Raw genomic sequence first — 72,089 nt, forward strand, 5'->3', positions numbered from 1 at the left:
TTATCCTTTGGACATTTTGAAAAAGAAGGCATGACTTTGGAATTAACAAAAAAAAGATAACATAATTTTACAAAAAAAATGGTGGACAATAATTAAATAATTAAACTATCAAACAATATTATGATTAACAAAATATATTAATGGAAAAATATGGAAAACAAAATTATTAGGAAAAAAAGAAAAACAAAACAAAACAATAAAAAAAAAACAAAAAACAAAACAATAAAAAAAAACAAAAAACAAAAATATTGTTATCAAAAGAAAGCAAGCAAAGAATGATTATAGCTTAATAAATATTTATTATTAAAAATATAGTAGTTTTTAAATGAGACATTTTATAAAGTTTTATGGTTTGTTTTTCAATCTAATTTGTCTAGAATCTCGCAAGTTTGACAAGTAAATTCTTCACAATCTAAGGGCTCCAAGAATTTTTTAGGGTGACAAATCCATATATGCAGTGAAAAAAACCGTTTAAACAACACAAATAAGCATACGCCAAAAATTTCAAAAAGTCACATTTAAAAGCTACTCCTTTATAAGTATGATAATGAAAAGAAAAAAAATATTAATTATGGAAAAATCCATATATTTATATTTTTTTGGATAATTAATTTATGAGAACATTTGGCTATTAAATTGTTACTAAAATAAACAAATGAAAATTTTATATATTTAATTTTTTTTAATTAATTTATAAGACTTGATAATTAAATTTTATTTATTTATTTTTAAACAATTTTTAATTATGACAAATTAATTTTAAACCACATAAAATTACCCCTCCACAAATCATAACAATTTAAAATTCCAAAATTAATATTTAATTTAAAAAAATAGTAAATAATTTTTTAAAATTTACGACCCAAATTAATTATAATACTGTGACTTTGTAAAAATGCTTTCTCATTTACCTTCAACTATCATTAAAAGAAACAAAACACTGAAATAAAAATCAATGTTATAAAATCATTGATTTTTTTCGGCCATGTCTTGAAAAATTGCGAATTTAGGAGGTTTTTTTCGTTGAACAATCACGATTTTTTCCTTTTTTTAACGGATTTTTCTTAATTTTTCTGTTTTTGAAAAAATAACATATTTTATATTTTTCAATATACGCTGCATTTTACCGTTTTTTAACCAATATTCCAAAAAAAAAAAAAAAAAAAAAAAATTGTTTTCTGGACTCTTCCCCATTTTTTCGACCAATACCAAATTTTTAATCGATACCAATAGTTTCAGCACTGACAAAAATCAGTTCACTTTTATTTTTCCCAACACTGATACCAATGGTTTCAACACTGATAAAAATCAGTTCACTTTTTTTTCCCAACACTGATCAAAATCAGCTCACTTGTAGTTTGAACAAGACCTCATAAGTTAGCTATTTCTCCATGTTGCTGTCATCAAATTCGAATCCATACCCCAACACACACAATTACACCAGTGTGAATGTGAAACAAAATCGGCCGTTTCCAATGTCTTAAGTCAAAAGCAACTTTGAAAATTTTGAAAAGTGAGATTTGAATGGACAAGCATTTAAACCAAACCAGTACAGAAAGAATGATGCAGAAAGTGAAAGTGAGCTTACAAGTATCTGCATTGTGAATCCTTTCATCCTAATTGGTTTGATTATAATACGGTGTTACTATCAACTTATGATAAGGAGTACTCTTTTGATCATAAATTTGAAATTCCCTATTCAATGCTTTAACAGTCTTGTTCAAGAAATGTGAACCTTTGTCATCAAGGTCTTTGGACATCCAAATCTAGACGGTATATATTCAAAAATGAACTTCCCAGTAGTCTTTGCACTACATTCCCTAACTAGTTGTGCTTCGGCCCATCTTGTTAAATAATCAATTGCAGTGATTATATACCTCATCGCAGTCCTCTTTCCTGCTGGATTGATTGGTCCAACAAAATCAATAGCCCATTTGTTAAAAGTTTGCAATGTAACTTGTGGTACCTGTGGCATCTCATCTCTTCTTAAGGTTTTCCCTGTTCTCTGGCACACAGCACAAACTTGACAATACTCCTTTGCATCATTGTGTAGTGTAGGGCACCACAATCCTGCTCTTAAAACCTTCTGCGCAATAGACTTTCTTGTATAATATCCACCAGCTGCACCTTCATGAGCCTCTATTAGAATTATTTTTAATTTTGTGTTCAGGAATTACTTCAGGGTTTTTAGGGAGGTTTTCTTCACTTTCAGATTCACTTAAAAGAGAGCTATAGTGAGTTTCTATAAAAGTCTTTGGATCTTGGATCTTGGCCACAAGATCTCTTTCTAGTGTCTATTCTATATTTTTTTCCACTTTGCATTGTTCTAGTTTCTTCTTCGAATCTTCTCCCAGACATAAGTAAACTAATAATCTCACTGCATTCCTAAAACTCCCTTTTCACACAAAATCATATTAATCCAGAGTTTCAGAGATCTCAAGTACTTACATCGTGGTCCTTTGAAAAATTGTTGTTTTGCTTCATTATAGGACACAGTCGAGTCTACTGCAAACTCAGTAATGAATCCTCCCAAGGTGCTATCAATCTAGAAATCGACAACTCTTGAGATCCTATTATCAATGTTCTTGAGTCATTATATTAATTCAGGAGTCCACTCGTTAGATTCGTCTCTTTCGAAACAATATTTTCTCTCAGTCAACCATGATACCCACTCGTACAACTCAACATGAAATGAACCAAAGAAGATCTCGTATTGATCTTCTAATATATAATTCTCCAACCACCTTTCAGATCACAGATGAGGGCTTCTATTTTCTTGCTCTCGCATCCATAGGCTAGCAATCACTTTCTTTATGGTTTTTCCCTTAGTATCAAAACCGGTTTGATCCATTTTACGAGAATCTTTGTGCATAGAAATCCATTAAATGCAGAGGCGTATATTGCTTGCTCAACATCCTGTAATGAATGATCATTGTTGTTGAAAATATTAGCAAGAAAAAGGTTCATTGATTTGTGCCTTAATCATAGGAGCCAGAACGTGTTCCTTCTTGTGCATGACTTGAGTTCCTAAAAATTAGGATATTCCCTATAAATTAGGATGAGTTCCTATAATTTAGGAATCACTCCCTAAAAATTAAGACGAGTTAGGATGCAGTTAACAAATGAGCTAAAATTGAAAGTCTAGTTCTTGATTTTATAGTGTGAGTTGATTGAGGAAAAACACAAGTGATTGAGTTTTAAGTGGTTGAATCGAAATAGGATGAGTTAACTCGTGCTAACTCATTCAATCACAAAATCATTCCTTAATTAGGAAACTCACTAATTTTAACCATTTAAATTACTTTTAAAAGGAGGAATGAAGGCACAAGTTTAATCAGTGTTTTGGTGAGCACGAGTTGGTGAGACCGAGCAATAGGAAGCACGAGTTTGTGCGTGGAGCTTGTGAGAGAAAGAGTGTGCAAGAGAAGCTTGTGCACATGTTGGTAAAAGGCAACAAAGATAAGCAATTTTGCAAGGGTTTCAAACTTAGATCAAGCGGGAAAGACAACTGTGTCTTTTAGATTGAAATAGTTGTATTTTGTAAGAGATCAATTGCTCAATTTTTTCTATCAATAAAATTCACATCAAACATAGGGCTTTCCCAATTGGTTCTGTAGAAAAGCAATGTGTTTTTATTGTGTGACTATGCTTTTATTTATGTTCCTAGTTTGCTGCATCTAGTAGAGAAATTATATGTTTATGTGAGAAGAAATTATATTTTAGATTTCTCATATTAGCATATCATAATTTTGTGTATTTTCTACATGGTATCAAAGCAATGAAAAAAATTGACCAGAACACAAATTGCAGATTTTTGTGCCCTAGGAGCAGCCAGAATCTTGACAAGTGGGCAAATAATTGAGCCAAAGTTCAGTGGCACAGAAGTTGTTGTGATCATTGATAGTGGTAGATTATGGACTCACAAAACATCGTGGGAAATAACAAGTCTTCAGAACAGGTTCCACAGAAGAAAGCAAGGAAGTCTTTTGGTTTAGAGGGAGTAGTTGTAGTAGTAGAGAACTTGGTAGAAGACAAATCCAGGTGGACGGGGCTCTTCGAGGAACATCTTCCTTACTAAGAGGAAGCATTGAAAATATTAGCGAGAAAAAGATTCCTTGATTTGTGCCTTAAACATATGATAGAAGACAAATCCAGGTGGACGGGGCTCTTCCGGGAACATCTTCCTTACTAAGAGGAAGCGTTGAAAATATTAGCGAGAAAAGGATTCCTTGATTTGTGCCTTAAACATATGAGCCAGAATGACTTCCTTCTTGTGCATGACTCGAGTTCCTAAAAATTAGGAGATTCCCTATAAATTAGGACAAGTTCCTATAATTTAGGAATCGACCCCTAAAAATTAGGATGAGATAGGATGCAGTTAACTGATGTGTTGAAATTGAAAATCGAGTTCATGATTTTCTAGCGTGAGTTGATTGAGGAAAAACACAAGTGATTGAGTTTCAAGTGGTTGACTTGAAATATGATGAGTTGCATGAGTAGTTAACTAATGCTAAATAAAACAATCACAAAATCATTCCTTAATTAGAAAACTCACTAATTTTAACCACTCAAATTACCTTTAAAAAGAGGAACGAAGGCACATGTTTAATCATTGTTTTGGTGTGCATGAGTTGGTGAGACCAAACAATAGGCAGCATGAACTTGTGCATGGAGCTTGTGAGAGAAAGAGGATGCAAGAGAAGCTTGTGCACATTTTGGTAGAGGGTAGCAAGGATCAATAGTCTTGCAAGGGTTTCAAGCTTAGATCAAGCAAGAAAGACAAGTGAAATTGAAATAATTGTATTTTGTAAGATATATTTTGCTCAATTTTTTATGTCAATAAAATTCTCATCAAGCAGAGGGTTTTCCCAGTCAGGTTCCCTAGAAAAAAATTGTGTTTTTATTGTGTGACTATGTTTTTATTTTTGTTCATATTTTGCTACATCTAATAGACAAATTTTGTGTTTATGTGAGAATAAATTATATTTCAAATTGCTCATATTATCATATCATAATTTCATGGATTTTCTATAGTTGCCCCTCACTTATACATGACTGAATTCAGCTCCAGATAGAATAATTTTGGCCTAAAAAATGTGTTGCACAACAATTGATCCCACGAGACAACATCCAAAATCTGAACTTCCATAATGATGCTCAGAGCTTACTCCAAAATGCTCTCAACCCTCTTACTAATCACATACACCAAATGACTGAAACTCTGTGTCACAGAATGTTGAGCTGAAATAGAACTCAACCCTTTAGAAATATGGTGCTCAGTCATCAAACTAGCAAACCCTCAGGCTTCAGAATTTCTCTCATCCCCTACAAATGTGCTAGGTCCCTATAATACTAGTGTATTCCCTCATTGTTATTAGTGTAGCCTCATTATTGGTATTGTTGTGCCCCATAGAAGCCCACTATTCCCTCATTGTTATTAGTGTAGCCCCCTTATTGTTATTGTTGTGCCCCATAAAAACCCACTATTGTTATTATGGTGCCCTTACATTATTATTGTTATGCCGATTTTGATTATATCGTGACCCCTTAGACTCCTATATATAGAAAGGAGGTTGTGTCATTTGAATCATACAAGAATTGTAAATTTGCGTAATGTAAAGGAGGTTTCCCCCACGAAGAGGTTGATTTTGAAGGCGTTAATCTATCTTTTCTTCTATTTTGTGAGTTGATTACATAACATAGTGGCTCTCGCAACCCCCTTTAATAATAGTTTTGATCTTTGAGATGATGAGAAAATTGACCCTTCTATAATCTTTAAATATATGTAGCTCGACTTCTGTGGAAATGAAAGGAACTCTATCCCTAAAATATGCTAAACTTGACTTATGGAAAGAGACAGAAATCGACATTCATCATAACATATCTCGGCCTTTTGGATAATCCAATTTCCAACAACTTAAATACCTGTAACAAATATTCTCTGGTGAATATATCTCTCTTCAGAACTTTGAAAATCAATTGAAAAATACACCCGCAACCCTCAAATTTGGTCTTTCGCGAATAATTTGTGATAAACCCTAAGGTTGGCAAGATGCAAAACTCTGATACTACTGTAATATCCCAAATAGATAAAAAAATTTAGCAATTTTGAGATATTATAAAATGTTTTGTTTCTTTTAATTTTGAAAATATACAACCATGACAATTTTCACGAATTGCAAAAATAATCGGCAACCAGAAACACTACAAATTTAGAGAGAAGCGGAAAAAACACTGGACACTCAACTTTATTTATATGATATAAGTCATTGCAATAAAAACAGTTGAGATAGAGACACGAAGAAATGAAGCACTAGTTATTGTTGAATCTCTGTGAAACTTTTGGATGAAGTCTCCTCAAGGAGTGTTGGGGTTTCGTCCAAAACACACAATGAAAACCCAAGAGTTTTCATCCTGGGGTGGGGCTCGCTGAAGCTGGGAACTTTGTTCTTCAAACCTCTCTATGGCAAATAATCAACCAAACCAAGATGTCCCAAATGATTTGCTCCTCCTCCTCTTATAGATATGATGGATCCCTCTCCAACCTTCTAGAAGCCTTTATTTTATTATTTTATTTTCCCGCTCTATAAGATTTTCTTCTTATCCTTAAGTGACTTTTATTTTATTTTAGCCACTTAGCCTTTTTCTCCATATACCACTTTTTCCCTTCTTTTATTAATTAAAGAAACTAATTAAAGTCACTTTTTAATGTGGGAAAATGGTAAATTGGCCACCATCCTTACTCTGGTCACCGAAATCCACTTTGTACCATCCCATCTTATAAATATTCTTGTCTCAGTTCCAACGAGCTATTACACTAAGGTGTTTTATCAAATATTCTTCCTAGAATGACACCTTAAGCGTAATTAATTACGCAGGCTCTCAATAATAACTTTGTTTTACGGAAATTATCAAAATGCAGTGGAACCAAAAGTAAATTATGTGGATGATAGAATATGCCAAGCGAACATTGTTGGATCCCATAAAACTCCTCTGGGGCATCTGATGATGTAATCTCACTCTTGTGGGCTGACCATCACATGCTGTGGAAATCCATCCTCGTTGTACTATAGAGGAAACTAAAAATGGGGACATTACACCTTATGTATTTTACTAGGAACTCATAGTACCCATCAATATAATATGATTCATAATATCATATGGCTCAAAGTTTCAAATTTTCAAATATTACAATAAAAAACATCACATAAACCAAGTCGGACTAAATATTAAAACACCTAAAACATGATATTCACTCAAAGAACAATATTAATACTAAAATAAAATGGGAAAACAATTGTAATATGCAACTTTGTTGCTTAGTACCTGTCTCTTATGCAAAAAGTAGACAACCCTTATGGAGTGAATGTGATCATATAACTTAGTTGTATTAAATGCATGATTTAAGCACAACAACCTTGGTGGAGGGGGAATCAAATTATTAATAATCTATTGGTACATGATAACATAGTTTTATGAAAAAATGGTGGGCAATAATTAAATAATTAAACTATCAAAAAATATTATGATTAACAAAATATATTAATGCAAAATTATGGAAAACAAAATTATATATATTAAAAAAACAAAAAAACAAAAAACCATTGTTATGAAAAAGAAAGCAAGCAAAGAATGATTATAGCTTAATAAATATTTATTATTAAAAATAGAGTAGTTTTTAAATGAGACATTTTATAAAGTTTTCTGGTTTGTTTTTCAATCTAATTTGTCTAGAATCCCGCAAGTTTGACAAGTAAATTCTTCACAATCCAAGGGCCCCAAGGATTTTTGAGGGTGACGAACCCATATATGCAGTCAAAAAAACAGTTTGAACAACACAAATGAGCATAAGCCGAAAATTCCAAAAAGTAGCATTTAAAAACTAGAAAATATATATATATATATATATAAATTATGGAAAAATCAATATATTTATATTTTTTTGGATAATTAATTTATGAGGACACTGTTACTAAAAAAAATGAAAAATCCATATATTTAATTTTTTTTAATTAATTTATAAAAAACCTGATAATTAGTTTTTTTATTTTTTTTTTACAATTTCTAATTATGACAAATGAATTTTAAAACACATAAAATAAGTCTTCCACAAATCATAACAATTTGAAATTCAAAATTAATATTTAATTTAAAAAAATAGTAAATAGCTTTTTAAAATTTAAAACCCAAATTAATTACAATACTCTGACTTTGTAAAAATGCTTTCTCATTTACCTTCAACTATCATTAAAAAAACAAAACACTAAAATAAAAATCAATGTGGATAAAATCACTGATTTTTTTCGGCAACGTCTTGAAAAATTGCGAATTTACGATTTTTTTTGCTAAACAATCACGATTTTTTCTAAATTTTTTACGGATTTTTCTTGATTTTTCTGTTTTTGAAAAAATGAATATATTTTATATTTTTTAATATAGGCTGCACTTTACCGTTTTTTCACCAATATTACCCCCAAAAAAATTGTTTTCTGGACTCTCCCCATTTTTTTCGACCAATACCAAATTTTTAATCAATACCAATAGTTTCAGCACTGATAAAAATCAGTTCACTTTTATTTTCCCAACACTGATACCAATAGTTTCAACACTGATAAAAATCAGTTCACATTTATTTTTCCCAACACTGATAAAAATCAGCTCACTTGTAGTCTGAACAAGACCTCATAAGTTAGCTATTTCTCCGTGTTGCTGTCATCAAATTCGAATCCATACCCCAACACACACGATTACACCAGTGTGAATGTCAAACAAAATCGGCCGTTTCCAATGTCTTAAGTCAAAAGCAACTTTGAAAATTTTGAAAAGTGAGATTTGAATGGACAAGCATTTAAACCAAACCAGTACATAAAGAATGATGCAGAAACTGAAAGTGGGCTTCCAAGTATCTGCATTGTGAATCCTTTCATCCTAATTGGTTGGATTATAATATGGTGTTACTATCAACTTTGCAGGAGCCTAGTTTAGAGTGAAGAAAAATGTTCCCAATTTTTTGAGACGTTCCCGCCGCTTTTGCGGGAACAGAGCATCCATTATATTCTATTCGATTATTCTCTTCTCAAATTACAGAGGCTACGGGCATTCGAAGTAATCTCCACGGGCCAGGGTCTCTCTGCTTCGGCGTCTGAACTACTCGTAACATTTGCATACTGCCATTTGTTACTGAAACACGAAAAAAGAAATGAGGAATTACGGTCGTAATTTGAGCTCTGTGTTGCTTGCAAGCGTGATGATTTATTTGGGCATGGTCCCTGCTTCGGAGTCTTGGGGAATAGAAGGGCATTATGCGACTTGCAAGATAGCTCAGGTGAGGTTTTCCTCACATTGCTTGTTGCTGCAGATTGACTAGAGGATAATATCGCTGAAGAATTAGAGTAATTTTTCGCTTGTACTCTCTCGTTTGTACTCCCTTGTAGATTTGAACAAATTTGACTTAGTTCCAGATAATTTGTCAATCTTTCAAATAGCTTTTGGGATCCATGGCATTCAGGATAGTTATATATCTAAGTTTTGAAGTGGTTTATCTTCAAGTTAATATTACCAAAGTACAACATTCTTAATCTAAAAAGTTTTTATTGAATTTGAACCTCTAAGATCTCAATGATCTCAGTCTTTAGACTTGATTCTGGTCTGTGCAAATTGAATTTTTTTTTGCAGAGAAAAAAACCGACCTAGATTGCAAATTGATATAACGTGAATAAGTTAAATCTGTTCAATCTGTTCAGTGCAAATCGATCAACCACTGGTTTATCAACTGCCCTAGTTTATCTGTTATAAGTTTTGAAAGATTTTTAAGTATATTTTATATGTTTTACTGGATTTTTTAAAGTGCTGAATCATATGTACAGTAAAAAAAACCATTTTATTATGTACAGTAAAAAAAACCATTTTAAATAATAAAAATCAAGATTTAGAAAAAAAAATTCTCCAATTTTAATTAAAAACTCCAAAACTTACACAATAAATATAAATGTATGAGCATACCTTTTCAGTGAACTGCTAAGATTTTGATAAATATTCAGTAGAAATTTTGAGAAATTTAGATTATAAATATCAAGTTTTAAGATTTTAAGTGTTATATATTTTTGATAATGCTGAATTTATTTTTACCATAAAAAAAATTATTTTAACATTTTTATGATTAAAATTTTTGAAAAAAAAATGTATTTTTAAATTTCTTTATGTTTTCCGATAAAAACACGTATGCAAATCCGGAAGGAATACAATATATGCATATTTGTAAATTTTAACCGTCACATCGGCTTTGCCGCAGTGAATTCTTTATCCTACAAACAAGTCTTTTATACCAATTTGATGCGACACATAACAATCTTAAAATAATTTATTATTATAATAATAATTTTCACTCGGTTTTCATAAAGGAAAAAAAATGCAGAGTAACTAAGTGCATCCATTTTACAATTAATTAATTTTAATGTTAATAAAAAAATCACTATCTCTATAAACGACTTCATTAAATGTGCATATAAATACTTCATAATCGCCTGAATGCTGCAAGGTGAACTCATAAATCCACGGAGCGCATATGGACTTGAAACACAATTTTTTTTCAAAAGAATTTATGTATATTGAGCACTGTAGGTTTGTATGCTATATATACACAACTAGGACAAGTCTACCAATTTATGTATATTGAGCACTGTATCCTTGTAGGCTATATACACAATTAGGACAAATCCACCTGTCCTGCTCAGTCAGGTCAGGTTATCACAACCCAGAGCGAGAGGAGTTATCTATCTCAACCCGGTTCAGCCCACCTCTTCTATCTTAAAAGAATTCTCTTTTATGTTCAGGAATAGGTTTTAAAGGTCTTCAGTCCAAATGTCCTGCCTTTTCTTTCCTCCTTGTAAACTCATAAGCTCATCGTGTGAATCTTTATGGAATGATCTATGTAAACTCACATTAGAAGTACTTTGATAGGGTGGATTTGGGAGAAACAATGATAAGTAATCCTAGCAGGCAAGTTCTAAATTCTAAAGGTTTTAAATTTTATCTATAAAAATGTTTTTTCCTCGTTAGATTTAGATTTTGGATTTTGAAGTGTTACAAAATATTTAGATATACTTAGTAGCATTTTTATGGACTTTTGGCATTTAAAAATGGTGAGAAATGAATGGTCTATAAAGTGTTTGTTATTCACTAAAATAGGTTAGAATTTTTCCTCCTATATTTGACAACCAATAGCCCTTGTGAGTCATCATTAGATGATGATTATGCCTTGTGCCTATGCCATGTGCTTCTCACCCATCTAATATTAGCACTTGGAGGCTGATGTGCTTCACACCCATTTGATATTTTAGCACTTGGACAAAGAAGGGTTGTCATTCAAAAGGTATTTTGATTATTTTGCAATCAATTTGACAATTACTTATACTAGTTTGTTTTTGGGCATTTAGTATGGATTATGGGGGTGATTTGAAAGTTGGACAAACCTTCTATTTTTGTTCTCTCACCTCACCAAGGGGGTTAATCTTTGACCCTAGTCTAGTGGGATCTCCCTTAAGGTCCGTTCAGTTATAGGAGAGGCACTACATAGGAAATCATGACTAAGATAGAGTGTTCCATCTTCCTTATTCCATGCTTAACACCGTCAGTCCTACATTACAAGCCCTATGTTTCATCTCCATTCTTCGGGTACAATTTGTCATTGGTTCTTGGGGATTTGGCATTCATATGTTCACATATCTTGAGTAGGGCCTGAAAACTTTGCCTTGGGAGGTTGATGCAACTAAAAGAAAAGGAAAAAGCATATCATGGCCACAACAAAACAAATAAATTAAAATTAAAATGCAAAAGATGGTCAAGACATAAGAATTAGCACATGGGGAAAAGCCTAGCATGAACTCTAGTCTCTACTTATCTCATATGGTCATTACCCAGTTCATGAGCACATGATGCTCCATTACATCAAAGAAGGAACACTTGCATGTCCTAAACCCAATGAGTGATAATTAAAGGGGTAATCAAACTACTACATCATACAAAGCAAGCTCTAACGCTTGAGCTGTAAGTGGTAATATAAGGAATAATCAAGAAGAAGTAAAAGGCGCACAAAAGGGGTGGAAAAACCAAGGCCAAGATGTTAATTCATGCATCAACGTATGCTCCCTCCTCACATATATACACTTAGGATGTGGACACCCCATCAGTCAATCTCTTTGACCATGGCACTTGGCTATGAAGTCTTCTCCCCTCCATTCTTCGGGTACAATTTGTCATTGGTTCTTGGGGATTTGGCATTCATGTGTTCACATATCTTGAGTAGGGCCCAAAAACTTTGCCTTGGGAGGTTGATGCAACTAAAAGAAAAGGAAAAAGCATATCATGGCCACAACAAAACAAATAAATTAAAATTAAAATGCAAAAGATGGTCAGGACATAAGAATTAGCACATGGGAAAAACCTAGCATGAAATCTAGCCTCTACCTATCTCATATGGTCATTACCCAGTTCATGAGCACATGTTGCTCCATTACATCAAAGAAGGAACACTTGATTGTCCTAAACCCAATGAGTGATAATTAAAGGGGTAATCAAACTATTACATCATACAAAGCAAGCTCTAACCCTTGAGCTATAAGCGGTAATATAAGGAATAATCAAGAAGAAGTAAAAGGCGCACAAAAAGGGTGGAAAAACCAAGGCCAAGATGGTAATTCATGCATCAACGTATGCTCCTTCTTCACATATATACACTCAGGATGCGGACACCCCCATCAGTCAATCTCTTTGACCATGGCACTTGGCTATGAAGTCTTCTCCCCTCCATTTTCCACATTATTCACTAACACCTATCAATTGAAGGGTGGACCTAAGAATTGTTATTTCCCCATGGGGGTTGGAAGCACCCTTTAGCCATCCCTACCTAGGGAGAAAACACCTTTGCGAGATCATGGCCCTGATTTTGAAAACGGATCCTTGTTTGAAGAATTAAATTGCCCTTAACATTCAAGTTTTGTTCACTTAAATGCATTATTGATCTTGTTCCCTAATGATTGGTTGTTTTCACTAGAATCCATGTTTTTCTTGTCTGGTGGTTCAACCGTCCAAGCCTTTGGTACCCACTCCGTAGGTACCCAAGGCTTTCAAAGGAGTACATTGGCCCAAACAAGTGAAGCCTTGAGCGTCTAGAGCCTCCTAGTATCACTGTCAGATGACACATGTCACAGAGCACCTTTAGGACCTAGGATGAAAGTTGACTTTGACTGAGATTTGAGGATTCTTCAGGATGACACCACAGGATCCAACATTGCCCGAGGCTGGCCTTGACAAAACTTGATGGGCAAGAGCTAATTTAGAGACCAGATGAGGATGGTCTCACACTGAGAGGCTAGGGATGGCTTGTTGCACTAGAGAAATCCCTAATTCTCTACTCTAGAGAAAATGAGACCTTGTTTGACAAATGGAGAACCATGATGACCACTTTATGACACCCCAAATGGATCTTGGGACCCCACAAGAGGTATTGAGGTGAATTTGAGGGTAAACCCTCAAATCTTGGACTTTACAGGCATCTGCACCTTCTTGGACACCTCATCACCCTTGGACATGGCATTTGGAGTACTTATATTGGATAATGTCAACATTTTGGAGGCTACGACTCACATGTGTGGGCAAATTTAGGCCTATTTTGATCAAGCTAATGGGTTGGCTTGTAGCCCAAGCACATTTAGCAATCTAACTTGTTATTGGGGGATTTGTAAATTAAAATTGGATGACCTAATCCTCGTATAAATAGAGGATAGGTCAATCTCATTGCTCATCATCACTTGTGGCATTTTCGGTTGTCTTAGAGAGTTTCAGCCTAGTTTGTGTCTTGTGGAGATGTGAATCTATGTTGTATTTTGTTATTGGAGCTACTTCTTTGGTTTTGGAAATGTCATTTTGGAGCAATAAAGACTTGTTCATGCATTATTTCTTGTAAGTGTACCTTGGATTTGATAAATCGTTGCATTTTTGTGTCTACTGTATAGAATGGCTAATTATCTAGGGTTTCTATTGTGCTAGTTATTGTTGAAAATCATTCTTTGGAATTCTAGATAATAGTATTGAATGCCTTACTCACTTATAGAATGTGAATGGCAATCCCATTGGTGAATCTTTCAACTAGCTCTCCCAATTGACTTTGTTGATGCTCCCTCACAAAAGTGATAGCTAGGGTTTTGAAATATAGGGGTTCACTATTCCCTTACTCCTTGCCAAGATTTAGCAAATTTTTCACTTCCATAGACTCCATCATGTAAGGATAAGGCACTGGCCATGGTCACTTTCTTATTCATCCCCAAAACTTACAGTAAAATCTCTTCTTCTTGTCAAAAGTATAATTTCGACCCTTCAAGGATAAGCCGCTAACTAGGGCTAGCACACGAATCTCAACTAGGTTTGAAGTCGTTGGCCCTTGGGAAGATTCAACACTGGAAGGGAAGGTGATTGCCTCAAAGTCAACTCCTTTTAGTGGCTAATCCATCCATATTAGGGATAAAATCTTTTGCTCTAGGTAGATTTTGTCCTAAAAAAGCCCTAGTTTGCCCTAGGCTTCAACTTGGGCTTATTGAAGGTTTCTTGTTCAATAGGTTGAAGGTATACATTAATTGAAAGCCTTTTCTTGACCTTGTGATCCTAGATTGATCCATTTACCTTGTTATTTCTCAAGCCCTAGGTCACGTTATGCTCTAGCTAGGTCTACTATAGGATGAGCATTGTCGTTTTGTGCTATTTGAGCCTCGTTCTTAGGTGGAGTCATTCTTCCTCAAGCCTATTTTGTCACATTGTTCCCGATACTTGATCGATCATTTAGGTAACCTACTAAAGTGAAGCCTCCCTAGTGGTGAAAGCCCACAAAAGAACAGGAGGTAGTGGCTATGGTGACAATGGGCCACACCTCATATTGTTGTCCCTTAGTCTAGTTCTTGCCTTGTGAATTCCCCTCACAACAATACCAATTCATTAATTATCAGTAGCCTAAAATTTCTTTGTTTAGAAGAGAAATGTGTTTAATAGAACCCTAATTCACTTGTTGGAAAATGAAATAGCCAAAGGCCTTCACCACCATAACATAAATAGGTAATGCAGGTGGCCAACCTGGTTGAATTTACCAAAAGCTTCATATCCGTCGACTTACCTGTTAATCGATAAGTAGGGTGAAATCTATAACAAGAAAGTCTCCATTGCTCTCAAAAAAATGCTGTCCAAAACCCAAAGCCTTTAGCATGCGTAGAATAAAGTACCAATTATCTCATTCGTTAGACTGTTACAAATTCAATCTTAAGAAGGTGATGTGGAGGATGAGACCTCTTGCCCAAATTTTTATAACACTATTCAAAATGAATTGCCCTCTTATGAAGCCCATTGGCTCTACGCAATGATCTTAAGCAAGAAATGCAGGTTACCCATGGCTAAAGCTCTGGTCAGGACGCTATAAGAGACATTTAATAAGAATAACCAATCTTCAGTTCATACTAAATCAGGGTCTCCAAACTTAGACATGCAGTTGATTTTCTTTTATTTATATACATTTTTAATAATTGCTTTTAAAAATTTCTTATATACTGAAGCAAATCTGATCCAACAAAGTCTCATGTGATTTTATAGAATTTTCATTAAAAACCATTCAATCTCGTCCACCTAGCCTGGACCGTTTCCATGAGAGCAACTGCCAGTTGTATTCTCTTCTCCTCTTCAAAAAGGAATGCCAATTTATCCACGTTCAACAATTACTCGAACATTCTTTCCTCTACCTCAAAAACTCTCTTAGATAACTTTATATGGTCACCCTACATCGCTTCATGAGGGCCTGAGACTGGAAAGTCATTATCTGACTGGACGAATTCCTCCTCAATATCCTCTTTCTTGGTAAGCTGTCAATTGGCCATCTTCACCGCATCGGCTTTTTCAGAAGTTTCCTAAGCATCTAAGGCCTTGAAAAAGTCCATCGTTAGCTCCGCGAACCTGAGGAATTGCAGCATATATATATATATATATATATATATATAATCCGTTTGTTTATTTGTTGTCATGTTTTATAAATTGGTTGGTATCTGTTTCTTACAATCGCTGTTTTATGGACAAGTACAGCCACTTCTTACTGAAGAAGCATCAGCGGCAGTGAATGAACTGCTCCCTGACTATGCAAAAGGTGATCTTGCTTCTCTTTGTTCATGGGCTGATCAAGTGCGGCTCAGATATCGCTGGTCACGTCCATTGCATTTCATTGACACGCCAGATAACAAGTGTACCTATATCTATTCTAGTAAGTTCCATTGTCCGGGACACACACCATTCTCAGATTTAGCTATTTTAATTTGGGATTTTGCCTCTATTTTTCGTCAAATAGTCTCATATTGCTCATTGATCTTGTATTTAAGCCTTATATTTGTTAGTATGTGAAGTTTCCCTCATAAGATGGGTATACGTTGAATTAAAGCAGCCTTATCAGAGCATTTTGGATTTTCTGTTTGTTTGCAAACAGGGGACTGCCATGATGCCGAAGGAGAAGAAGGCATGTGTGTTGATGGTGCCATAAAAAATTACACTTCTGAACTTGGAAACTATGGTGGCAGAGCCACTGGTGTTGATTGTATGATTTTTTTCAATTGCCATCCTGTTACAATGAGTTTTCTATCTGTGTTGTGTTCCTTACTATTTTTCTTTCATTGTAAATTATATTTAAATGCTGTCTTATTTTGCCAATGGAGGCTAATGTATAGTGATATAACTTGCAGATAATTTAACAGAAGCTTTATTGTTCCTCTCTCATTTTATGGGAGATATCCATCAGGTCCTATACTGTTTCTCTATAAATTTTCAATATAAAAAAAAATCATATACATGTGGTAGCTGCGTGAAAATTCAGGAAAGATAAATTGATATGTATAAGGAGAAACTTGTTTTTTTCTCATTTTGTTATTACTTGAAAAGGTCTTGGCTGTATTGGAAACTTATTCATTGATACCGATGAATGAAAAATGCAGCCTTTACATGTGGGTTTCACTACAGATGAAGGTGGAAATACAATAAAATTACACTGGTATGGGCAACAGAGCAATTTGCATCATGTAAGTAAATACAATTTCTGCTTGATTAAGAAGTACGGTGTTTTTTTTTCATCCACTCTTAGAAGCACATCATTGATTGAGGGAATTCAAAAAGCAAGTAAATGGTCTTAGAAGATCAATTGTAGACTTTATAATGAAAATAATTCAATAAAACTGCCTGGTCCATTTTGTGTGTCTTGCATCATTTCATACAAATGCGGTCTTTTCTTGCCCATGTTTATGTCAGATATTCATATTAAATATTCTTCCATTTAGCGCTTTTCCTTCGACAACTTTAAACATTGGTTAGACTCCTAAAAACTTTTAGCCCATGTAGCCGATTTGGTGTTTACCAGATTTTACCTACCAGTGGCTAAGAGTTTACACTCTACAGATCTTCCCAAGATCTATACAGAAAGACGGGTGAACCATTCAATATTTTCCCTAGATCTAGATTCTTTTAGCCATTGATAGATTGAGAGGCCGGGAAAGTGGCTTGCATACCTTTGCCTTTGAAGGCTGATATAGATCCTTGCTGACGTAGCTGCTGGGAATATTGCTCCAGCTTCTAGAAATCTTGTCCTAGCTGCCTTCACGTGCATCCTGCACACACCACAAACAAAGAACCCAAATCTGCTCTCCTACCAGGCATCTATTAGCGTATTTACTAGATCTGATGTTAGACTTTCCAAGTAACTCCAAATTCAACCAAATGCATTTAAATGATCATAAGAATTGAAGGAAATATACTGAAATTCACATTGAAGAAAATAGAATGCTTACAGCGCTTTACCTTGGATGCAAACACTCCCTTCCGACACCTTGATCTTGACCCCTCTTTGGCTGATAGTTCAAAGTCAGGCTCACTTGGACATGCAAGGAGGCTTCCCCTGAGAATATTACCAACATCTACCTGCAACATCTCTTTTTTGTCTCCCCTTCTAATCTAGGAATGTAATTCTCTTATAGGCTTCTCAAGGATATGGGAGGACATATTTGGACACCTAGAGCCAAGAGAAGTTAGTTTAAGGCACCAATTATTAGACCCTTTACAAGTCATCACCCTCCAGGTCGAATTGATCACCTTGAAAACAGCTTTTTCTAGAAGATTGACCTTTCATTGCTCTGTTGTGGAGCATCTGGAGTGATGGAGGGGGCTTAATCTCTCTTTGCACACTGCAGTAGAGCGATGCGTCGCTCTCTTGCAATTAAGTTGGAGCAATGAAGCACTGAATATAGCTCTCCCAGGGTTTAGAGAAGGGTATCTCAGCCTTCCAACTAAGGCAAGTTGGATTAGGGTTTCTCCTCCATCCTAAGAGTGTCAAATAAGGTTATAACATTTGCCCCATTGGTGAACTACTGAAAAATTTACAACCCAAAAGTATAAATTGTCTTGCATGCAAAACCATTTTTCTGTGACTTAACAGAAACACGCTACCCTAAACTTGTACATTCACCATGTTTTTCACATCCACACTGGTTATCCATGATTTTTCAAATGATTAGTCTGCCAATTAGGTACAAATTGCTACTCATGAAACTAGAATATGGTTGGCCGAAATCAAGGGTCCTGTCTAGACTCTATAAAAATGCACAAAAACTATTGATTTCAAACAAAGAGCTTACCAATTAATATGCAGTGGTGGAATCCTTTCAGCCAGAAGCATACACATAGATGGTGCTTGCAATAAACAAGATATACTTTTTACTTGGCATTTATGCATCCTGTACCACATAAATTTCAACTCCTTGCCATTGCCAGAGTGCCATTATATTGCTTTAACCTTCCACTGTGTGTCTATTTTCTTCACAATGGTCAGACTTCTTTCTAGTTGCTCATCAACCTTTACTGAAGTATCACTGATGAATAGCTTCTATATTCCTGCCCTTCTAATTCTAAATACAGAGTCTTCTTACCCAGATAAATTACTGTCTAGAGTTTGAAAGAGATTGCTGCAATAAAGGTAAAACTAAAATTCTTGTCCAAGAGTAAATACATTCTAGTGTAGAGGAATTAATGGTTTGGTTAGTAGTGGAATTCATTGTACTACTAATATATAGAGGAATTCATTGTCCACTTACATATTTGGAATCATTATTCTTATATAAATAGGTTCAATCATTGAACTAATAACAGGTTCCCCACAGAAACCATTGTTCCTTAATAATCTATAAACCGCGTGTACTAATTCTTACATTTACGTTTATAAAAAGAATGAATTCTTGCCTTTATGTTTATAAAGGGAATCCCTTGCAAACCATGTTCGTTTTCACTCAGGCAATTACGTTTTGTTTTTTATTTATTTTTCATCGAGGTCGAAACGGAGAAACTTTTTATGTTAATTAAAAAAGATGTTGTAGCAGAGCTAAATAGCATAAGTACACTGTTCTTGAAAGTTTCAGATAGACAGCATCATATTCCTTGTCCAAAAGTCCCATTATACAAAAGACGGCTAAAAAAATATTTCCAACATATTATAAGAGCTTCCTAGTATCAGTAAAACCTTGAAATACATAAAAATGCTAAAAGATGTTACAACTGCCACCTTCTTTCATTCCTTGTGCAGAGTGCACTGGTTCCAAATCTCCTATTTCCATGGCTTTAAAGAGTGGTTGAATAGTGTCTTCTTCCTTGATCAAACCATGCTATTTTGAGTCTGCATTCATGTGGTTGGAAGCACTTGAAATTGTATTCTGACTTTGCTGCGTGTTTCTTCAAAAGTCATTTTTGGCTTCCAACTACGCAACCTTCTGGTTCAAATAGGCTAGATCCCTGTAATAGATTCATTCTGTGAAGTGATTTGGTGATCATGATTCTGAATTTTTCACTGTAATTGTGCCAAGGGCATCCCTGTTATCCTTGATTAATCCTCGTGCACCTGAAGAACTTGCATTACTTCTTGATGATCCATAACAGACTCAAGAAGGGCACACAAACAAAGGAGAAGTCGAAGTAAGACTGAGCACACAAAAAAAATAAACCATATTCTACCAGAGTATGCCCCAGCGAATTCAAGTCTCCCAACCCAGAGTGAGCCTGAGCTTGAAAGAAAGCCCAGGGACAAAGAGCAAAAGGATTCCAACAGGAGTCCTACAAACCATAATGAACACTTGAAAATTCAGAGTATCAGGTGCAAGCTTCAAAAGGTGATGATTAATGCTATGCTATTTATTTCAATAGTATTAATTTTACTTCTTTACCCCTTTACCTTTGTGAGCATCATCTAATGCAATGAGTGTTATGTGAACTATTCAAAATCATAAGAAATTTGGTCAATTGAGATTAATACTCATGAATACGGTCCTAGTTTAATGACTTACTCTACTTAATTAATCCCGAAAATGATGTCTAATATGGTGCACTACAAAAACCCCTCAAACCCCTCAATTAGTTGTTGTATTCTCAATAGTGAGCAAATATGGAACAAATATAGTAAAAAAGAAAAACGGAAAGAATAATGGTGGGAGAATGAGTAGTCATCAAACAGGGTGTTTGATAGAATCATTGAATCTCATCATTCAATTTCAGGAGTCATGTAGAAGCTCATAGCATGTAGCTTCTTCGGCCACTTTCCTCTTCCCAAAATCCACAGAGATAGCCTAGACAGGAGTTGTCATTCTTTAAGGACATGCTCATTTTATTGCTCGTCAACTCCCTACTCATGTTTTTATAGGGTTATGATCTCCTTGCAAATGTGTAATATGTTGCCCCTGAACACTTTATCATAATAGTCTGCAGTCAAAGTCATTGGAGCATATATGCAGATCTAGTTGGAATTCTGCATTCTGTATGTATGGCCATTGCCAACTTCTAAAATCTTATGTTTTGCCGCATAGGAATCACAACACTGTCGCATACAACTCTACAAAAGCCCTAAAACCTTGAGATGCACAAGGAGAAAGAGAACTTAGATGTTCATTAAGGGACCCCAGTCTGCATATTCAATGTGCCCTTTTTCCCTACCTCGCCTCCATTAGGTTTCATCCTCGAAAATTTTGCCGTGTGGTTACAGTAAACTAAGCAGTATATTTATATTGTCCCTCAAGTTTCTAATGCCACTTTATTGTTGTTGGCATTTCCCTACATTTTGCTTTAGATTCTACTACGTTTTCCTTCAAATTTATCATTTCACTATTACCCGCAATGAATAAGTTTGTATGGAAGGTTTAATGCGTGACAAGATCTACTTTATATAACTGGCGGGTTGTGCTGAATTTTGCTTATTTTTGCCAGTCAAGAAAAATTCTATTGCTAGCTATAAAATTCAGCCTGTGATGTATCTTAAAAAAATGGTTTCCTTTGCTAATAACATTACTGAGTCTGAACATTTAAATACAAGTAGCAGGGTCGATAAGATTGCGAATAATATAGACAATGAGCAGTTAGAGAAACATAATAGAAAACACACATAACACAACAAGTTTAATATGGAGTTCACCCAAAACTCTTGGGCTACGTCTCCTGGTCCAGCCTTCAGTGGTGACCTCTCTATTATGTCTTCAAGCGCAGAGTTTTACAAAATGTGAGCTCAAATTCAGTCTCAACACAACAGATACAAAACAACAGGAGTTTGCTTGAATCCCTCAAGCCTCTCTGAGTACACAGACTCTCTCTTTCACTCTCTGTCTCTGTCTTTGCTCTGTTTCAGCACTGCTTCCTCTGTCTCTGTCATTCTGTGGCTTTTAAGCCAATCAACGCTATCTGTTCATTTCCTCTTCTGGGCTCTCTGGCTCTCGGCCTCTGTCCGCTCAAATCCCCCTCTGAGCGTTAAGCAATCATTGCTAAACGTTTTCAGGGATGGTGGCCACCTATTCTGTAACGGAATGGACCATCGGTGCCTTTGAAATCCCAAAAATGGTTGTTCTCTGTTTCTACAGAGAAATACTCTAAAACACGGGAAAATCCGCCAATCTATCGTTTATCGGACTTCAAAATCATTGATTCCGCCCTATATTCCATCGGGTCCGCCTTTAAATTGCTATCGCAAGTCGCATAGGCGCGGGTTCCTTTGTATTTGGGTTTATAATGAAAAACCCCACATACAAAGGAAAAACCCATAAAATGGTCGTTTATCAGATCTCAAATAATATATATTTTCGTCTAGAAATACCATCGAGTCTGACTATAAATCGTTATCGCATATTTCCTTTGGCTTCCGATCGCCGATCAGCCTTATTAGCTATCGGTGCATCCCATGGTCCTGGCCTTATCGACATCACCCCTTTATATTGCTCTGATGCGATATTGCGATGCGATATTATCGTAATCGCATATCGCATAGTCCCCAGGCCGTTTGGTAAGCGCTCCTTTGTATGTTGGCGATGCGATATTGCGCAATCGCATATCGCTGATCCGTCGGGCCGTGGTTAAGTCCATATATATATATATATATATATATATACATATATATATACATATATATATATATATATATATATATATATATATTAGCGATGCGATATAGCACGGATAGATCTGGACCATCGGATCTGCGCACTTGATCGATGGTCCTCGTCTAATCGCACTTGACCGCCATCGCAATTTCCATAATGCCGTGCCTGATTGCCTCTGCTTGCCACCGCCGATTGCGATATGCCGATCGGATCTGGACCGTTGATCGACCAGATCCGAAGGCTCCTGTGCATTGTCGCGATAGACTCTGATAGGCCTGTTTTTCACTGTTTCTTCAAGTTTTTCTCTCCCGATAGTGTTTTCCGCCATTATTAAAGGTTCATCCTTTGTGATAGTTTTTTATTCTTGAAGACTTAGAGGGTTGTTTGGATCCATTTTGGATCACGCCTTCCCACTGAAAAGCTTTTGGACCACCAAAAGTTGGTTTTTAAGCATCAATCAAGTGAGGATACAACTTCCTCACTTGTCCAATCTCTATCCATTGTGCACTGCTTGGTTTTGAACCTTTGAGTCCGATTCTCAGGTACTCAACATCCCCTCTGCACGTAGTTCTCACCTTCCTGTCCAGAACTGTGTCTTCCTGCAACTCATTGAGATATTCAGGCAACAGATCATCAATAGAAGGCAACTGACTTTGCTCTTTGGATCTTCAATCAATGAAGGTTCAAACAGTCTCAAGTTCTCTGCATTAACTACTGAATAGATGTGCATGTAAGCTAGCAAATCAAGGCGAAAAGCGTTCTCACTAATTTTCTCAAGTATCTTGAAAGGCCCATACCTTATTGGCTTCAGCTTCTTACCTTCACCTTGCATTCTATCTTTGCTGATGTACAGCCAGAATTGATCACCAACTTGGAAACTATGCTCAATTCAATGCTTGTCATGCCTTGCCTTGTACTTGGCCTGGCTTCTTTCCAGTTGTTCTTGCACTGCCTGGTGAATTTCTTGGATCTGTTCAATGAACTTGGTTGCTTTGTCCACATCACTGTGTCCATCAACTGCTGTGTCTTTACTAAAGACAAAATCCAAAGGAGATTGTGGTGTAAAACCAAAACAAGTCTCAAAGGAGATCTCTGTGTAAAAGAGTGCTTGGCACGGTTGTAAGCATGTTGCACATAACACAAATGTTCATCCCAAAGCTTGGGATGCTTGCCGCAATAGCCCCTGAGCAACTGGATCACTGTCTTGTTGACCAATTCTGTTTGGCCATCTGTTTGTGGATGAAATGTTGTGCTTTTCTTCAATCTGGTGTCCATCAACTCCCATAGACTTGACCAAAACTTCCCAACAAATCGGGAATCTCGATCAGATACAATGGAAGTGGGTAACCCAAAATGAGCCCACACATGTTGAAAGAACAACTTTGTTGTTTGTTCAGCTGTAATCTGCTTGTTACAAGGTATTAAAATACACATTTTGCTAAACCTGTCCACAATAACATATAAATAATCATGACCCTTTCCAGATTTTGGCAATCCCCCAGCAAAGTCCATGGAAACACTTTCCCAAGGACGAGAAGGAAGTGGAAGTGGAGTGTAAAAGCCTAGTTTTCTATTGTTGGGCTTGCTTTTAGCACACATAGTACACCCTTTAATATATCTAGAAATTGTTTCGTGCATTCTTGGCCAATAACAGAACCTTTGCAACTATGCAACTGTTTTACTTACACCAAAATGACTTGATATAAGAGAAGTATGTGCTTCTCGGATTATGCTAACTCTTTCAGTTTGTGGTATGCATAACTTTCCCAAATGATACAAGAATTGGTCCTTAACATAATAATCTAATTTTTCTACTTGTTTGCCATGACTTAAGGTTGCATATACATCTTTAAAATCTACATCTGGAGCATATTGTTCAATGTAGCTTTCATGCATTACTGAGTTATGCTTAAGTATAGTAGATGCATTTATGATTGGTCTTGATAGCATATCTGCAACCTTATTGTGTATGTCTTTCTTATATGTGATGACAAGATGCAACTGTTGTAGAAAACCCATCCACCTATAGTATCTTGATCGCTGCAATTTAGTTTGTGAGTGCAAATATTGAAGTGGTTGATGATCTGTATGTATAATTGTTTATTTGCCCATTAGGTAATATTTCCACTTTTTCACACTCTGTACTAATGCATACAATTCTTTATCATATGTGGGATAATTAACTACTGCAGAAGTAAATGTCTCAGAATGATAACATATGGGTTTACCGTGTTGCATCAACACTGCTCCCATGGCATAGTCACTGGCATCTGTTTCAATCTCAAATGGTCGTTGAAGATCTGGCAGTGCTAGTACTAGTGTTGTACTAATTTTTTCTTTCAAGGTGTCGAAGGTTTTCTGCTGTTTGCCTCCCCACTGAAACACCTTGTTCAATCTTGTTAAAGCATGTAAGGGAGTTGCAATCAAGGAAAAGTTAGCAATAAACTTTCTCCAATATTGTGTTTCTCCTAGGAAACTCCTAACTTCTATAGCAGATTTGGGTTTAGGCCAGTTCACAATGATTTCAACCTTAGAGGGATCTATCTTCAATTCACCACCCCCTACAATATGACCCAAATAATTTAAAGATGTTTTGCCAAATTCACATTTTGATAATTTCACATAGAGATTTTCTCTTTTCAAAACATCTAAAGTCTGCTTTACATGCTTCAAATGTTCTTCCCATGTTTTACTGAAAACAAGAATGTCATCTAAATATACAATTACAAAATCATCAATAAAAGGTCTGAGTACATCATTCATAACTCTCATGAAAGTGGCAGGAGCATTAGTTAAGCCAAAAGGCATAACCAGCCATTCATACAGCCCTTGCTTTGTTTTGAAAGTAGTCTTCCATGCATCTTGTTCTGCTACTCTGACCTGATGATAGCCACTACGCAAGTCTAACTTGGAGAAGTAAACTGCTTCTTTCAGCTGATCTAATAGATCATCAATGCAAGGAAGAGGATAACGATTCTTGATCATTATTTTATTCAGTGCTATGTAATCAATGCACATCCTCCACGAACCATCTTTCTTTCTCACCAATACGATTGGAGATCCACATGGTGATGTGCTTGGTCTTATGAACCCTTTATCGAGCAGCTCCTGTACCTGCTTCTTGATCTCTGCATTCTCTAAAGCGGATAACCTGTACATTTCGATGTTAGGCAATGGAGCATCTTGCTACAAATGAATATCATGTACTATTTCCCTTTTGGGTGGCAGACCTTTAGGTTCTTGAAATAGGATATCATATTCTGAAACAACTTTATCTAAATCAGCTTTCTGTTTAGCATCACAGCCTTCAAATACATTGGTTTTATTAGGGGTCTTTTCCTTTACAACCATTAGTAAAAATTGCTTGCATGAATTTACAATTCTTTTCATCTGCCCTGAGTTTATGAGAGAGTAGTTATTTTTGAGTTGATGAGCTCTTACAATATATTCTATTCCATCTTTTGTGAGTTGATACTTATTTTCAGTTCTATAGAAAATGGCTTTTCTATCATACAAGTAAGGACTTCCTAAAACAATACCACATATATCCAAGGGAACTATATCTAACTCAACCTCGTCTACAAAAGTTGACCCAATAGCAAACCTAAGTATACATTGTCTAGTCACTTGTAGCTTTGTTTTATCACATACCCAACCTAATGGATATGGCTTCTTGTGAGGTGTTGTAAGCCCAACTTCTTTACAATTGTTTCAGAAATCAAGTTTACTTGTGAACCACTATCAAATAAAGTATCAATCTTTTGGTGCTTGGAAATAACTCTAATATGAAAAAGCTCATGTCTTTTCCTCTCATTATCTTCATTATCAATAGATTATACAGAATTACTTGTGAATGCTTCAAAATTTTTACCTTTTATACCTGTGGCTGTGACTGTTGTTTCATCACCTGAGTCTGACCCCAAGTCTTTCTGAATAGCAGCAACAGTCTTCTTCTTCTTACCACCGAACTTCTTAGGTTTCAGCTTCGGATGTAAAGACCAGCAGTGTTCATCATCGTGTCCATCCTTCTTGCAGTGAGTGCATGAAGGTTTGTCTTTCTGTACAGCGTTTGCCTTCCTCTCCTTCCATTTCTGCTTCTTCTTTTCCTTTTTCTTGCTTGCAGAGGGTTTTGATGATCCCCCAATCTTTGGGTTCACATTCTTGCCTCTAGCCTCTAGATGTGTAGCCTGAACTAATACATCATCTAGGCTAGTGGGATTAAACATGAGAATGGTGTGCCTCAAATAGCTATGCAGACCACCTATATACTTCAACAAAGTTTCAGGTGAGTCTAGAGATATGCCTAGAGTTAAAGCTCTTTTCTAAATTCCTGGGTATAGCTTTGTACACTTTGGCCCTTTAATTGGCGAAGAGTTTGCCAACTCATCATTGCTTGCTGCATATAAGCTAGTGGATAGAATTGTTTTTTAATGGCAGAAACAAATTCATTCCAGGTAGAAAGAATTTTACCATGTCTCTTCAGATCAACTTGTGTCTTGCCTTCCCACCACACTAGGGCAGTTCCTCCAAGGCGAAGGCTAGCCAGCTGAATCTTTCTCCTCTCTGAATCAATGTTCTGCACCCTGCAATATACATCAATCTGTCTAATCCAGTTATCTAGCTTTTCTGCATTTAATTCTCCATCATAGATTGGCAAATCAAATTTCACATCTAATTTAATCACAGATGTTTTCTTCTTTTTCTTTTCAGGGCTAGGAGATGAGGATGATGGAGGTGATGGTGGAGGAGATGATGGAGGAAGATTTTCCCCTTTCCCCTTGCCCTCTGGGGCATCTAGAGAAGGTTCCTCTGCTCCTTTGTCTTGTTTGGAGGTTGAAGTACTTTCACCTCGACCTTTCTTAAATTCTCGATACATCTCTTCCACCATGGCTCTCATGGTCATGAAACTATCCATGAACTGAGATTCTGATTCCAATGGGGTTTGTTCTGTCATTCTCCTCCTAAGATAGACTCTTCCAATTTCTGGATTAGCCTCAACAAGTTCTCCTTCTCCTAGTTTGAGCTTTGACCTAGTTAGCATTCAACAATCTAGCACAAGCTTGTCTAACCTTAGCAAACCTAAAGCTCTGATACCACTTGATCTGAAAATGAGATCTTAGATTACTTTTAAGGTATTACAAACTCATGTGCATGGATTTGCCTATATTACTTAGTGCAACGAATCGATAAGATTGTGAATAATATAAACAATGAGCAGTTAGAGAAACATAATAGACAACACACATAACACAGCAAGGTTAATATGGAGTTCACCCAAAATTCTTGGGCTATGTATCCTGGTCCAACCTTCAGTGGTGACCTCTGTATTATGTCTTCAAGAGTAGAGTTTTACAAAATGTGAGCTCAAATTCAGTCTCAACACAACAGATACAAAACAGCAGGAGTTTGCTTGAATCCCTCAAGCCTCTCTGAGTACACAAACTCTCTCTCGCTCTCTGTCTTTGTCTTTGCTCTGTCTCAGCACTGCTTCCTCTGTCTCTGTCATTCTGTGGCTTTTAAGCCAATTGGTGATGTCTGTTCGTTTCCTCTTCTGGGCTCTCTGGCTCCCGGCCTCTGTCTGCTCAAATCCCCCTCTGAGCGTTAAGCAATCATTGCTAAACGTTTTCAGGGATGGTGGCCACCTGTTCTGTAATGAAATGGACCATCAGTGCCTTTGAAATCCCAAAAATGGTCGTTCTCTGTTTATACAGAGAAATATTCTAAAACACGGGAAAATCCGCCAATCTGTTGTTTATCGGACTTCAAAATCATTGATTCCACCCTATATTCCATCGGGTCCACCTTTAAATTGCTATCTCAAGTCGCATAGGTGCGGGTTCCTTTGTATTTGGGTTTATAACGAAAAACCCCACATACAAAGGAAAAACCCGTAAAATGGTCATTTATCGGATCTCAAATAATATATATTTGCGTCTAGAAATCCCATCGGGTCCGGCTATATATCGCTATCACATATTTCCTTTGGCTTCCGATCACCGATTGCGCCGATCGGCCTTATCGGCTATTGGCGCATCGCATGGTCGCTGGCCTTATCGACATCACCCCTTTATATTGCTTCGATGTGATATTGCGATGTGATATTATCGCAATCGCATATCGCATAGTCCCTGGGCCATTTGGTAAGCGCTCCTTTGTATGTTGGCAATCAATCGCATATCGTTGATCTGTAGGGCCGTGGTTAAGTCCATATATATATATATATATATATATATATATATAGATATATATATATATATATATATATTAGCGATGAGATATAGCATGGATAGATCTGGACCGTCGGATCTGCACGCTTGATCGACGGTCCTCGTCTAATCGCGCTTGACCGCCATCGCAATTTCCATAATGTCGCGCCCGATTGCCTCTGCTTGCCACCGCCGATCACGATATGTCGATCGGATTTGGACCGTTGATCGGCCAGATCCGACGACTCACGTGCATTGTCGCGATAGACTCTGATAGGCTTGTTTTTCACTGTTTCTTCAAGTTTTTCTCTCCCGATAGTGTTTTCCGCCATTATTAAAGGTTCATCCTTTGCGATAGTTTTTGATTCTTGAAGACTTAGAGGGTTGTTTGGATCCATTTTGGATCAGGAACTGCTGAGTTGGCCTATTCCCAGCATAGTTTAAAACCTAAGTCACCTAACACGGGGATTCGAGGATTCGTAGGACTCGGGGATTCGAGTGTCGGATTCGGACAAGTTGACCCCCTGGAACAGGGCACGTAGGATTCGTTATATATTATTTTATTAAAAATATATATATATATATATATATATATATATATATATATATATATATTAAAAATTAGATATTTCTTACACAAATTCTAATTAATGATACAAATTCATTGATTTCAAACATAGATCTTCATCTATAGCATGCATAGTACATACAAAATTGAAAATTCAAATACATGTCATTGTCAGTGGTCACATAAATCATGATTCATAATTCATAAATGAAAGACAACTTACAACTACAAGATAGTAAGATAAAGACACTGACAACTGTAGTTTTCTCATTAAGTCATCAAATCAAAATGTGTTACATAGGTAGTGTTGGTGCAATGCCAATGGCAAATAGAAATAGAAAATATAAAACAACTACAGGTATACAAGCCTCAAGGCAATAGGTAGTCATCAATCCTCAGAGTCATCATCAGAATCAGCATCAATGTCCTCATCATCATGGTCACCACTGCTCTCCTCTGCATCCTCCTCCTCCCCTGTATCCATAGTCGCCTCTGCATCTGCTGGTGTGGAGGATGACCCCTCTAAGTCATCAAATCTAACAGGCTCTAGCACTGGATCATTGAGATCCATGTTGGCCAATGCCAACTCAACACTGTTGTCCAGACCCATATCATCAGGAAAGACATCCCACATCTTTGTCTTTCCCCTCGACCACTCTTCCCTCTGCTTGTAAATAAGACGAAGGTTGGTGTGCACATACACCATTGTCTCTGCCCTAAACTGCTCAAGCCTGCTCTTCTTCACACTTACAAATTCCCATATGTGCTCCAATTCCTCTCGCAACAAGAGGATGAAGTCACCTGAGATAGGAGCTTCATGGCTAACTGCTGAAGAGGAGGGCTTGTTGCCCCATGATTTGCCCACCAAGAATAAGGCTTCTTAGCCCCCCTATCTCTAATCACATCATATCTTGCAAATCGACCAGTGCCAGTGGAAAACTCTGCAAAGGCATCCTCCACCTCATCAAGCAATGCACTATCCTGAAAAACCCGCTTAAATGCCTCTTTCCTCCCCTGTGAGATTTCACCATCCATGTGAGGAGGGAATTTGCGGGAGGGTCCACCATTCAGCCACTCATGGTTGTAGTATTTTGGGTTCAATGAGTGAGCCAAACAATGTAAAGGTGTACAATTCTTGTCCCATTTACTGACAAGAATATCCTGTATAGTATAACAAAAGGCCTCTAGTGATGTCTCATACTCGGGGCACTCACTTTGTAGAATAATGCTCCTCACAGACTCAATCATGGAATCTCATCCCTCATAAACCTCTCCTAGGATGGGTTTGTCTGTATCTGCAAATCGAAGCAAAGAAATGATAGGGTCCATGATCCGAATAATTAGATCTACCCTCTCCCACCAAGCATCATCTAGCATTGTGTCCTTCATTCTTTTAGAGGCTACCTGATCTGTCTTTCTCCAAAAAGACCAAAACTCAAAAATAACCATGGACCCAAGAGCGGTCTTGACCTCCCTCAACCTCTTCAACATCATGAATGAAGAGACAAACCGTGTATCAGCAATCTTCAACAATGATAGATTGGTGTACTCCTTGTAGATAGTGAGGGAATTTGTATGATTTTGCACAAAGTTACGGATATGTCATGCATCCTCAATAATGTTACCAATCCAAATCACATCAGAAGCAATGGATTTCAGTGCTAAGTTCAATGAATGGACAATGCAAGGTGTCCAAAACACTTGTAGATATTTAGCTTCCACAGTCATGCCAACAGCCTTGCAAACAAGTGCATTATCTGTAATGATTTGCACACAAGAATCAACACCTACATCTTCAATAACTTTAATAAATAACTCACCAATAAATTGTGCATCCTTGTATTCTCCAAGTGTATCCACTGCTTTCAAGAAAACTGGACCATTCAAGGAAGACACCATGAAGTTGATGATTGGGTGTCGTGCTAGATCTATCCATCCATCAAAAACAATGCTAACCCCAGATGTTGGCCATGATGCTACAATAGGCTCAAGCATTTTTTGCACCTCTTTTTTTGCCTTCGTCAACAATGTGGTTCTCAGCTTCTCTGACCCAGGAGGCACATACCTTGATGGAGCCCCTTGAGTTAGAGCTCGGCACATCTCAATAAATAGAGGTGAGCGTGCAACATTAAATGATATGAAGTTTTGATAGAAGAAGAAGGCAATGGTGAGATCAAGCTCTTCCCGTCTCTCTTTTTGGAAAATCTTGTCCATTGGACCAAGTGCAATTGCTCTTCTTTTTGCTGCTTGTCCCCCAACAGAAGTAGAACTCTCAAATGGAAATTTGGTGGTGCCTTTCCTCAAAAATGGAAGGGGGTCTTCATTCTTGGTTTTTCTTGATTTTGTAGCCACATTTTCCATACCAACATTGGACTCCTTGTCCATTTCTTTCCTCTTTTGTAAAGGAACAACTTTACAAGCTCCAATTCCACAACCTGGTAAAGCCAACAAATGGCCTTTCACACGGAAATATGTGCTTTTGAAAGCAATGTGACAAAAGTTGCATCTCCATTGCACATTGCCTCCTCCCTTCCCCTTGGTGCTTGTCCCATCCTCTCTTGTGACATATTTCCACAAGGGATATTTCTCAATGTTGTCTTTAGGTCCTCCTCTTCCCTCAACATTACTTGCAGCAGACTCTGATGATATTGGGGGAGGAGGGGCATCTCCAATGGAGACATTCTTCGCCTTCCTTTGCCCCCTAACTGCTGCCTTTGATTGAGCCATCAACACTGTAAAAAAAATGAACAAAACATGCACAAATTTGTAAACAAAAAATCATATACAAACTGCTGTAATAGAATAAGAAATGCAAAAAAATGGAGCTGAAATGCACTTACCTGGTGCTTGAATCTCCTTGCCAAATGCTCTACTCCCTTAGCTCCTTGCTCCAAACCCTTAGCTCCTTGCCCACAGCTCAAACTATGCAAAATGAAATGAGAAATAAGGTGAATGAATAAAATAACAACGTGCTTTTTAACCCGTGGAAGTCGTTTTTTTGGGATACAAATCCCAAAATCGGGATTCGATGTTCCCGTACGGGATTCGTACGAATCCTGTTTTGGGATTCGAATTCCTGGCGAATCATATCCGATTCACAGGATTCGGATTCGACAAGGGGTTTCAACGAATCTAGTTACTTAGTTTAAAACAATATCAGTGTCATGCTCAAATAATACTTCCCGTGATTGGAAAATATAATAAGAGCAAAATGTGCTTCTTGAACATTGTGTCAAAGAATATTTTCCTTTAATGGTCAACTATTTATGATGTCAAGATAATTATGGCAACCGATGAAAAAATGTGTTCATCTTCAAAATGTAATTGACCTCTTGAGTTACATTTTGATTTAGTTGATCTTGTGCTTCTATAACTGTCAACAGGTATGGGATAGTCTGATCATTGAGACAGCCATGAAAGATTACTATGATAATGACCTTGAGGAAATGATAGCAGCGATTCAGAAAAATGTTACCGTATGTGCCCCACTCTTTCTCATTTGAAAAATGTACTTAACTGGTAGATTATTCATTTCTTTTCTTGTCATAAATAGCCTTTGAAAAATTTTGCTCTTGCAATAGTAAAAACGTTGTAGTTTACACCTATAGATTGTGAATGTCATCAAGGATAAAATTTATGTCTAATTTCAAAAACAGGGCAACTGGTCTGATGAAGTACCTACCTGGGAGAATTGCAGCACGGATGTACTTGCTTGCCCCAAACCGTAAGTGTCAAAATTTTCGAAAGTGTATCATCATACATGGATTGCAATTTGTAATATTATTTTTATTGTATCTGTTGACAATCCAGCCACCTTAAAGTTCTTGATGAGCTTGGTGAACTGATTCTTAGGATTGCTGCCAATATTCATTGTAAAACAACAGTGGAACAAAGTTAACAGTTCTGAAAAACCAAAAAGCTATAATCATATTAAGCCTCTGTAAGATAGATCATATATAATCTTTGCCCAAATTTATGCCTGATGGTACAGGCAGCTAGACACTCTGTCATGCGTTAGAGCTGATGTTTTTAATCACTTATGCCAAGTTCTCTGCAACAAAGGAAATATCAGGTTTTTCTTTGAGCAAACAAATGCGATCTGTGTTGGTAAGAAAAATGAATTATGCTCGATTTGATGTGGATATGTATTCTTTGATGCTGATATAGTACTATTTATAAGTCCCATGGCATACTTGGGTAAGTTAAAGATCTAATATAGGGCCATTGGTGCAAAGTCAATCATGGTCTTTTGAGGGGCTGAAAATAACTGGCTTTATCTAATGGTGGGCATATACAATCCCTCATTTACTGCTGATTGGCAGATCAGTTATTTGTTGTCTTTTTTAGGTACTAAGTGGTGCAGTCATCCTGATTCCAACCACATCCCTCCAACTAGTTTGTTATGAATATAAATAATTACTAGTTAATAATAATTAGTATACTGAAGAGCCATATGTCTAAGGTCATGACCATCATAAAAGGCACCTGTTTAAATATATAAGTGGAACTCATTTCTAATCACATTATCTCATATTTCTTGTACATTTAATATTTCTTATATAAATATATTACTTGGAACTCATTTCTAATCACATTATCTCATATTTCTTGTACATTTAATATTTCTTATATAAATATATCACTTGTCCCGTGATGAACATTGCTATATTCAAAATGTTATGAATATTTGGCTGTATATATGAACCTTGTTAGTTACATAATTTAGAAGCATAAACTTTCGATTTTGAACTGGCAAAGCTCAGAGATCAAACTTGATACCAACCACAAGAATACTAATGGAGATTTTAAAACTGTGTATTCTCCATAAAAAGTGAGAATGAACTGTCGCTAAGCACAGAGAGAGAACTACAGAAGGTTGTCTGAAAGTTGCATAATAAATCAGCACACATTCACAATAAGAACAGAATTTTGTTGCCAGATGCAATCACGTAGCTGCATGCACGCAATGGTTTGCGAAAACTGATGTCAGTGGTTTCATGTATTTAGGTAATTTTTTGATCATCTGATTTTAGAATTCGTCTTGATGTTATCAGGTATGCTGATGAAAGTATCGGTCTAGCTTGCAAATGGGCTTACAAAGACGCTGATGAAGACAGTGTTTTAAAAGGTATATTCATCAATTTCACATCATGCAATTCGTCGTCCTTCCTCTAATTTTTTGGGCCTTGAATGCCAAAGTCTCTTCTTTTGCAGATGACTATTTCTTCTCTCGATTGCCCATTGTGGAGACTCAGCTTGCAAAAGGAGGTGTAAGGTTGGCTGCAACACTTAACCGCATATTCAATTCAACAGGAAGCTATTAGCATCTTTACTGCCGTTTCATCATAGCAATTTGATTGCTCTATGTATCGATAAATCAACTGTCGTTGAATAAATAAGCATTGGTATGAATGATTTGTCTATCACAAAAATATATTGTAAATTCATTAATGTTTCTATGAATTTCAAGCTGAGGCTTTTCTTTTTTTAATTCCTTCCGTCTTTCTATGGGCTTTCCATAGATCCTTAAACAATGGAATGGAATTAAAATTCCTTCCGCCTCTGTGTGGGCTTTCCATGGTCTTTGAACCATCAACGGAATTAAAGCAACAGTTCTAACTTCCTTCAATCTTTGCCTCCCTTATATCCAATCAAATGGAATTAGAAGAATGTATATTAATATGGCTTCGATTGGAATTAAAAGAATGTATATTAATATGGCATCGGCTCATGCTGTATAAGGAAAAATGGCTTAGTCTAAGTATGATTTTAAGAAAATTTAGTAGAAATTTTTGTAAATACAGGTTACTATGGTTAATCTTTAAGATTTTGAGTATCCCAGGAGTTTTTGATGTTGCTGAATTAATTTTCGTCATCAAAAAACTATTTAAACACTCTCATATTCAGATTTCTTGAAGAATTTCTCCTCAAATTCGGACCATAAATTTGTCATCCAAGCGAAATTATTGTCTTTTTAGAAAATTGTCATAATGGTAAAAATATGCAAAGTTGAATACATTATGGATTAGTCTTAAGTGCTACTTTTTAGAGTTTCCTGCCGATTTCTGACCAGAATTTAATTTCTGTTGTGTAAACTAGGTTTCTTTAACTACATATATAGATTCAACACCATCAAAAATCTATAAAGCATCTAGATTATGAAAAATTCACCTGTCAAACATGTAATTTCAATAAATCCTATTAAATTATAAACAAATTAAATCAAAAAATAAACCCAAAAACTTTCCAAAAACATTATACTTAAAGTTTACCAATACATTAGGTTAGAAGTGTCGTGTGTTCTTAAACGGTGTTATAAGCAAACTTTTATGTTAAAAAAAGTGAAAAACGATTTGTTCTCGGCCATATTCTAATTTTCAGGTATTTATTACCACCACTTAATATGGCGTCACTCCAACAGTTAATCTGGGAGTCAATATCATAGGCTTCTTGAATCTTGTATTAGTTGGATTCCATGAATTACTTGTTCCAAAAAAAAATACACAAAACTTGAATAACGCCCTTCGTGAATTCCTTAAAAAACACACAACTTGAATTACACTCTTTCTTTATGAAACACAAATCGTCAGTTTGAAATTCTCTTAATTGGATTCCATGGATTACTTATAATAAAACTTGAATAACATACATTTACTTTATATGAAACGAAAACCTCTTGAATTTGAAAAGCGTACACGTGGTAAAATCATCTACTAGAAATTCCATCTGGGAATCATCCAATAAGCAACTGAACTATGAATATGATCTTTCAATCAGGTTGGAATCTGCAAAATGAATTAAATTTATGGTTTTTTAATATTTTTCATAACTTTATTGAACTTCTTTAATATATTCGGTTAGTGTTTGGTAAATGTTGTCAAACATTTTTATTTTTTGTAATTAAATTATACATATGGAGTTTTTATTAATGTTGAATTTTTAAAATTTAAAAATATTGTTTCATTTTATTAACCAATATTTTATTAAGTTAGATTTTAAAATTAGGAAAAATGTAGTTCCTAAATGGTAGGTATTGGGGATATGGGTGATATTGGGTGTAGGGGTTTATACATATTTTGGGTTATAAAAAAAAGTAATATATATATATATATATATATATATATATATTTATTTATTTATTTATTAAGATGGGAGTTTTTTTAAAAGTTTTTATTTTTTATTTATATCTAATGAAATAAAAAATGTTATTTAATATTCCATGAATGTATGTTATAGTAAGAGTTGATTAAGTAAAGACTTCATAGTTTCACTATATATAGAATTTAAATTATTGTGCAACTTTGATGAAATTTGAAATTTTTGTTAAATTTATATCATATATATATATATACCACAAAATTTACTATTTTATTTATCATAATAGACAATATATCCACAGCCCTTTGGGGCAGCTCAATTGGTGATGATTGTAAAAATGAAGTGTTATGTGCAAGGAGGTTTGAGATTCAAATGTCTTGTGAGTACGAGATTGCCTTGTTGTTGATTTCTCTAAATACAAGAAAAGAAAAGAAAAGAAAAATAGACAACAAATTCACAAAACTACTTGTGAACTCTTTTTGACGCTATTTTTCTACTTATTTTGCCTACCATATTTTACAAGCCTACCATATTCAACATCCTATACTCCATTACTAGCATTTAGATAAGAAATCATGCTCTAAGCTACAAGGATTAAACACAAGAAAAAATCTAGATAAAGTGTACATCCTTTATATGTTTCCATGGGTTCTTTTGTAAAAACTATTTAAATGCTACAGTTACAAAAACAACAGTTCTAAGGATTAAACACAAGAAAAACTCTAGATAAAGTGTACATCCTTTTTATGTTTCCATGGCTTCTTTTGTAAAAACTATTTAAATGCTACAGTTACAAAAAAATTAGTTCTATGGTGGGGTATTTTGACTTCTCTGGAGGGAATTGAAGATGGGGAACAAGCGAAGGGCATGGGAATCGAAGCCAGGTCTAGTTTCAACAACACTTTCCCACATTTCGCGCTAGGGTTTAGGTTGGGGTGAGGAAGGTTTCAAAGGAACATCGATAGAACCGTCACGGGGTCCCCCTTTGACACAGAGCGCAGCAGGTGTTAGCCATCATCCTCGAAGGTTGTCAGCTAGCCCTTCGCACTTATCCCACAGCCTCCCGGTTAGAACCCCGACCCCTTCACTCACCGTTGCAGACTGTGTTGTGGTTACGGGCGCCCAAAACACCAGGCTGCTGGTTACCTGAAATTTACCCACCGCAGTCTAAGGGTTTGAAGGCGAGTGCTCAACCTGCAACGGTTACCCGGGTCCGTTGGTTCGCGGTTCTTGACCCGAACCCCATTAGATTATTGATATGTTGGGGATGGAAGAGGGTTACGAGGAGGAGCTCGTTGACTACACCTCAGATAACTACTCAGAAACTGAGATCTTTGTGGCTTCTCGTCCGCAAACGCATGAAGGGGTCAGACCGGCTACAGCCTCTACATTGGAAGAACAGGTTAACCAAAATACCTTTGGGTTGGTAGACATGGAAGTATCATTGCAAGGGTTGGACATAACCCAACCGACAATGGCGGTAACCGAGGGCTTTATTAGCCTCGTCGAAGGCACCAATTCCCCTTTCCTCTCCATTCCGTCACCGTCTGACCTCTTAGCCTGGAGCGGACAACAACAACATTCTGAGGGCCTACAGGAAAGAGAGGGTTTCACGGCCGCTGCTTCTGAAGATCGGGATTTTGGCACCATCGAGTCGAACACAGTACACGGGACCATAAACAACGCACCAAACAGGCCCAAATACCTTCAGGACGCCTACACGCACCTCGACCCAAGAAACAAGGTGCAGCCTTCGGGCTATTTCGAGGGCTTGGTGAACAACGAGCCAGACAGGGAAGAGCCAAGGGACTCGGACCCGGAAAGCAGTCCGGCGAGAGCAGGAAGCAACCATATAGAAAACCAGAATCTGAAGGCAAAGAAGGCCAAGCAGTCCAAGCTCTCTAAGACAAGGGAAAGGGGTCGGAAGCTCGTTTTTGGAGAAGGCATCGGAATGGACAAAGTTGCCCTAACAGAAAGCATTGTCCTAGTGGGACGTGTGCGTGGAAGGAACTACTCGTCGGGCCGCCTGAAACGATGGACGATGGAGGTCTGGGGGAATGTTCTGGTGCAGCTCCCTGCGGTGTTGGCTATGTCAAGAGGATGGTTTGCGCTAATTTTCACTGAGCCAGATGATGTGAATTGGGTATTGACCCGATACTGGCACCTGGAGATGACTCCCGTGCTCCTCAAGTGATGGACAACGCTCTTCGACCCGGAGAAGGAGAGTATTGGAGCAGGGCCAATATGGGTTCGGCTACCAAGTCTCCCACTGCAATTCTGGTCTGAGGATATATTCAGAATCATTGGGGATGACCTTGGCACCTACCTGGACCATGACAGAACATATATGGACACCAGAATCCTTGCGATGGCCCGCATCCTAGTTTACTTGGACTCCTAGTTTATTTGGACATTAGAGATGGTTTGGTGGAAAGCTATCAATTTCAGTTGGGATCCACAATCCGCTGGCAGGAATTGGACTATGAGGGCATTCCGTTTAGATGCAGGAGATGCCATGAAGTTGGTCACCTCTACAAGTCCTGCCCACTAGTCACAGGGTTAAGGCCATCCCCCCCAAGAAGCTATGCCGCGGCCAACACTCAGACGGATTTGGGAATGGCAGAGATTACAGACCTACAATCTAGACAGCTGAAAGGACCGGACAGGCAGCCCCCAGCTTCACCAGCCCAACCGGGGATGACAAACTGGAACCCAGAGGCATCGATCACCAGGGCACGTTCCAGAGAAGGCACGGGCTTCACGGGTATCTCCTCTCCCTCTAACACTCATACTCCGACTGAATGTATAAATTCTGTTTCTAATTCTTTACATGTAAATTTGAATATAGTCTCCCCCCTACCCAAGCCGAGCCAAGCCAGCTGCCCGATGGTCTCTGCTCCCATCCCCATCCTAAACACCCGTTGCACTACCATCCATCTCATCCAGCCAAGTGTGCCCCCTGGGGACACGACATCCGGATCCTCCCACTGCTACAACCTGCACTCCATCCCTCCACCCCTCCATGCCTTCGGATTGGAGGAGGACCCAATCCCACCTCTCCCCCACAAAGCACCTTGGGGAAGGCAATCCCATATCTCCAAAGCTATCAAAAGAGCCAGCCTGAAGGTGGACTCCGGTATTCAAACTCCCATAGACTAGGTTCTTAGAGCAAAGGGGAACCCTGCCTCAGTGAACCCATGAAAGGCCTCTCTTTCAACTATAGGGGTTTAGCCAACCTTGATAAAAAGTTGGCATTGAAAAGACTATGTTTGGCTGAAAGTTTGGATTTACTAATGCTACAAGAAACTCTTGGCGATGGCCCCTTGGTTCTACAAACACTCAAACCCTTTTTGCCCAACTAGGAGTTTTTCTCTCTGGATGCGAGAGGTCGCTCGAGAGGACTAGCCCTGGGCTTCAATAAATCCTCAGTCAAGATCACAAATGTTTGGGGAGGGTAAGGCTTCCTGGGAGCAGACATTACTTAAAACTCACCCCATATCACTATGAGAATCTACAATATATACGGCCCCTGCCATCATAGAGAGTTTTTCTGGGAAAGCCTTTTATAGATGGACTTTATGTAGTCAGAGAACATAATCTTTTTTTTCTGTATAAAGACCAATTATATTAAGAGAGAAAAAATATAGTACAAACAAGCTTGCAAGCAAGCGTAGCAAAAAAGCGAGGGAGCCAATGGAGATAGGCTCTCTACCTCGCTCCTTAGAAACAGACAAGGGAAGGCCAAGGCCAAAGAGAACACGGAAATGCAAAAGAAAGAACTAAGCAGAGAAAACTACCCCGAGGGGTCAGTTCCTACCACCCGACATTTTTTTCCTTTTTTCTTGCTTACTTTGACCCACCCAGAGGAGTTTGGCTGAGCCATTACAAGTTGTAGACTATTCTGCACTGGCGGCGGAATATCCTTATCAGAGTCTGAGGACGAAGAAGAATGAGTACGTTTCTGAGAAATCTGAGGGTCAGAGGGGACTGTCGGGTCGACCGAGGGAGCGTCCATCGGAGTCTCATCATTTTGCCCGTCTGCTATGGTTTCCTCCTCATCCGAGCTAGAGAAGTCTAAATCGTCCATACGACGGGGTGGCTCACAAGGATTCCAGCGCTTGGATTTGGGTTTGCGTTTCAGATTCTTCTTTTTGTCGAGGAACTGGGTGCAGGTACTCTGGAGGTGTCCCGCTTGATGACAATGTCGGCAACGGAAGGCTGTATTCTCGTAATCCAATGGTTGAGTCCAGTGGAAATCTCCAATCTTGAGATTGATCTGATCCGGCAGTCCTTTGCTGATATCTATTTTTGCACACAGTCTGCCATAGGTGTAGAGACCATTATCCTTTCTGGAAGTATCTGTAGCCAGGTAGCGTCCCAAAGTGTTTCCAATGGCTAGGAAGACAGAGAAATGCCATAGATGTGCTGGAAGATTCGGGAGCCTGACCCAAATGGGAATCTTGGTGATGATGGCTGTAGAAGGGTCAAATTATGGAAACCAAGGGGTCAGTCAGAGAACATAATTATTGGGGGAGATCTAAATTTATTCCTGGGGCTTGCAGAATCATGGGGGCACAGGGCTCAATCTGATGTCCTAACAGGGTTTTTCAAAAAAATGTTGGACGACAATGACCTCATAAGCATAGACTCTGCCCGCAAAATGCCCACTTGGAGGAACCGCAGAATAGGGGAGAACGCCCTTGCCCATCAACTAGACCGTTTCCTTATCAATTCATCCCTCTTAAACAGTCTTGGTCGAATATAGGATTGGGTCGATTATGGGGGTTGTTCAGACCACTCCCCGATTTTCCTGGAAATTGAAGATGCAGCTAGGAAGCCAGGATCCCCCTTCAAATTCAATGCTGCCTGGATCGGGGAGGATGGTTTCCAAGATTTGGTTAAAGAAAATTGGACCCATTATAGCAGGGAAGCTGGGTTGTCTCCTGCATCAGTCATTACAAACAACCTAAATTGTCTCAAAGGGAAAACAATAGCTTGGGTGAAGACCAGAAAACAAAAAGAAGAGGAGAAGCTGGTCAAGATTGAGGCAGAACTAGCTCAGCTCGAATCTTTGGGGTTGACAAGCTATGCTACTCTCCACACTAAGGATCAGCTCATCAATCTAGAGAAGGAAAAAATTAAACTCCTGAGACGAGCCGAAGAGACTTGGCGCCTAAAGAGTAGAGCTATTTGGTTAAAAGCTGGAGATGAAAACACAAAATTCTTTCAACAATTCGCCAGAGGCAAGCGAGGTGTCAACACTATCTGGGCTCTAAAGGACTAACATGGGAGAGAAGCCAACACTTTCGCACAACTAGCGAACCTAGGGGTTCGACACTTCTCGAACATCTACAAAAGCCTAAGAGATGCAAATATAACAGAAATCCTCCGGGTGGTTGAAGCAGTCCCTCGATTTGTCGAGGAAGAAGAAAGGGAGATGCTGAACTCGCCCATCACCTTGGAGGAATTGGAGGCTACCCTTAAAAGTCTGGGCAAAGATAAGAGTCCTGGGCCGGATGGTTGGCCCATTGAATTCTACATCACTTTCCTAGAGCTCATCGGCTAGGACCTCCTTCTGGCTGCCGAAGATTGCAGAACCTCGGGAACAATGTCTGAAGCCTTCAACTCCACCTTCATAGCCCTCATTCCCAAGGTGGATAAGCCTCAATCCTTTGATGACTTCAGACCCATCTCCCTATGCAACTGCATCTACAAGATTACCTCCAAGATAATTGCACTCTGCATCATTCATTTATTCCCCAAATAAAACGTTAAAGGCTTTTGATCTCAAAGGAACAATTTTCCTTTCTCAAGCATCGCCACATCCAGGAGGCTATAGGCACTGCCCAGAAAATGCTGTAGAAATTTTGAATAATATGACACTTATTCACAGAGATTATCCCGATTATACACTATTGCGGAATACATGCATAATACATAACCTCCTCTACGTTGATCATCAATTTAGCAACATTAAAAACAATGAAACATCAATCGCAAGCGCACATTAACACAATATGTAACCCGGGGAAAGCATACAGCTGAAAACCCCCAACTATCTATATATTATAATGATTGAGAACATGTAACAATACATAGTACAATACTCCTCACAAGTACTCAGTACTATCTCCACCTGTTACACACAAACTAGCTCAGATCTGATGCCTCAAATCTCCTCCACTGTTTGCCTGCCTCCACTGCGCAATCCTGCAAGAGAATGGATGAGAATGGCTGAACCAAACTCGTATTTTCCTTCTGTTTGACCACGCAATCCTCATTGGCAATTACTCAATCCATGCATGTGCAAATCTCATGCACAACTATAGTCATAACTGACAGCTGTCTTGCCCTTTCACTCACCTCTAACACCTGTCTCCACTGAACTATCCATGCACTGAGTTAACTGATGTATTTTTTAGTTGCTTTATGAGTTAATAACTAGTGAATTAATTAATAATTAATTCACATAACTCATCACTAGTGTATTATGCAGTTAGACTAAATACAACTAGTTCAACTAAGTCAAACTGAACACAACTCCATCAACTCCTCAATCAGCTCCACCAAAACTCAATCACTTGAGTTCTAACTGAAGTCCATCATGCAATAGCTCAACTAACCCATAGGAAAAGCATATTTCCTTCAGCCAGTTGCATGTGCCATATCTGTAGCTCGAACTGAAGTGCTGCAAGAGGATAAGATAATGTTTATAGTCCAAATATTATTAAGAGCTAATAATATTCGACTGTTCTATATTTAGACTGGCAGTCTAAAAATAGACTCCACCCATATGTCTAAAAATAGAAGTCCATCTATTTTTACCAACATGACCAATCATCCACAAATAGCATCCTCCAACTCATAGACCATGATCCATATGCCTAAAAATAAACTTTGTGCCAAAAATAGCCTGCGGGCCCACTTAGTGAAGGCGACTCCTTTCCACTAAGCTCCATCATCTTGTTGCATTTTCAACACTCCCTCTCAACAAGATATGGATTATCTGCAACCCCTATCCTGCAACTCTGGAATGTTCTGCATGCAACACATTTGCCCGGTCCACTTGCTCCAACAACACTTGGAACAAAAAAAACACTCCCAACTGACCACTCTGTTGGGCTAGGAACATACTCTGATGCTGAAGCTCTACCTGCTGCTGAAAAGTGCTCCCTCTCTGACATCTGCACTACTGCAACATCTCCATGCATCTCGAACCATTGCACACTTCTCTGTGCCACCTAGCACTATGCAAAACACTTGTGCGTCTCGCATTGTTGTAGCCTGCTAGCTATACGTTGTCTTGGGATTCCCTACACTGTCGCTCTCTCTGCTGCTCCATTCGCATCTGTGTCTACCCAATCGGTCAGTTCCTGCTACTCCACATCGGGGCTCCCGTAGCAAGGTCTCATCCAAGAGGTCGAGTACCTCAAGGATCCTGCCCCTCCTCCTTGAGACGATCAATCCACATCACCCCACCTCCTACCTGGAGGTATGGCTGCATGTGATCCCTCAGCCCACTTGGCTTGAAGTTTCCCCCTACTGGAGGTCTTTGCATGAGTAGATGTCTCTACTCAATCTCCTCTCAGCTTCCCTTGTTGTGGCTGCTCCACAACCTCCTGAAGCTGTTGCACCAATCGTGGCTCCTCCACAATCGTCTGAGACTTCTTCTGGCTCTGCATGTTGAGAGGTAATATACGCTCCCTCTCAACCACCAAGTCTCCATTAGTTTCCTCACTTCTCAAGGCTTTGCATGCATCTTGTAACTCAAGTGCATACAGGTTCTTGACCCGTGAACCAATCTGCTTCACCTGTCTAGTGATGATGTATCCAAGGAAAACCTTTCCCTTACTGAAGACTGCATCATAGCCTCTATCTTCCAGCATCGCGATCGACACCAAGTTTCTCTTCAGTCCTGGTACATACTTGACATTGGTCAAGGTAAAGGCGAGCTCCATGCTCCCTCTAAAAAATAACCGTGCCTACACCTGAGACACTATACTTATCATTACCCATCGCTATGAGTATCTGGAGATCTTTCTCCTCCAAAGTACTGAACAGACTCTTGTCACCGGTCATGTGGAAAGAAGCTCCACTGTCAAGAAACCAACCACTTCCCACCATGGGTGAAACCATGCATGCGAAGAGTGTGAAATCTAACTCAAACTGTGAAGCAAGTGCCTCACCTTCAGATCCTTCCTCGGATCCCTTCTTGGATTTCTTCTTTGGGCAATTAGTAGCATAATGGCCCAACTCATGACAACGAAAGCATCTCACCTTCGACTTGTCAACCTTCTTCCCATCATTGGAAGAACTGGATTCGGAAATAGAACCCTTCTCCTTCCCCTTCTTCACCTTACTCTCTAAGGCACAGTTCTCCTCATCATGCATGGATGAAGAACTGTCTCTGGTGCTTTGTCCGATCTCCTCTTGCACAAGATTCGACCAAAGTCTCCCCAATCCTGGAAATTTCTCCCGACCATTGACAGAGTCCTGATAGGAATGCCAACTCTTCGAAAGGCCAAGGAGAGCCAAGCTCACCAAGTCCTCATCATCGACAATCACCCCCACACTTCGCAGCTCATCCCGGCACTGGGTGAACTTCTTGAGATACCTGGGCATACTGTCTCCATTCTCACACTTAATGTTTTTGAGTTTATCCTTGAGTGCCAACTTCCTCTGGTCACTCTTTCTTTGGGATAGATCTGTCAACGCTTTCCACATCAAGTATGGAGAAGCCTTTCCATGCAGGCTGGACACAATGTGATCCTTCACGCCCTCCAACAGAATCCTTCAACACTTTGCTGTCTTCTTTTGCCAAACCACAGCTTCAACAACATCAGTAGGTTTTGGGACCTCAACCTCTATGAAATCCTTCAACCCATTATCATCTAACACCGCCTCCATCCTGTCTTTCCATGCAATATAGTTCGAGTTGTCTTCAAGGGCATACTCCAATCGCAATCTGTTGAAAGACATTTCAACTTTGACACCAAGAAAACACTGCTGCAAATTCGAATTCCACCAGCTCAAAACTCAACTGCTTCTGATCTAAAATTCGTGAGAACAAAGTATTTCTTGTACAAATATCGATTGTATGGGCATTCACCGGATATCTCACCTTCTAAAGGAAGGATGAATCCAAAGGATAGCTGGCCCGATTACAGACTCTCCCTGAAGAAATAAAATGTAAACACTTTCTGAATAGTAGATCTAATGATCAACTCTGCTCTGATACCATGTAGAAATTTTGAATAATATGACACTTATTCACAGAGATTATCCCGGTTATACACTATTACGGAATACATGCATAATACATAACCTCCTCTACGTTGATCATCAATTTAGCAACATTAAAAACAATGAAACATCAATCGCATGCACACATTAACACAGTATGTAACCCGAGGAAAGCATACAGCTGAAAACCCCCAACTATCTGTATATTATAATGATTGAGAACATGTAACAATACATAGTACAATACTCCTCACAAGTACTCAGTACTATCTCCACCTGTTACACACAAACTAGCTCAGATCTAATGCCTCAAATCTCCTCCACTGTTTTCCTGCCTCCACTGCGCAATCCTGCAAGAGAATGGATGAGAATCGTTGAACCAAACTCGTATTTACCTTGTGTTTGACCATGCAATCCTCATTGGCAATTACTCAATCCATGCATGTGCAAATCTCATGCACAACTATAGTCACAACTGACAGCTGTCTTGCCCTTTCACTCACCTCTAACACCTGTCTCCACTGAACTGTCCATGCACTGAGTTAACTGATGTATTCTTTAGTTGCTTTATGAGTTAATAACTAGTGAATTAATTAATAATTAATTCACATAACTCATCACTAGTGTATTCTGTAGTTAGACTAAATACAACTAGTTCAACTAAGTCAAACTGAACACAACTTCATCAACTCCTCAATCAACTCCACCAAAACTCAATCACTTGAGTTCTAACTGAAGTCCATCATGCAATAGCTCAACTAACCCATAGGAAAAGTGTATTTCCTTCAGCCAGTTGCATGTGCCACATCCGTAGCTCGAACTGAAGTGCTGCAAGAGGATAAGATAATGTTTATAGTCAAAATATTATTAAGAGCTAATAATATTTTACTGTTCTATATTTAGACTGGCAGTCTAAAAATAGACTCTGCCCATATGTCTAAAAATAGAAGTCCATCTATTTTTACCAACATGACCAATCATCCACAAATAGCATCCTGCAACTCATAGACCATGATCCATATGTCTAAAAATAGACATAGTCTAAAAATAGACTTTGTGCCAAAAATAGCCTGTGGGCCCACTTAGTGAAGGCGACTCCTTTCCACTAAGCTCCATCAGCTTGTTGCATTTTCAACAAATGCTCCATTCCATAAAAACCTCATCAAAAGAAGCGGCCATCCTCAAAATCGACTTATCCAAGGCTTTCGACAGAGTCAATTGGACTTATCTTCAGCTCATGCTCACACACATTGGTTTCCCTCACCAATTCATCAAGTGGATGGGGAGCTGCTTCACTTCTGTTTCCTTTAGTGTCCTGATCAATGGGGCAACTTCCAATTTCTTCCACGCTGAAAGAGGCCTCAGACAGGGCTTCCCTCTCTCCCCAATGCTTTTCCTACTGATAATGGAAGGACTCAGCAGACTCATAAAATCAGCAAGGATCAATGGCACACTGGGAGGAGTGGAAATCAATACAAGACCACCATTTCTCACCTTCTCTTTGTTAATGATATTCTAATTTTTCTAAATGTATCCTATAGGGATACATCTAGTTTCAAGGCAATCTTATCTCTCTTTTGTAAAGCTACAGGAATGGAGCTGAACTTTGTCAAATCAACAATCATTTTCAGTTCTTGCCTCCCGAATGAACAAAGATTCGCCTCCCAACACTTCGGCTTTGTAAGACAGGAGCTGGAGGATGGTCTGAAATACTTGGGATTCAGACTCAAGCCAAATGGGTACCGCATTGCAGATTGGGCATGGATGATAGCAAAAATTGAAACCCGCATAAACATCTAGCAGCAGAAGTGGCTCTCTAGGGCTGGCAGACTCACCCTCATCAAATTGGTCCTTGAGGCCATTCCAGTCTACTGGATGTCCCTGGCCTGGATCCCAAAAGGTATTCTCTGCAAAATCAAACGGATCTGTTGCAGATTACTTTGGAGGGGCCAAACAGTAGGCAAAACTTTCACCTGGGTCAAGTGGGAGAGGATAGCAAAACCAAAGAAATGGGGAGGTTGGGGCCTAAAGGAGCCCCAGGAGTTCGCAAAGGCCTTGGGCGCAAAGCTGGCCTGGAAAATAATTACCTCAAACAACCTCTAGACATAAGTGATTTACAACAAATATATTTATCCACAAACAATTTCAGATTGGCTTCGTAGCCCTAGCCACTGCCATGTTGGAGCCTCAAACATCTGGAAGGCCATCACACTCTCCATCGACATTATCAAACAAGGCCTGGCTTGGAGGGTGGGGGATGGTGGGCTCCAGTATTGTAGCAATCATGCTACAACTCCTGGAGCTTCCTTCTCTAATTTTATCAACCCGGTAGTTCGTAACAAACTTGGAAGCGACGGTGCTGTATGCACAAGTACTAGCTCTTCTCGCAGCTGTCACTTGGTCAGCTGGCACAAGTTCGCTAGGGCTCAAGCCAACTTCTATATTTTCTCAGAAGAAGCTTTTTAAGTGATGAACAAAAGTTATCTCAAAGGAAATTAACCTACTTTGCAAGAATGAACTGAAAGCCAACAAAACATGGAAACCCTAGTAAACCCTAATTCTACCAGCTTAATCCTTATGATGCAATGGTGGGAATGCAACTTCTAAAAGTGATGCCATTACTTCTATTGAGATGAGATGCATGTGTCTAAACTACTTTCATCTGAAGAGAACATGTTTTTGTATTTTTGCTCAAGTTGTTGGAGTTATTATGACTGTGCTTCTTACTGGGTCTTGACTGTGCAGGGGTAGATCAAGGGGAGGAAGGCTTGGAAAAGGTCAGGAGGACTCTGAGAGGGTCCAAGGGATCCCTAACATCATGCCACAGAAGTTCACAAAGTTCAGATGCTTGGCAACTGTGTTTGCAATCTTCTACAGGATGTTTGCAGGGGGTTCTACAGGAAGTTCAGGATTTCTACAGGAAGTCCCGTAATTTCTACAGGATGTTCTGCAATCGGAGTTTTGGGTGATGGATGAGTAAATGAGCTGTATGGGTGGATAGGGAGGTAGGAGGGGAGCTTGTGATGGCTTATGGACAGAGAGATGAGATGGAGAGGGGGTGTGTAAAGCTGGTTGGTCTAGAGGAGGGTAGAGGCAATGGAAGGCCGAAAAGATAAAACAACGTGGATGATAGAAGAGTTGGGAGGCAAATGATCTAACTGGGAGATAAGTAGATGGCCTAGGCACGGCTTAGAAGGATAAGGAAACGACGGAGTGGTGCTGCGCAGTGTAAATGAAACGAATCACCCCTGTCTTGCGTATACCCGAAATGTCATCAACCTACTCTAACTGTTTTATTAGAAACCATAGAACAACAATGTCGTTTTTAAGGGAAAATCGTGCATGGTGCTGAAACAAAGAGTTATTGCTCAAGATCTAAATGCATGGAGACTTCTACAAACGGAAATATTACGTTAAAGCTTGCATGAACATGTAAAACTGTGTTTTTGGTAGTTGGCACGGTCTGCACTCCCAGTCCCCAAACAGAGGTGAAAGTGAGTGTGCATTCAACCCTTTTTGGAACTCAGATTAACTTCAATCTCCCTACTCTAATCTAAACTACTGAAGCAACTTTGTTCATAACACTAACCTATGTAACCACACCAAGAAATTCGAATCAGCAAACGGTGTTTCCAAGTGCATGTAAAGGAAAAGAAATATAATGTTGAAAGAAAGAAAGGTAACAATACAAAGGAAGGAAGCCTTAGGCTCTCAGGTTGGGCCCAACCCTGAGAGCTTAAGCTCCTTTAAGAACTCAGAGCTGCCTCAAATCTGCCTGCTTATTCATTAAAAGATAATAGTCAAAAGTCTGATAACATGCCAAAAATGGCTTACAAAGAGCAAAACAGGGCTATAGCTCGTAATTCAGAATCTGCAACAAAGTTTCAAAAGTCCTTTTTCGAAGGCTATAGCCTCAACATTTATACATTATGAGGGCCAAGCTGGCCTCCTAAATTAGTGGGGCTTGACTGACCAACTAAAAGTAAACTGTTGTTCCCTTAGAATCCGTTGGCTGCCTTCTAGCTCGGTGGTGATAGCTGTTGGAGCTCGGAGTTGTGGGTGGAGATCACGAGGAAGGCCATTCAATGCCGTGGACAACCTTCCTACAAAACCTCAATGCCACCTTGGCTGTCTCCTAGCCTTCATCTGCGTGGTTTTGCTCCATTTAATGTCAAAAAACCTGAAATAAACATGTATTAGCCACCTAGGAATAGTGACTGCCCTTCATTCGTACAAATAACATAAATATACTAAAAAATGATGCATAAGTCATGAAAAATGAAGGGTTGAGCAAGGGTAGTGAGGCCAAATGAGCCCAAAATGTTACCAAATTTGGGGCTCATCATCACCCCCCAGCTAAAATATTTGCTCATCCTTGAGCAACTAATCCAGCTCCTCATCCTTCATTGCCTTTACTGCCACCCTTACATCCCAAGCCTCTGTAGTAGTGTCCTCCTTGCTGATATGGAACCCAGCCTTTCTGTTCACCTCTTCCCACTGTTCATTATCATCTTTCTCTGTGTTGCCTTCCATCAATCCTAGCATCAGTGGTGGGCTTAGCTTGAGGCCAATCCAGCTGGCCTGGAGGTTTTGCATGGATTTCTTATAGAGGGCCACCCGTACTAGAGCTTCCCTCATCCGAGTTGGGGTATGATACTCTCTGATTTTCAGACTGTGGGCCAATGTATTCCATTGGCGGGTGCAAGCTTGGACAGAGTTGTCTCCTAACAGTCTCTCCATGTCCTAAAATGCGTTATGGCCTGGGCCTGCTGATCCATATATCTCAATGAAGCTTGAGGGTCGGTGGACAAGTGTTGTTGTGCTGAGATTAGTGCAACTGGATCCCCTGGTTCTGCTCTAATTAGCAATGGCTCATTCAGCTCTCGGTTCATGACCGCTTTGGCTTCTGCTACTCTTTTGTCCTCATGGTTCAACCATGAGGCAAATGCCATTAATTGCATATCTCCTAAGGCCGTATTGGGATCCCATGAAATTACATTAGGCAGGGCCAAATTATGGAGGTAGAACTCCGCTAATTTGGCCTTATCCTCTGATGAGCTGGTACTGCATAATTCAGTGAATTGTTGTGGGTCTTGGAGCTGAGAGATACCCCTTTGCGCCAAGGTATTGATTTGAAATTGAAGCCATTGGTATTCCAGGTACAGGCCATAGGATTTGGCCGGCTGTCTGCATTGTATAGCATCCATGGCCCAACTGGCCATGCAGGCCAATTGTGCCTCTTTCTGCTGCAGCTGTTGTCTGAGAGCTTGCACCTCAATTTGTGCTTGTTGTTCTGCTTCCTGTAGATGCAAGGTTGGCTCCCCAAGACCGGTTTGCAGTTCCTTTTTGCCTTGTTGTTCTGCTGTGCTGTCCCCTGAGGGTGTGCATGTTCCTCTCCTCAGCTCTTGTAGCTGCAGTCTAAGTTTTTCGTTTTCTTCCTGTAGGAACACCCGCTGGCAATTTGCCACGTGTTTAGCCATAGCCAATTCCTTTCTAGCCTCCTTGAGTTGTTCCTCCAAGGGGCCTATGTCTGCCACACCTTTTGATTTGGCTATTTTCATCCACGTGTGGGTTCGTACTCGCTCTTCCTCCAATGCAAAGAACAGTGGCACAGTGAATTTCTGAGGTATAATTTTGCCAGCCTCTAAGAAGTTGTAATATGAACTCAGACTTGGCTGAGGGCTAGGCTCTGGAATATGCTCTTTCTCTACTTCTTTTGGTGGCTCTACTTCACCCTCCCTCGGTGGTGATGAGGGTGCTTCTCCTTCCATCCTCTCGGTCTCCTTAAGCGGGCTAAGGTTTCCTGTAGAGCATCCTCAGCATCCTGTAGCCGGGCTTTTGAGGCCAACTGGTCCAACCTATCCTTCCAAGTAGTTTTCTTCGGGCTCCCCCTCTCATAGGTGACTGATATCTTTGAGGGGGACCTCTCCTTGGGCGAAGTAGGGGCATCATCTATGGTGATTGGGCTGCTGGATGGAGGCTGTGGCTTGCCCGTTTTTATTCTCACACTTCTCCTGGCTTTAAAATATAGAGGGGCCTCCCTCTTTCTCTTTTCCTTGGGCTTAGGAGGTGTACTGAGGGCGGCCAGCACAGCTGCTGCCTCCCTTGCAAGAACATCGGCTTTCTTTTCCCTTGGTTTTCTCTTTTAAGGGCTTCCTGTAGAAGGCCCTTTTTCAGCTGATTTCGGGCTTCCTGTAGAAGCCGGTTTCGGTTTTCCTGTAGGAACAGGAGGCACCACTTTAATTTGCTTTTCTGAGGGTGTTTTACTTTTTGACTTGGTCGAGGCTGCTGTCGAGGTGTCTTTGCTGACGTGGACCTGCTCAGCCTTGTCCACTCTGCTTTGTAATCTTTTCTCTCTGGTCGTCAACATGGGTGTGTCATCCTTCTCTTTGGCACCCTTTTTCTCTTGTTTCTTCTTTTGCTCTTTCTTCTGCTCCGTGGTCGTGGTCTTCTGGCCTTTTTCTTTCTTCCCCACGGGCACTGACTCCGCCTCCTCACTGCTGGATGAACCGAGCTCTTCGGTCAACATCTTTATATCACCATCCTTGGTCAAATTTCTAAAGGCTTCCCATGAGAGAGGAACCTTGTATGTGTGGAGCGCATCCTCCACGAGGAGTTTAATGAATCCATGGTGGGCTACCTGGTCTGGTGTGCCTTCTTTCAACTTGGTGGCACATTCAATCATAGACTGTAGTAGAAAGTAGGGGATACTTAGTTTGTTTTCTACAGGTAGGTCCATCTGATGCCTTAATTCCGCGAGTAACCGAAAATGGTACCCATATACAATGCTAAACCGACCTTCGCAGGTGATGTACTTCATAATCTAGAGGCTAACTTCACTCCAAAGTGGCAGTAAGCTGGTTCTACGAACCCCATTTTTATCTTCTGAGAATTCCTCCTCTGGGGGAAGAATTCCTTCTTAGCCTTCTGGCCCAATTTCCTCTCTTCTTTATCCCATGGTAATCCCATTGGGAGCTCAATGACTCGGCTGATGAATTGTGGGGTGAGTCTGAGACTCAAACCCCTGAAGTTGACGGTGGCCAATGTTTTGGATTTCGGCTTCAGAGCTTGCAAGAACTCCTCTGCCACCTCATCGTCATAGCCCTGCAATTTGTCGCAGAATGACATCCATTGCGCTTGCGTGAACAGCTCCACCACCTCAGGATTCTCTCTTAGCTTTGTTGAGTCGGTTGGTTCCCTTCTGATGAACCCACCCGGCATGGTGAAAAATTGTTGCGTTAGCTGGAGGTTGCGAGTGCGGAAGAAAATTGGCCTACTGGGACAGAGCGTAGAATTACGCCTCTGCCACGCATACAATTCACGAAAACTTATCCCCCGATGAGCCTTAACACGACTTAATTATAACTCACATCCTATAGGACGACAATTGATGCAAACGACAGACAATACTTGCAATTTTTTTATGACCAGACTGTAGAACGTCGACTCTGCCACCCTCGAAACCAATTGCATGGAAGGTTCAGGCTTACCTTTTTAATCCGCCACCTTTTGACGTGAGGAACCCAATTTCCTGTAGAAGCAGCGCACGAATTCTGGAGGATACTGCAGTGGGTCTGCGCCTTCTGTGCTGCTATCAGACGTTCGAACGGCTGAAGGCTTGGAGTGTCGAGCTTCAGAGGAATGCGGATGCTCACTCGACTTCCAAACGGCTGATGATAAATGCGTGGGGTGGCAATCTAGCCGATAGATTTGAATCTGGTGGAATTCGTGGCGCGGGGGTGAGCTGTCCCTGTCGGACCGTTGGATGGCGTCATCTACTCATTCCCCTGCAAATTCCTTGACTGCTGCATCATTCTCCGCAGATCCGCCGCCGCCATTTCTGTTAAAACGCGCTTCTCCCCGACTGGACGGTTCTCACGTGTCCACTACCCGTTCTTTTTCCACGGCCACCATTCTACACATCCGACTAGACCAGCTGACTGGTCGACGTGGCCAGTTGAATGGCCATGCAACTGCTCAACCCGTTCATTTCATGCTTGCAAACATTTCAAAGTAATATTCATGTAATTTGACGAAAGAAAGGGCGAGGCACTTACCTGTGCGGCCGCGACATGCTTTTCCAGGCTTCAGGACGACGATGACTAGATTTGCTTGCTGTTGTTATTTGCACAGGTCCGGATTTGCTTGCTGCTGCTGCTATTTGCATAGGTCCAGATGCTATTTGCTGCTGATGATGATGAAGCATATGACTCCGCTGCATGCGCCCGCTTTGTTATTGCATGTTGCAGGCGATCGAATGGTGTACACTCTAGTTGGCTAAACTGCTACGGGATTCCTGTAGGATGTCCTGTAGCAGTTTGTCCTCCTTGGGTGCATGTTGAACAATGAAGATAGTGGCATCACGATCACACTCGCAGGGCCCTTGGATAGCTGGGTTGAGTATTGCATGGCATCTCAACGTCTTCTTTCATTTCAGAATTGCTTCCTCTTGATAATTCACTGATCTGCTTTGATTGTGCAGGTATCTTCATTGCATGTCAACAGGGGTGGTAGAAGGAGGTGACAGCAGTGTGTGAGGGAGAAAATAGTAGCTTTCATGCGTCCATACCGGACCTTGGTCGTTAGATCTCCTCATACAATTAGTTCTGGGCCGTCCAAAACTTCTACAGGAAGTTTCCTGTAGAAATACAGAACTTCCTGTAGAAAGTCTGTAACTTCCTGTAGAAGACTAAGCTGTGATGAAATCGTGCCCATACCTTGGAGAAGATGAGTGTTCTCGGAGGAGGTGCTGGTAGGGTCTCCTGGCAGCATGATATGGACCCTTGTCTTCAAGTTGAGGGACCTCTTCTTCCTTCATAAACCTGCAACCTGCATGCATTACCACATTGTGAACTTGTTGTCCCTGTTTTTTTTGTTTTTTTTTTTTTTTTTGAAAGACAGCAGGGGTGCCTCAATGAGGTTTTCACCCTTGCCATCTGCCTCAAGCGCCTCGGAAAGGTTTTCACTCAAGGGTATTTTTCATACTTTTTTCTCTTTTTTTTGAAAGACAGCAGGAGCGCCTCAATGAGTTTTTCACCCATACCATCTGCCTTGGGAGCCTCAGAGAGGTTTTCACCCAAGGATCTTTATTTTTTCTCTTTTTTTTTTTTTCTTTTTTTTTTTAAGATCTTCAGGGTATGCCCAAAACAGAGGCAGAACCCTTCTCTATGACCAGCACTTATTTCTCCACAGTTTTAATGAATTCTTGTCTTGAGAGAGGTTTCCTGTAGATTTTCAGTTGATGCCCATTGACAAGCATGGGGATGGCCTCCTCGTCAATGGTCCGAATGAGGACAAATCCATTGTCATGACATTTCTCTACTGCATATGGTCCCAGCCATCTGGTTCTCAGCTTCCCCTTGAAATCTTTATGCCTGGAATCATACAACAGTGCCCAATCTCCTGGCTGAAATTGCTTGTCATTGAGGTGTTGGTCATGCCACACCTTCCTCTGAAGTTGAACCACTTATGTGTGAAGAAGGGCCTGCATTCGGTGCTCATCCAATCCATTCAGCTGCAATAACCTTTCTTGTTGGGCATGGCTGAGGTCTAGGTCCAGCTGAGCTGCCATCCTCAAAGTGTTGTATTCAAATTCGATAGACAACAAGGCTCTCTTCCCATAGACCAGCTCATAAGGTGTGAAGCCGGTTGTGGTCTTCCAAGTGGTGTTGTAAGCCCATGTGGCCTCAACCAGGCGATCTGCCCAATCCTTCCTGCTGCTGCTCACCACCTTAGTCAAGATCCCTTCCAATGCTCTATTGGTGACTTCCACCTGCCCATTTGCTTGAGGGTGATAGGGGGTGGAATTCCTATGCTTGATTTTGTGATGAGCTAGTACGTCTTCAATTAAGTTGGATGTGAACTGGCTTCCTTGATCGGTGACTAGCTCTCTTGGGTAGCCAAACTTGTAGAAGATGTTTTCTCTTAAGAACTCAGCCACCTTTTCTTCTGTTGCTGCTTTGATTACCTTGGTTTTTGCCCACTTTGTCAGGTAGTCGGTGCACACAATGATGTAAGATATCTGCCTCGAAGGAGGGTTGATGGGACCCACAAAATCCATACCCCACTTCTCAAATGGCTCAAGAGTCACTTGAGGTTGGAGAGGCATTTCATCCCTTTGAGTTGGTTTCCCCATCCTTCGGCATTGGTCACATTGGTTGATATACCTTCTGACATCTTGATGAAGTGTGGGCCAATAATAGCCTGCCTGCAAGATTTTGAAGGCAGTCCTCTTTGCTGCAAAATGTCCTCCACAAGGTCCATCATGATAAGTGAGGAGGATATCAAAGACTTCCTCCTCCCTTACACAATGCCTTAAGATCTAATCAGGGCCAAGCTTGAACAGGTTGCCCCCGATCCAAGTGAACGAGGCACTTTTTCTGATGATTCTGCTCTTCTCTCTTGAGGACAGGTGCGGAGGGAACTGTGCGGAAACAAGGTAGTTTGTTATATCAGCAAACCATGGAGAGAGTACTGAAATAGCAAACAGATGTTCATCGGGCATCTGGTCATCCACTGTTCCATCCTCATCTGCAGACAAGTCCAATCTAACAACATTTTCTTTACCTGGTTTGTCAACAATGGTCAAATCAAACTGCTGCAACAAAAGTAACCATCTAATAATACGAGCATTCACATCTAGTTTATTCATTAAATATCTAATTGCAGCATGATCAGTATTACAAATGTTTGATAGCCAGTGATATAATGTCGGAACTTGTTCAGTGCATGGACCATGGCCAGGAATTCTTTCTCAGTTACAGTGTAATTCAGTTCAGCTTTGGATAAGTTTTTGCTAACAAAGTAAATGGCATATGGAAGTTTTTGTTCAACTTGTCCTAAGGCTGCCCCTATGGCTTTGTTCGAGGCATCAGTGTGGATGTGGAAAGGTAGGTTCCAGTTTGGACCTCTCAAGATTGGGGCAGACACCAACTTGTCCTTTAATTCATTCAGAGCCCTTTGACAATCGTCAGTCCATTTAAAGTCCACATCTTTTGCCAACAAGCCAAACAATGGTGAGGCTAACTTGCTGAAGTCTTTAATGAATCTTCTGTAATACCCTACTAATCCTAAGAAACTCCGAACATCCCTTACCTTTTGAGGAGGTGGAACCCTCTTGATGAGAGAAATTTTGTTAGGATCCACCTGTAACCCTTGGCAAGAAATGGTATGGCCTAGCACGGTCCCTTCAGTCATTAGGAATTCACATTTTTCAGGACTAAGGGACAGGTTCATCTCAATGCATTTGGTTAGGAATTTTCCCAGGTTGGAAAATGCTTCCTGGAAGTTGGACCCATAAGGAGTGAAGTCATCCATATAGATTTCCACTGCATCATGGACCAGCTCCGAGAAGATGCTCAAGACGGCTCTCTGGAAGGTAGCAGGAGCATTGCACAGACCAAAGGGAAGAACTCGGTAGGCAAAGGTACCCCAAGGACAAGTGAAGGTGGTTTTATCTTGGTCTTCCGGGCTGATTTGGATTTGGTTGTACCCGCTAAACCCATCTAGGAAAGAGAAGAACTTCTTTCCTGCCAGTCCATCCAACATTTGATCTATGAAAGGTAGAGGAAAATGGTCTTTCTTGGTAGCTTTGTTTAGTTCTCGGTAGTCCACACAGATTCTCGACTTCCCATTTTTCTTGGGAACCAACACCAGAGGGGACACCCATTCGCTATCTGAGATGGGGTAGATGAATCCGACATCCAACAGTTTTTGCAGTTCTTCCTTGACAATGTCCTTAAGGGCTGGATTCATTCTCCTCTGGGGTTGCCTAACCGGTTTACAGTCCTCTTTGATGTATATGTGATGGGTATAGACCGAAGGATGGACTCCTTTCATCTCCTTATAGCTCCAAGCAAAAGCATCTAGATGACTAGCCAACAGGCTACACAGCTCCTTTTCCTGGGAAGGAGATAGGGAGGAGCTGATCTTTAACGTTCTCTCAGGGCCGAACTCCACATTCTTGACTCTGGGAGTGACAGGGTTGGTCGCACAAAGATCCACTAGGGCGCTGGCTTGGGCATCCTCCACCAATTTCTCTAAGGATAGTGCACTGGGAGGTGGATTTTGGATCAAGGTCTCAATCAAGTCATCCTCGTTTGGGGGTCTCTTCTAGTGGTGTCTAGGGTGCACAAAGGTGCTGAGTACACCTCATCCTCTTCTCCTTCCTCCAACCAAAGTGGTAAGTCATGCTCTAAGGAGGGTTGGGCAGGAGGGTATAGGACTAGCTGCTTGGACATAGGACCATTTTTGATGGTCATGTTTCCTGCACGACAGCTTATGTAAGCATCTGCAGTGGCTAACCAAGGCCTTCCCAAAATGAGAGGGTATCCAGTAAGCTTTGCCTTTGGTTGCAGAACCAAGAAATCTGCAGGGTATTCCCAAGAGTCAACAGAGACCAAGACATCCTCCACAATCCCTTCGGGAGTCACGGTGGAGCGATCTGCTAGTTGCAGGACTGTCGAGGTCTTCCTCAAGGAACCCTAAAGATTGAGTTTGAGCATGGTATCCCTGGTCATCACATTAATGGCAGCCCCCAGATCAATCAAGGTGTGAGGTATGATGGTGCCATTGATGTGGACATCTACTACAGGACTCCCAGGATCTAGATACTTTGGGCAGATGACTTGTCCCAACATAAGGTCAGACAGTTGTCCTAAGACATTGATGGTTGAAGCATCTCTCTTTCGCCTGCCTGGGTGTCCGAAACACTTTTCCTTAACCAGTTTGTTGTATATCGGTACATCTTTGATGGCTTGGAGAAGTGGAATTTTCACACACAACTGTTTGAGTTCTCCCAGAAGCTCATCCTCCTCTGGGTTGGGTTGTGTGGTGGCTGTTAGTCTCTCAAGAAAGGGCGGAATAGCCTTTGGTTCACTTTCTTGTTTGTCTTCCTCGTCCTCTGGGGGAGGAGGTTGGCGATCCAGAAGAGTCTTTCCAGATCGCAGATTGATCTCCTGGATCTCCACAACATAGGTAGGGCATGATGTTTCCCCAGTGTATACCTGCTGGGCCTGTCTGTTGTTGGGGTTCGGGTTCGGTTGAGCAGGCATTTGAGGTTGCCTTGGAGGAGCAGGAGGTAATGGTTGAGGTTGAACTGGTGGTGGAGGCAAAATGGCGGGAGGAGTGTTGTACTGGGGCCTCCACCCCGATTGAGGTGCATTCCACTGAGGTTGTGGCTGGGCATGTGAGTGATACGAATGAGTAGTGGGTTGAGTATGATACTGAGGTGGGTAAGACCATGGAGGAGGCACAGACCAGGAAGGATGAGCAGGGGGACCCCAGGAAGGCATAGGAGTAGATTGGTTGGGGCTGTAATAAGCTTGGGGTGCCCCTTCCATCTCCTGCTGGTAAGGTCTAGGTCCTTGTGGCCTCCTTTGGTTGAGGAAATAGAGAGGTTCCGTGGGGGCTTCTGTCCCTTGATACATGGCTTTAAGCCCAGGTAAGGTTGGACATTGATTTGTGGGATGGTCCTCCTCACAAACAAAACATACTTCAACCAAATGTAATGGGCATTCGTTCTTAGGGTGTCTCCTTGTACACCTAGGGCAGAAGATAGCCAAGGCCCTCTCATCTTCTTCCTTCTTCTGCTAGATCCTGAATGTATCAAGTTGCATGGCAATGGTCTGTCTCACCTCACTTTTGAGATCCTCTAATTGATTTGCAAACTCATGTTTGGAGAAAGGAATACCAGCTGAGAGGAGGTTTCCTCTACCTCGTTTCCGGGCTGCCCTAGAGTGGTTTCTAAACACAGTCTTTATGTCCTCATAAGGTAGTTGGTAAATATCTCCTCCAGCTAACATGTGAAGGGTATCTAAGAGGTCTTCATAGACTCCTCGGAGCAGGACCAACTTGAGGGATTCAGGGTCAAGTGTGCACCTGGCCCGTTTATAGCTAAGTTGGAACCTTTCCTCATAATCCTCTAAGGACTCATCATTTCCCATGGTCATCCGGAAGATTTCTCCCTTGGTTTCCTTGGACCTACAGTAGTCCCGGTACTTGTTATTGAAAGCTTGCTGCATCTGAGCCCAAGTGGTGATACTGTTCCCAGGTAAGCCCATGAACCAGCGTAATGCTGCATCCTTAAGGGTTGAGGGGAAGAGTTTCAGATTCTGCTCATCTTCAGTATAGTCATAGGTTCGACAAAGGATAGCAAACTCAAACAGGAAGGTATCAGGATCTTCAGTAGTCAGCCCATGGAAGTGAGGTAAAGCGGAGGGGCTAATATTCTTCATTTTCATGTCCCCATTGGTCTCTCGGATGGGGAAGGCACCTTCTATTCTCTCATCTTCTCCTCTATTGTCAGCCATAGCTTCAGGTGGAATGGTCTCTAACTCTTCTTCTGCTATAGGATCTTCGTATATCTCAGGAGGTTCGCCTATAGGTTCTTCAGGATCACTGTCACCAAATAAGAGAGAAGGGTGGCTCAGTGATGTGGTGGGGGTGTTGGGTAAGAATTTGCCTATTTTGTCACGGTTCCTACGAGGCATGAAATGGAAAGACTTTTGATTGATTTTGTTTTTTTTTTTTTTTTTTTAGGTACCTGCAAAAACTGAAACAAATTGATCTACAACTAACTATCTTGTTGAAATGAAAATGCAGAATTGAAATGAAAGCAGGAAAGAACTAATCTACTTTGCTCAAATGAAATTGCAGGAATGGAAATGCTAATCTATGCTTGCAAAAATGAAATTGCGGAATTGAAATGTTAATCTATGAAAGCAGGAAATGTCTATGCTACTTTTGCAGAATGGAAATGAAATAAACTACTTGGCAGAAGGCGAGAGTAGGAAAATAGAAGAAAAGCAACAATTACTAATACTCTGACGCTTCCCCGGCAACGGTGCCAAAAAGATGGTGGGCTCCAGTATTGTAGCAATAATGCTACAACTCCTGGAGCTTCCTTCTCTAATTTTATCAACCCGGTAGTTCGTAACAAACTTGGAAGCGACAGTGCTGTATGCACAAGTACTAGCTCTTGTCGCAGCTGTCACTTGGTCAGCTGGCACAAATCCGCTAGGGCTCAAGCCAACTTCTATATGTTCTCAGAAGAAGCTTTTTAAGTGATGAACGAAAGCTATCTCAAAGGAAATTAACCTACTTTGCAAGAATGAACTGAAAGCCAACAAAACATGGAAACCCTGGTAAACCCTAATTCTACCAGCTTCATCCTTATGATGCAATGGTGGGAATGCAACTTCTAAAAGTGATTCCATTACTTCTATTGAGATGAGATGCATGTTTATAAACTACTTTCATCTGAAGAGAACGTGTTTTTGTATTTTTGCTCAAGTTGTTGGAGTTATTATGACTGTGCTTCTTACTGGGTCTTGACTGTGCAGGGGTAGATCAAGGGGAGGAAGGCTTGGAAAAGGTCAGAAGGACTCTGAGAGGATCCAAGGGATCCCTAACATCATGCCACAGAAGTTCACAAAGTTCATATGCCTGGCAACCGTGTTTGCAAGCTTCTACAGGATGTCTGCAGGGGGTTCTACAGGAAGTTCAGGATTTCTACAGGAAGTCCCGTAATTTCTACAGGATGTTCTGCAATCGGAGTTTTGGGTGATGGATGAGTGAATGAGCTGTATGGGTGGATAGAGAGGTAGGAGGGGAGCTTGTGATGGCTTATGGATAGAGAGATGAGATGGAGAGGGGGTTTGTAAAGCTGGTTGGTCTAGAGGAGGGTAGAGGCAATGGAAGGCCGAAAAGATAAAACAACGTGGATGATAGAAGAGTTGGGAGGCAAATGATCTAACTGGGAGATAAGTAGATGGCCTAGGCACGGCTTAGAAGGATAAGGAAACGACGGAGTGGTGCTGCACAGTGTAAATGAAACGAATCACCCCTGTCTTGCGTATAACCGAAATGTCATCAACCTACTCTAACTATTTTATTAGAAACCATAGAACAACAATGTCGTTTTTAAGGGAAAATCGTGCATGGTGCTGAAACAAAGAGTTATTGCTCAAGATCTAAATGCATGGACACTTCTACAAATGGAAATATTACGTTAAAGCTTGCATGAACATGTAAAACTGTGCTTTTGGTAGTTGGCACGGTCTGCACTCCCAGTCCCCAAACAAAGGTGAAAGTGAGTGTGCATTCAACCCTTTTTGGAACTCAGATTAACTTCAATCTCCCTACTCTAATCTAAACTACTGAAGCAACTTTGTTCATAACACTAACCTATGTAACCACACCAAGAAATTCGAATCAGCAAACGGTGTTTCCAAGTGCATGTAAAGGAAGAGAAATAGAATGTTGAAAGAAAGATAGGTAACAATACAAAGGAAGGAAGCCTTAGGCTCTTAGGTTGGGCCCAACCCTGAGAGCTTAAGCTCCTTTAAGAACTCAGAGCTGCCTCAAATCTGCCTGCTTATTCATTAAAAGATAATAGTCAAAAGTTTGATAACATGCCAAAAATTGCTTACAAAGAGCAAAACAGGGCTATAGCTCGTAATTCAGAATCTGCAACAAAGTTTCAAAAGTCTTTTTTCGAAGGCTACAGCCTGAACATTTATACATTATGAGGGCCAAGCTGGCCTCCTAAATTAATGGGGCTTGGCTGACCAACTAAAAGTAAACTGTTGTTCCCTTAGAATCCGTTGGCTGCCTTCTAGCTCGGTGGTGATAGCTGTTGGAGCTCGGAGTTGTGGGTGGAGATCACGAGGAAGGCCATTCAATGCCGTGGACAACCTTCCTACAAAACCTCAATGCCACCTTGGCTGTCTCCTAGCCTTCATCTACGTGGTTTTGCTCCATTTAATGTCAAAAAACCTGAAATAAACATGTATTATCCACCTAGGAATAGTGACTGCCCTTCATTCGTACAAATAACATAAATATACTAAAAAATGATGCATAAGTCATGAAAAATGAAGGGTTGAGCAAGGGTAGTGAGGCCAAATGAGCCCAAAATGTTACCAAATTTGGGGCTCATCAGGGGACGACACCCAAATCAGAATCGAGGCTGATGCCTGGGAAGGTAGTGGCAACGCCCACATATTACCATATGAAATGAGGCAGGAACTCAGAGATGTTGGATACTCACACTTAGCCCACATCAAGGAGGAGGGGCGGGCTGAGAATTCATATATACAATGGCAGACCTTTGAAAACTTGGGCATAAGTGACAGATGGAGCAGGGAGTGGTTAAGGTTCGTGGGGGCTCTGGAAGAGGCGAACATCAAGATTACAACAAAAGAAGATTTGCTAATTTGGGCTAAGGCCCCCAATGGCAACTACTCCCCCAAGACTGGGTTCGAGGCCATCATGGAAGCTCGAGAAAATGGCCCTCTGCACTGGTGGTGGTGCTCCATTTGGAAGCTGAAAGCCCCTCACAAAGCGCAACTTCTCCTTTGGTCTATACTATCAAACAAAATCCCAACAAATCAAAACCTGACAAATCGAAATTTACATGGGCCTTCACGATGCAGCCTCTGCAAAATGGCGATCAAGGACACCGACCACCTTTTTCTCCACTGCTCTGTCTCAGCGGACATCTGGAGAATAACCACCACAACACTCATTGTTCCTCTTCATTGGACTGGCCCAAATGTAAAGGAGGCCTGGCAAAGCTGGTGGTCTAATACAACCAGCCATAAGCTAAAAAACCTGCCTCCCATTATCTGTTGGGGCATCTGGATTGTCTAGAACCATAGAATCTTCCAGGACAAAGACATATTGGGAGCGGCTATCTGCAACCACATCCTGGCCACATACAACTCTATCCCTGAAGATCAAGCACAACGCCCCCCTCGGATAATAATCCCAGAAGTAATAGACAGAGGCCAGCCTTGGGCATACTTCGATGGCTCGGCCCAACCGGAGGGAGGAGTTGTCCTACACCTAAACGAGTCTGTGAGCTTCAAAATAAAAGTGGGACTAGGGAGAGGCACAAACAATTTCACAGAACTAAAAAGTCTCAGACACCTACTCTTCTTTGCCAAGGAAAAACACTGCCACAACATACAAATATTTGGAGACTCTCAGCTCATCATAAATTGGATAAATGGGACTTATAACTGTCACTTGCACACACTCAGAGACTTGGTGGAAGAAGCCATTGATTTGAAATCACAGTTTGAGTCTTTTGTCTGCTCTCATATCTACAGGGAAAGGAATGAAGTCGTTGATCTTCTTTCCAAAGAGGCCGCGCAGCTGACCAGAGGACAGTGGATAATCCAAGAGTACAAGGATGGAGACTTTTTCCAGATCTACCACAGGCCTTTTCTACAGGGAAAGGAATGAAGTCGTTGATCTTCTTTCCAAAGAGGTCGCGCAACTGACCAGAGGACAGTGGATAATCCAGGAGTACAGGGATGGAGACTTTTTCCAGATCTACCACAGGCCTTTCATCGACGAGGTGGTTCACCTACAAGACTGATCAATATGATCATCCTAGTTTTTGTTTCTGTTTTTATTTTTGCTCTACAGTTTTTAACATTGCAAATACAATTATGGTTATTTTGACCCTTCAAGTTTAATGAAGGAATATGTAAATATAATGCTCATAACATTTGAACTGAACATATGAACTAACTCAACCCCTGATAGTAGTGAAAGCATTGTTCTAATGCTGGCATACAACTTGTAATTTTCTTAAAATCTTAATGAAAATTACGCATTTTTCCTTGAAAAAAAATTGTTCTATAGCCAAATATAAGATTTTGTAGCCAATTGCTAATTTTGTAGCCAAGTCGCAGATCTATGAGTACGTGCATGACATGGCAAGATCGTGAGTTGGAAGACGTGGCAAATGATAGCCTTAAGTTTTTCCACCTATTAGATTCAAACTAGCCCTTTTTAGATTAGCACAAGAGTGAAGTCAAAGGCACAATCAAAGTGATAGTAGAGTTTGGTAGAGTATGCAGACCAATACATAATTGTTTGTGTAGATTGTGGATCAGGCCTTCGAAGATCAAGGGTGAATGCATGAAAATGGGTTACACTTTTGGGCCAAATGTGACAATAAAATTTTAAAATTTCACTCTCTTATCTAATTAAAGTCCTTAAAATTCATATAAACATTGTGAATTTTGATTCAGAGTAAAAAATTAATTTTTGGAGAATTATGTTGTTGTCCGAATGATATTTTTTGCAAAAAAAATTAGTGTCGTATAATCTACCAATTTTCCATTAAATGAAATGCCTGTTCTTGCAAATTTGTGCACATCTTAAGAGGTATATGTGTGTTCATGTACCATAACTTAGTCTAAAATGTGTAATTTAAAATATATATATATATATATATATATATATATATATATATATATATATATATATATATATATATATATAGATATGAGCATGATCTACACAAAGAGAACTAAGTTAGGCATATTAAAAAATATATATTTTTATGCAAAATTATATTTTTTAATATTTTCGAAGTTGGCGAAGTAATATTTGCATTTTGTAAAGTTATGTTCACTTAAGATTTTTCTTAACTATTTAAATAAATTCAAAAACCAAGAGTACACTTTTGAAGAGGACTTATAAACGAAGATAATGATTTATTTTTTTAAATTTCGTTTTGTATATTTTATGTTATTGATTTTTTATTCATCCCCTTTGAAACTGTCTAAAAAAAATCAAGCATTATCTTAAAAGAAATTAGATGAAAAATATCATATGAATTCGAAAATGTCAAATTCATATGCCATTGGATAGATGATTCCTTTATGAATCCAACATGATCAATTCCACCACCTAAAGACAAATTTTGCCTCAAGTCCACAGGGTACAAAATGGTGTTGCAGAGAAATTTGTAGAAGGGGAGCTAAAACTTTAATTTTTAGGCCTTTAGCACTCGCACAAATGCTCAAAACGCTTGATCGAGCGCTTGAGATAAAATTTCAAATAGCTTGATCGAGGGTCTAAGAAACCCTTGATTGAGCCCTTAACGTGGTTAAATAGAGGTTCGATCCAGCCTATACCTTGATCTAGCTTTAAGGCTCGATCGAGCCACTTTTTTTTTTTTAATTTCGTGCCTTGGTTGTATTGGTGGGAAATTTCAAAAACATGACTCGATCGAAGCCATCGACTCAACCAAGCCACGATCTTGATCGAGCTCCTAGATAACCTTGGGTTACATAGGAGCTCGATCGATCTATCTTTAAGCTCACAAATAGCTCAATCGAGGGCTCAAAGATTGCTTGATCAAGCACTTAAAATGGCTCAATCAAGTTGTTGTTTTTCACTCAAAACACGTATTTGCTTGCCAAAAAGTGTAACTCAACATCATGCATAGACCATCAAGCTAAATCATATATCAATATCTTGTATGAGAAATTTGTGCATCGAGAGAAGAATTTCTCATATGTGCATTGCAACCCTTACTCCTATCATCTTAAACTCTTAAAGCTTATATTTTGACAAAATTGTTCTAGAGTTTCACACCAAATGATTTACTCAAACTGTATAAATACCTATATATTAGGACAATGAGAGACACTTAATATTTTCTTTGATATTAGCATACAAAAGTGTTGTTGTTACTTTAGTCTTACCCATGTGTTTATATTGTATGAGTGATTCCATAGTTTTGAGTGTTTTGAGAGTTAAAAAATTATAGGGACTTCTTCAACAAAGCATGACTGACCCAAGAAGGCCCACTATGCAAGGGAAGCATTGCTCTTTTTTTGTTAATTGTTTTTATAATTGAATTGGTGTAGTTTCAATTCTTTTCACTTTTTAAATGCATATAGTTTCAATGCTTTTTAATTATTGTTTGTGTGCAATGTGTTAACATAACAAAGGTTATTCATATGAACTGTACAATTCAATAAATAACTTTGTACTTCAATTACAATTTTTATATAGATATATTATTAAATGAATAACTAAATAATTTTGTGAAATTTTCATGGCAAAACTTTATATACAAATAGTTTAAAAGTATTTAAAACTAGTTATTATTGATTTTAACAGTTAAATATTTATTTTCAATAGTCAATAATAAATAACTTACAAATAATTTTCAATAGACAAATTAAAAACCAAATCCTACACATATTTGTGCATTACATTTTACAAGTTAATAAAATTCTCGTTTAAAAAATTAACCAACAATTATTATGATCATATTATAACTCACATGTGATAAGTGTAAATTTCCTAGAAAATAATATGAACATCACTGTGTGAGATAATAGCAAAGTGGACATTCCATTGAATGCACAAGTGACATGCTATCCTTTTTTGCAACAACAATCTAGAAATAATTGCCATCATATGGACATTGTGTTTGAGAGTAGTGATGAGTGCTCCTCGATTAAGTTTGAGAATAGTAGTTGTTAGTCCCTGCCTCCGGCATAGCAGGGACTATAGTGTTTGATTGAGCGTTGAATCCATATTAAGTTGGGTTGACCAACTCATTTAACCAATCTTTTAAAAAACCATTTCACCAAAAAATCTTTTTATCCAAAGTTTCTGGTTTGAGGTCTTATTGTCGGGCTATGGATTTTGTTCCTCCAAAAAATGTTTTATCCAAAGTTTGAGAATACCCATCCACCTTTTTATCGAAAGTTATCAAAAGTTTGAAACTGCAAAGGTTTTATCCAAAGTTTGAAAAAACCCATCCACCCCTTTATCCAAAATTTCAAACTGCATATATCCTCCGTCTTGTATATTTCAAAGTTTGTCACTGCATATAAATTTGACACTACATATATCCTTATCCTTAGTTTTACAATTGGCTGTGCATTGGAATAAATTAAACAACATTTTTGCCTCGCCACCTATTGCTACCATGCAAGGTCGCCACCTATTGCTACCATGCAAGGTTGTTGTCGAGCCTGGGTTATGGTGTGGGCCGCCACCTATTGCTACCATGCAAGGTTGCTGTCGAGCCTGGGTTATGGTGTGGGCGTCATTCCATCTCCTATACTCACATGATATCCAAATATAATCACATGATATCCAACTAGCTTGCTGCTTCAGGGACGAACTCATTGGTATGCAAAGAGAGAGCTCGTTGTTGAGCAGGTCATAAATGATGCCTTGCCTGTACCTGAAGAAAGAAGAAAGATCTATGTCAGTGGACATCTCGGCCATGCGTTGATGTAAAAATTTAGATACTTGCATTGTTGATTAATTACATCTCTGCCATTAAACTTCCTTAAACTTAAGGAAGCTTAAAGGAATGAATTGAAGCAAAACTCAAGCAAGCTTCATTGATGGTGCTTCTGCAAAGGATTGAGAATAAACATGTACAACATTTGAATAGTGGGCTGCGACGCAAAACTGCTGGTTTGCCTGAGAGAAGCTCAGGCATGAAAAGCATGAGGGAAACACTGGTACCTGAATAAAGCGAACTAGTAGATGAATAAAGCGAACTAGTAGCGAATATTCATGTTCTCTGTTTGAGGGAAACAGAAAACCATAGCATGCATAGTAAGTTAGATTAACGAAAATAATTGCAAAAATACAGTTAATAGTTGATTAAAACGTTTCTCTCAAGCTTGTATAGTGTATAGTGTATGCTTACTCTTTTTTTCTTTTGAATATTGTAGGAAAACATCCTCAAAGAAACTAGGAGTCGTAGTATCATTGATTCTTATATCGCCACAATGAAGCAGGTAAGTAGCAATCAACGTCTTGCGTTTCAAATGATATTCATGGTCAGGAAGGTTCTTGATTTGTGTGCTAATAAATGGATCCCTGGACATGAAACGATGAAATCCAAAACTATAAATGAGTTCCATTCAGAAATTGGACAAAAGCTCGGTTTAAACCCCCCAAAAAAAATATGTGTAATATGTTTGCAGGAAACAATTTTTGGTATTAGAGGTGTCACAAGTGGTAGGAAGGAGTTTGGTAAAAGATTAGAGGAACTTACATGTCCAAGCCCACGCTGCAAGATTCTGAGAATGGGAACATTTCTGCGAGCTTCCATTTTGAGAATGGGAACATTTCTGCGAGCTTCCATGAACATTTTTGCGAGCTTCCAAGCATGGAGACATTTTTGAGCACTGGAATTTCTGAGAATTGTGTTCATCAGAATTGTATTCATGGCAGCTTTCGGCTTTCCAGTTAAGGGCATGAAACGATAAGGCTTTCCAGCTAAGGGCATGAAACGCTAAGGGTCGCTGGTATTTTCACTCTATCTGGAAGTTGCATGGGACAATGTCTGAGGCATGGAATTGAAGACAACACATGGTTTCTTTTTTCTTCACTTTATGCAAAAGCGTTCATGAAGACAACATGTGGTTTGCTTTATGCAAGTGTTCACAACTGCCATTAATGCAAAATTTGAAGTCTATTGGTTTCTTAAAGACTACGTGGTTTTTAGGCGCTGCTATAATTTTGTTCTGTTGCTTATCCTTTAGTAAAAATGTTGCGTTGTTAAACTCGCAGTTGAATTCATATTTCTGCTCAAACCTTGAAGTCAAAAGCATATTTTCTTAATCGATATATTGATTCTATCACTTCAAACTTTATCTCTTCAATATCTCTTGAATGAAAAACTTTATCTGTGATATCTCTTGAATGAAAATTTATAAAACGAGTAGTTAAAAAAAGAAAAAGTGACCTATTCCGCCTGTTTCCATTTGGTACATACTAGCTCATTCTGGAATAGGGCTTTAACAACAACGATATTATTGATTTCAAGAAGGAGACCATTACCTTCTTGACATCTCATATATGTTCTTCGATTTAAAATTTTTAATTAGCTAAACATTATATCTCGTGAGGGTCCTCTACCCACCTTAATTGATAGCATTGAATGTAGCGCATATGAGATATGGAAAAATGTTTACATTAATCTTTAAAATAAAGATTTACAATAGCTCTATGTGATGTATTTTGGTATATGTGACTGAAATCATTTGACATGGACTTCTCTTAGCTCTCTTAGCGTTTGGTAATTCATGCTCTGGCTTACGACAACCTGCAGTAACTAGCAACTACCAGCCGCCCCTTGCCATCGAACTGCTTTATTACCAGCTGCCCCATGCCAACCAACTGCTTCATTCAGGCACGATATTTTGCCCAGATTTATATTTGGTTAAATACAAAATATTGTTATAGTGTAGTAGTATAACTCTCTTATTTGAACATAAACCAGAATTCTCCATTGCAGAAGTTCGACCTAGATAATGCTTCTAATGTTGTTGTTCCCACTCCAGATTGTTCTCGTGATACTGCTGGATATTACCACGGTTTCGCTCTAATATAATAGAAGGAAGCATTCCCCATCTCTAGTTGTTTTGACAGTTTTCTATGCAGCTCGATATCCATTCGCGTGTCACTGTCATTTCATGTAATCATGTAAAATGAAGAAGATGGTAAGTTAAAACTTCTTTACTCCTGAGTAGCGACCACTTGTTGCAAGCGGTGTTTTCTTATTAGCATTATATAGTCACATTTTTTTGCATTCTGCGCTGGCAGGGACTCCTCGGCTGCATGCCTTCCTTGTTATCCATACTAAGTTAGTAAGTACCATTAGGATTCTAAGTATTTGTTATCTAAATATTTTCATACTTCGTTGAGTTAGATTAGATTTTGGGTTGGAATTTGAAAACCAAAATAGTGGAGCATTTTGATCGTCCTCTTAGAATTTTAAGCTAACGCATCATCAAATAAATTAAAAATTAGTGAATATTATATTTTTGTGGGTGAATTTAGATGATTTTGATATATATGCATCATTAATAATATATATTTGTTTATGTTTCTTATTTTGTTATAGGTTTATTAACTTTCGTTTCTTTATTATAAGTTATAAATACTCGATTCATACATGTGCGGAGGAGTTTTTCCAAGTTTCTTATACATCCATAACATTTTACATTTCATATACTATGTCAAAATATTAAAATTTGTTTGTTTTAGCATTGATTGAACATCTTGTTTTTGCATATTTGAACATGTATTTAAAGTTGTCAAAATAAGTGCAAGAAATGGTTTTGACTTTTCTAACGATGGAAGATCTGAATCACCTCCAATAACCTTTCCCACAGGTGGGTTTGAAGATGATTTTAATCTATTTGGCTATGTGGGGACGAACAACATTGTGTGAGGTTTGAATGAGGTTAGGCTCGAATAGCACTGTGCACGTTGGGTGACTTTCACTATAGTGCGAAGCTAACAACATTGTGTGAGGTTTGAATGAGGTTAGACTTGAATAGCACTGTGCACGTTAGGTGACTTTCACTATATTGCGAAGCTAAATGTTCGAAGCCAACTGCGTGGAGCCTAAAATATCACAGGGGATCATTTAAAAGCAATATTGCAAAGCTCCATGTCAAGTAACAGAGACGGAGACTAAAGGATAGTAGGACTTAATCACTGCAAAGCTCCATGTCAACTAACAAAGACAGAGACTAAAGGATAGTAGGACTTCATGACCACAATCAAACTTTTTGTCTCCATTCCATGTCTGTTGTCATCAACAAAGTTAATTGTGAGTGTGATCTAGATGAAGTTTTCAACTTCAAAGCTGCAATTTTTTTTTTGACTAAAGGAGAGTAGGACTTAATGACCACAATCAAAATTTTTGTCTCCATTTCATGTCTATTGTCATCCACAAAGTTAATTGTGAGTGTGATTTAGAGATGAAGTTTTCAACTTCAAAGCTGCATTTTTTTTTCTTCTTCTGTAGAAAAGGCACCCTTAATTTTATTCATCATAGAATTTAAATAAATTTATATTTTGCATATGTTGTATGCATTCTAAAATAGGGATCATGACATTGATTTTTTTTTTTTCTTCTTCTTCTGTAGAAAAGGCACCCGTAATTTTATTCATCATAGAATTTAAATAAATTTATATTTTGCATATGTTGTATGCATTCTAAAATAGGGATCATGACATTGATTTAAAAAGGAAAAACATTCTGCTAAAAAAACCTTACAATAAGATAAATATGAAATTAAGTGTCATAATTCACACTTCTCTTTTTTGCCTTTTTCTTTTTGCACCTTTTTTCAACCATCAAAGTTTGGTTTAACAAGAACCATTGCCAATTCTCTTCCTGTTTCTATTTGAGAAGCTTCTTTTTCTGAATTTGTACTCCCGCTCTTTTTGTGTCTCCACTCCCATCAACATAAAAAAACCATCAGATTCAATACCCTTCTAAATAAGGGTTTTGAATCCTGATTGTGCCACAATATCCCCTTCCAATTGGTTTCCATGTTGAGCCAATGCATCCACTTCTGTTTGGACAAGTTGGCCCCCCATGGTTTCTTCTTCTTCCTCTGAGAGATGAGTATCTGAGTATCTGAAAACTGTCGTCCTGTCTCCTTTTATTTTTTTGGGTTTTTTTTAGTCTGAATACATATGTTCTACAAATTATTTGTTTGGAAACAGGAAAGGCATTGAGCTGTTGTGTTCTCATAATTTAAATCTTGAGACCGCTGAAGTTTTTATGCTTCAATATTATGCAATCTGGTAGACCTTTGTTGAGATCTATCTCCACACATATTCTGGTAAAAGTAAAAATATTTTTCTATAATTTTTCAGTTTCAATATTATGCAATCTGGTAGACCTTTGTTGAGATCTAT

General features: G+C 39.2%; 1 protein-coding gene across 2 annotated transcripts; it reads left to right on the plus strand.

Annotated features, from left to right (window-relative positions):
- The first annotated feature begins 8,868 nt into the window (after positions 1-8,868).
- LOC149210278 (endonuclease 2-like) lies at positions 8,869-34,731 on the plus strand. Of its 2 annotated transcripts, XM_089394395.1 has the most exons (9): positions 8,869-9,325; positions 16,114-16,288; positions 16,508-16,615; positions 16,761-16,816; positions 17,010-17,093; positions 32,624-32,716; positions 32,897-32,964; positions 34,295-34,368; positions 34,455-34,731. In XM_089394395.1, exons 1-9 carry the CDS (start codon positions 9,200-9,202, stop codon positions 34,562-34,564), a joined length of 894 nt encoding a protein of 297 aa, XP_089250521.1. In that variant the 5' UTR covers positions 8,869-9,199; the 3' UTR covers positions 34,565-34,731. The 2 variants fall into 2 exon arrangements, with proteins under 2 accessions (XP_089250521.1, XP_089250522.1); XM_089394396.1 differs by lacking the exon at positions 16,508-16,615 and having other exon boundaries at positions 8,870-9,325.
- The last annotated feature ends 37,358 nt before the right edge of the window (positions 34,732-72,089 follow it).

The sequence above is a fragment of the Pinus tabuliformis genome, chromosome 1_2 (assembly GCF_031772625.1).
Source record: "Pinus tabuliformis cultivar Carrire ecotype Pingquan chromosome 1_2, CPIR1, whole genome shotgun sequence".
Lineage (NCBI taxonomy): Eukaryota > Viridiplantae > Streptophyta > Pinopsida > Pinales > Pinaceae > Pinus > Pinus tabuliformis.

What these genes read in the sequence shown, in the direction of transcription:
- LOC149210278 (XM_089394395.1), top strand. Translation starts at nt 9,200, where the DNA reads ATGAGGAATTACGGTCGTAATTTGAGCTCTGTGTTGCTTGCAAGCGTG. An exon ending in TTATGGGAGATATCCATCAG is followed by an intron (nt 16,817 to 17,009) that starts GTCCTATACTGT and finishes TGAAAAATGCAG; the next exon opens with CCTTTACATGTGGGTTTCAC. An exon ending in AACAGAGCAATTTGCATCAT is followed by an intron (nt 17,094 to 32,623) that starts GTAAGTAAATAC and finishes AACTGTCAACAG; the next exon opens with GTATGGGATAGTCTGATCAT.